This window comes from Opisthorchis viverrini (genome assembly GCF_000715545.1).
Source record: "Opisthorchis viverrini unplaced genomic scaffold opera_v5_41, whole genome shotgun sequence".
NCBI classification, from domain to species: Eukaryota; Metazoa; Platyhelminthes; class Trematoda; order Opisthorchiida; family Opisthorchiidae; genus Opisthorchis; species Opisthorchis viverrini.
In genome coordinates, this window is record NW_008751697.1 from 981,107 (window position 1) to 1,053,195 (window position 72,089).

The 72,089-nt window shown below is 41.3% G+C and overlaps 2 protein-coding genes across 2 annotated transcripts in view; both read right to left on the minus strand.

The window, feature by feature from the left end:
• Positions 1 to 28,434: 28,434 nt before the first annotated feature.
• T265_13153 (hypothetical protein) lies at positions 28,435 to 56,278 on the minus strand (the record flags this gene model as incomplete). The annotated part of the gene is made up of 3 exons (XM_009167460.1): positions 28,435 to 28,655; positions 36,092 to 36,793; positions 55,870 to 56,278. 3 exons carry the CDS (start codon positions 56,276 to 56,278, stop codon positions 28,441 to 28,443), a joined length of 1,326 nt encoding a protein of 441 aa, XP_009165724.1.
• A 9,332-nt stretch (positions 56,279 to 65,610) lies between these two features.
• T265_03030 (hypothetical protein) overlaps positions 65,611 to 72,089 on the minus strand; it is a gene marked incomplete at both ends in the record, with an annotated part of 32,878 nt that continues 26,399 nt past the window's right edge. Inside the window, 2 exons of the mRNA XM_009167419.1 lie at positions 65,611 to 66,700; positions 67,855 to 68,392. Of these exons, the coding sequence (XP_009165683.1) occupies positions 65,835 to 66,700; positions 67,855 to 68,392 (1,404 nt within the window). The remainder of the gene's footprint in view (positions 66,701 to 67,854; positions 68,393 to 72,089) is intronic.

The window sequence follows — 72,089 nt, forward strand, 5'->3', positions numbered from 1 at the left end:
CCGTCCAACGCATACTATTATATCATATATATGATATATATATACATATCATATATATCATATATATCATTATCAATTAAATGATGACTCAGTTTACGCGACAACTAAGTCATTTTGTACGGGCAAAAAACATTTGTTGGATACATTTCCACAGAATTAGGGAAAACCCTTGAAATATTTCATTTTATGAATATATTGTCTGAAACGCATGGATGTTATTGTTTTGTCTGTTGACTACTTCTGAAAAACTGACCCGCTTTTCTGGCGCACCAACTTCAAGTAGTTTCAGAGGGAAGCATAGGTTCTCAATCAGACTATCGGATTCATGGAGAAGGCCCATGTTCCCCGCGATGCTGCTTCGGTTGTGCGATACCCCTCCGTGTAAGATGATGTTCATTAGGGGGCAACAATATGGGCTAGTTGACATAAAATAAATCAGCTGAACATACTAGTTTGTTTCGATGTGTACCAGTTTGATAGGCTGGTCACTGTACTCCGTCAACACCATTCAGTTCACATCCTTCGAAAAGAACTAAGGCACTGAGGAAACCGGAATGATTGGACATTATTGAAAATTACACCTTATCTGTTTATGTTTTTCAGATACATACATACTTACATACAAAGGCCCTTCGGAATCTTTTGTTGTGACACATGACCTATTTGTCTTTCTCTTACTCGAGTAAAGTGTGCTTGATCAGTGGTCGTTAGCACATACTCACCATTTCAGTCGCTTTTCTGTACAACCACCACAGTTTACAAACGTTGATTTTGTCACCTGTCCTGCAGAGAGACTTGTTAAATATGAGTGTTGTTAATACCGATGACAGTTTGTGTACAAACTCTTGTTTTGTTCACATCCTTTAAATGCCATGTCTGGTTGCTTTCATGGGTTCCATTTCCCATGGAAGCACTAGTGGCCAACGAAATGAGAATCGTTTCATTTTATTTCGATTGTGTGCTTCTGGAATCACAAAGTAATTCCCATTAGATTTCGATATCATACTCTGGTGGCTATTGTTTAATTGGATCTCTAACGCTTAATCTCAGTATGTTTGCTGAACAATCGACATTCGTTGCAAATTCCCGTTCTGCAAACCAGCTGAATGAACGAGTATTTTGTGGGTAGCCCGTTTGTATTAACGTTGGCACTGAAACATTCAACTTGTTTAAAAATTTGTGTAATGTTTGTTCCGGCTGAGGTGCCCGACTAAGCGCGATGATTTTTTCATTAGGACAGCAAACGCTTGTTGACTCCAAGGGTAAAGGTATTCCTTGAAATTTAACTATTTTTAGAGACGATGTTCGCGCAAGGTTTTCTGTCAATGTGTGGACAGTCCATAGTTCTTTCAGCTTACAACACTGCTCGGTTCCAGATGAATTTTGAAGGATGAGAGTGACATCTAAAATGTGGTCAAAACAACAATTAACTCACAGCTAATGTTGCTGAGTCCAATTCAGGTTACCGAGTAAATCAAGCCATTTCCAGCCACAGGTTATAATAAATTACTGAGGTATTCGGTATAAACTTCATGAGCTTCAGCCAAAGAACATTCCAAAAGCTTTTTGCGCAGTTATTCTAAGATCTTGCACCATGGTGTTGGAAACATAACTGCCGAATAGCACTGATGTGGTGGACTCAATCAGCTACCATACATATCCAACTATAAAACGGATACACTTTCTATTCAGCTAATTTCACCTCGAAATATGCTGCATACTGCGACCAACCAGTTGTGTTCAAACAGTAATGGCCTTGGTACCCGCCGCAAGAAGCAAGCAATCTCTCAACCATTACATCCAAATTAGACTGTCGTGACTTATGTGGTCTATTGACAAGCGTCCTTTTAGAGTCTTGTTATCAGTTTACTGGCAGTCATTTGTCATCCCCGACTTTAACTTCCATGACTAGCCAGTGACCTCTAGGGTTTTCTTTCTCCAGTCAGCTAAATCAACTGTTCACATTGTTAAGATTCCACTGCCATATTGTTTGACGACATTCATCCAGAATGATCCAGTCTCTTGAGCTGTATTCTACTATTTTTAAGAATTTCATGGAAGAATGATCTTCCGGCATGAAAATTTCCCAGTCCTGACCAGAACATTTACCTAAGAGTATTTATCGCACTCATGTTACGATATTATGCGATTATGCAGCACGATGTAGGTGTTCAGTGCTCTTATTACCGAGAAATAAGCCGTGAAGGCTAGCCGTTTTTAAGTTATTATACTAGACAGGTATTAGAATGACTCCTTTTCCAAATAGCATTAACTGGTGGTACAAAACTAATGACTATGTGGGCTTAGTTGCGACACAGTAGACATCCAGAAATTAGACCTCACCGAAATACACCTGCTTTATCACGTGACGGAAGGTGCGTCGCTATTTCGTCGTCGATATTGCGTTGACACAGTATCCTATGTTATCATAGGATTCTACGTGCTGTGTTTATTTACCATCGTATCAAAAGTTTTCGAAGTATCGGAGAACTGTCGAAATTTGATCATGCCAACTTAATGGTTCAAATTTCAACGACGGGCTAACTTTGAACTTACAGCAACCCTACCTTATAGACTTCACGTAATAGATATTTGGAGTTTGAATCAAAGGAACGCAATTAAACCAGTCATATGATATGACGTTACGCAACACAGCAAAAAGTTTATTGTTAGCTGATTGCTTGAAAATTCGCAGACATCCTAGCGCAAATTAGGCGTTGTCGATTTTGTAAGCAAGAGAAACTCACCATGATTCAGTGGTTTCATAAAAACGATCCTGAAGAAACTAAAATACATTTTCGAATTACTTGCTTACAGAAATTGCACACTTACGCATGGGTGTAGTTCTGGTCGCTTGACTAATTAGCCTATGTTAAAAAAGAGCCGGTCGGGACAGGTGTGGGCCTGTCGTCGCTGCTTGTACTGACGGTCTCTTCCCGACAGATGGAGGAGCATTTGCATGACGATTACCAAGCGCGATGGATCGATCAACTAGTACCCGATCAACATCCAAAACGGTGCCCAAACAACTAATATTTCGGTGCATCACCCATCACTCAGTGCGTTTTAATAGGACACTTGATACAAAATTTCACAGCTTTTTTTCCGCAATTATTCGTTCCCTCCCACTGTATCACTGTATCCAAAATTCGGTACAGTGCTGGCCCTCCAAGTTCTGTTTCTAACTAGTCTTTATCCGCTCATCTTCCATGCGCCTACCACAATTTCTGTACTGTTTAATGTGATCATTTCAACGAGTTCACGTAACCCTCTATTAGCATGATTATTTGAGTCCCTGGGACCCTGTCATGCCCTTTAGTCGGCAACTTCTGAGCCCCTGACTGAAAGTCCATGCGCAACATTACGTTCGCGTTTGTTTTGTGTATATCCAAGTTCTTTACTTTGGTCGACAGTGTACCTAGTAGACTGTCAGTAGACTGTCAGTCTGGAGACGCACACAAAGAAAAATACGTCTTTTTATTTTTATTTTTTGGAGTTCACTGTTTACATGCATTGCTTCTGGTGTAACGGTAACACTACTGATAAGGGGCATGCGAGTAGCATGTGTTCTTGAAATTTTGCTTTGCGTCTCTTGAAAAGGGGAGATCTGTTGCGGAATTTGTGGAGTAGCTTTATAACATTTGCTTGGATTTGAGCAATGAATGATTAGAGCCAATGAATATCCAGGAAAGTTCAAGAAGACGCGTTAAGGAGAGGAAGGACGTCCAGTTTTTGTAAATAAGATGCAAATGAGAGTTTTGCTTCCCTGTCCAATAGCCTGTAACCGGTTAGTTGGCATTTCCTAATGTATATCCCCGCAGCGAAGGCCTTCTTCCTTTCACTGGTAGCCGATCCTGTAAGGTTGATTTTTTTAATGTGATGGTATACAATCAAGTAAAACTTTCCATCGATTATCAGTAACGATTGTAAAGCTGTCGTTATTTTTCTAAGTACGAGTCATCTACTCCGTTATTCATGGTAGGACAGTTAAGTGTTCAAATTACCTATCGGGAAGTCATAGGTTAGTAAGTCCCTGGAGTTTTGTGAGATGTGGGCTGTTCATGTTTCTCAACAAGGATGAATCGGCTGTTCAGTGGTTCTCCTCTCTTCAAAATAGATTGGCTTCCGTTACAGGATAAAATCTTCACCGGATATTTCCAACTCTGCTTGCATTACCAATTAGGATTGTCTAGCACTGGAAGCTAGAAACGTAATAATTGTCCAAAAGCCCTTATTACTGTTATTAGTCTTGTTATCAGTATTATCACCAGTATTATTAGTAAATTATATAGGATCGTATTTCATGTTGTAGAAATGAAGAGAATCTTCAGTCATTTCATCAGTCAGCTTATTGATTTAGCATTGATGTGGCCGTTTTCATGCATCTCAGCTAGCGTTCCTCGAACATATTACTGGATAATCCCGTTATGGTTCCATCGCAAATGTTGCCAGTTTTGCATAACCTATCACACTTCGTGAAATAGAATTTACCTGATAATTTCGAGGGATTGAGAACATAGACGTATTACTCCACATATATGAATTTGATTACAACAGGTACTCACTTACATCTAATAATTACTGAAAACATCTAGTGTTGTATTTCATTACAAATCTCCCGTTAACCAAAGGTATGTGATCTGCTAGACAGAAAAATCGTACCCCTGGTTATCTTTGCGTGTTCATTTACTTATCCTCAATTATCTTGGGAAATATGAGTTATATTCTGGGCTGTGTTAGTGTTGATTTGCCACAGATTTAGTGGTTTGGTGCTTTGGTCCTTTTGGACTAAATGGAGTTCAGCCGTAGTTTCCAGTTTGGTTAGTTGTGTAAAGGGTTAGATGCGCGACATCAAGATGAGTTGGATTTAACTAGTGCAACTGTGTCTGAAAGTGTTCGAACTGATAACAAAACCACATGGGGCGTAAAAAAGTCATAACGGTAATCTGCAAATGTAATTCACTGAGATTCTTTTAAAATTATACCCACCGGGTGAATCTTGACCCATTGCGTGCAGCATGTGAAAATTGCGTAACAACTTTGTAGAAACAATCTAGGCAGTTAACAACATACAAATAGTCTTCGCGATTCTGGCGACGACCCAGCAATTAAAGACCTTGTGAGTGGTATTTCATGATGTGGTCTAGCTCATGGGCCAGAAGCTGAGCGTAACAGACACCTGGTTGCGTAATCCATAGACCCATACCATCAACTCCACCACAACTTTGAGTGAAGTGTGATCCGTTTTCTGTTATTTCAATTTCTCACTAAGTTCACTCGCGTGGGACAACACCAGTTACCCAGTCTTCAGACTAAAGAAACTGGTCATTTTCACACACTACCGTGATTTGTCAGGCTGGGGTTTTACTGATGGATGAAACGAATCCAAGATTCTATGCCGCATGTCACTGTCAACTATCAGTACATCCAACAGTCTCCTCCATTAGCCATACAACGACGAACCTTCTAAGCGGTCCCGCCGGTCGATATGTAAATGAAAATGTGAACTACTGCCTCCGTATATGTGCATCCACCAGTAATTTGCATACAATGCACCAAGTAGCGTCTATCATTAGTATGCACCTCTACAGATCGTTAAACGACGAAGCGTGTGGGATTGGTGGACTCGTTAGATACATTAATCTGGTGCATAGTGCTTTCTTGCTCGAAACCTTTAGGATGTGGAACTATATTTCTTCAGTATTTTTTTCTCAGCTTATCCTAGGTTCTTCAGGCTTGGCATACACATGAGCTAGTGAAGATGTATCTGTTGGTTAGATGGAAGCACGGGACTCTAAAAAAGGTATTATACATCACAAGGTGGGAAATTCAGCTAAGTCCACAGCCATGAGGCACACAGAACAGTCGAGTAATTTCTCGAACAAAGTATCAGCCATACGAAAGGATAAATGGACATATCTTCGGCTCGGTTGTCGAGTACTCAAGACAAAAAAGTGGTTGAGTGTTTACAAAATGAATGCTCAATTTCACTTTGGATGTACAGTATTTGGCAGATGCTTCCCGTTAACAAACACTTCATCCGTTGTAACCCTGATTCTTTCTCCCGGAAGCAACATAATATTTCTGGTCATCATGTCAAAGACATTTTAGTATAAGTGAATTACTTGAAGGGGTTTTTCGTCACTCTTGCGTGCACGACCCAGTTGTATTAAGTTGATTTTAAGATTTCCATAAATTGGGAATTTAAAGATGAATGCATCCTAATGTTACCTGTTCTGGCACAGATATCCGAACTCATCAAAATCCCTTTCCTATTGTTCCTTCCGATACTCGAATCTGATTTACACCCGCTATCCTAAAGGAAGTCCCAAAAGCACATTCATTCGTAGAATATTATAAACGAGGGATTCAGCTGAGTCCCTCGTGAAAAGCAAATTGATTTGCAAATGAGTGTACTTCTCGAAAACAGTCCACTTTGGGTGCAAGTAGATCATAAGGTTGACGGAAACTCGAGGACTGCGCTTAGCTGATGAGCCCCAAGAAGGGCGAACCCAGTCGTGGGCCGTCGAAGAGTTTTCAGCAACCGTGTGAGTAGCTTCTTTGTGGAAAATTCTCAAAGGGTTTATACTTAATTAATTATTATCCCTATTGATTGGTGTCGGTTTAACGCGTTCCTTTTCTATTTAGTCCGATGCGTGGTTTCCGTCAGCAGTGTGCAGCGACAGAATACAGATAATATTCCAAACAACGGTGACTCAGGATTTCACTGAGAATTTTGAAGCAGCGGAAAGTAGAACTCGGTAACGTTCCACACATTTTCATTCTCAATGTTATCGTGGAACAAACTCTCCTAGCTTTTAGCATTATTTTGATGAGCAACTAATTCCGATCTGGTGTACTGCATCAGTCATCATGCCTTTCCAGTTTATTGTGATATTTTTACTTCCCTCGATTTTGTAATAACTACACGGATCTAGTGCATTGTGGTCTGTTCACCAGTCCATCAGGAGAACAAAACATGATCGAGCCAAAAGTGCAACAACTTATAAAACGGACTGGTCACCGCACCTCATTATCTTTTTCACACGTGTGTCTCCGTCAAAAACATGTAAGGATATGAAGTATCTGGTGAATTCACTGCGTCCGCAACCGTTATAAAAAGTGACATAGTGTAGGTAAGCGTGCGGTAATTGGGTGGTACGATTTTGAGACAAGGGAGCACTGGATCAGACAAATGATAGTTGAATTCGTTTTCGTCACGTTGCTTGTCACATACGTTAAATTTTAACAATGTCTTGAAACAGTGTAAGGTATTTGTCTGGCTAGATAACTTTGATGCGTCCGTTTCACAGTAGCACTTTGGTGGAATCGTCTTTTCATGGGAAAAGCAAGTGTGTTTTTGTTTATTGTATCCTCAGATCCCTCCAGCTAACACGGCAACTTTACGCATACTTCATCAGTATGCCAGCGGAAAACATTCAGCTCTCGTCTATTTCCGTTCATAAATAATGTCCGCTCATTTAACACGAAGGTATTAAGTATATTAAACAGGACGTCGCTTTTGATGCAAAAGAAATTTATAGGTTTTTCTGTTTATGACGTGCCTACTCAAGTATTCTATTTTTGAAGAAATTCCGTGATATCCGAGGGCGAGATGGTCCAGTAGTAAGAACACGAATCTGCCTACCGGAAGGTCCATGGGTCAAACCCGACCTGAGCCTCTCGACTTCTCCTGTCTGGGCTTGGACGACCTTGCAGTAGCTCAGTCATCCTGCTTCCTTCGGAAGGTATTGCAGTTAGTCATCAAAAGGGTGCTACAGCTGAACGGTTTTCACTATCATTCTTATTATCATTTTTACAAGCATTATCATTTATTTTTGAAGAGCATGGACACAAACGTAAAAAGTGAATGCAAGTGGTGAATGCGAAACGGTAACAGGAGAATATGAAAAGAGAGAATGTCCCATTCGAATTCATGCCACCAACAGTTTCAGTTAGATGAGGTGAATACCAACGTATGTAAAAATTTCAATATGGAAACACGCGTCTAAGGATCAACAATCGAAGGAAGGACAAACAATATCGAATGCTTTTCGAAAAAAGTTTGGTGACAATCGGTAGATTCACTGCTGGGCAACGTTTCTCTTTCGACACAAAGTGTTGAATACTCTTCAAAGCGCGGTAAACACTATCACAGTCAAGACTCGTACATCAGGCACAAAGTGTCCGTCATACTGGGTCTGGTGTGAGATTAAATGGCAAAAATGTACATTCAACGCCACGTGCCACGCATAAAAGTGCCATAAGTACGCTGAGAGCCCACAATGGCAAGCAAACACAAGTCACTGACTGCGACCTTAGGAAGTCTCAGTCCAATAACAGCCTTAGCGGATTGAGTAAAGCAGATCCCTCGATCAGACAGATGATCATCGGTTGGTGGACCAAGAAGTCGACATCACAACCGATTGCACGTAGGGCTGAGATTATGGCAAGGGATTATTCATCAGCACCATACATCTGCTTTTTCTCATTCCACAGTCACTCCGCGCCCATCCGAGACTCTGCTGACGTCTATTACAGTTGCTCGGTGATCTCGAAGAACGATTAGGTCAAGTTTAATGAAGGACGTCGAAGTAGGTGCTCTCAACTCCTCGGAGATGGTGTATCTCAGTCGACGGAGACATTTTGCGAGTTCCCTTGCAACCCGATTATGACGAGCATATCTGGCATCATGCGTGATCCAGCAGGATTGCAAAATATGCGCCAACCTCTCCGGTTGGCCACAGTTTCAACGGCATAAGATGGTCTAGCCACCATAACCATACCGAGCGCTTCTAACGCTCGTCCTGAGCAGGCTGTATCGGAGCTGGATACGGCGGATAAATATCCGTGGAAACACTCGTCCTGGGAATACGAGCCATCGATTCGAGAGGGGCGAAGCGGCCAACTCGTAAACCGTGCCCGTCAACGCTGTTTTGCTGACTCTCAAACCAAACGGGTTGGTCAGCTCTGTCTGGAGTTGCTGAATTCTTAGCTTACCCAGACTGACTTCCAGGCTACCCGGTCGTTACCGCGAGGAGGTGGTTCAGCTTGCCGACTCGACTTCTCCTGTCTAGGCTTGGACGAGTTTGCAGTATCCCCGTGCTCCTGCTTCCTTCGGAAGTTATTACAGTTAGCCATCAAAAGGGTGCTTCAACATCCTACCGCCCACTTTACCCATTAAAATCCTCCCGGCTGAGAAGGACTTTTAGTGTGAGCAGGCTTTCATCAACTTGCTTATTGTTTTAGTTGCTTGAAAAAGAACTGTAGACACCATAGCTTCTGACCTAATACCAAACAGTTGAGAGTTATAAGCGGCAGACATGAGGGGTAACATACGTGACGTTCCTCTGTCTGAGGCTACACCCGCAAAAAGTGCATCTAAGCAACCATAACAATAAACACAACGGATGTTTTTGTTTCTGTAGAGAGAACGCAGCTGTTAAATTTGTCTGACGGTATCCCGTCTATACCCATACTGTTAGAATCTAGTTGTTAGGCCACTACGATCCGGTTATTTATTGAAAGTATAACTTCACTACTAGCTGAGGAACAGAAGCGATGCAAAATGCTATTCCAAAACGAAAACTTATGCGCTTTTTCAGACAGAAAGAACCCAACACACATATGAGTTAGTGAGAGTTCATTCACACTGTTTCGCGTAGTATCAACTAAGAATAATTCTCGTTGATTAACTGTGCTACCGAAGTTGCTTAGTCGAATTTTTGATCGCACTCTTCAATATTTTGGGATGTATATCAAGAGAGGAAGCAGTAGTAAGAATGTCAGGCGGTCAGATGCCACATTTACTTGCTGATAAATCAAAATACAGCTTGAAAAACTTCAGCTGATCAGCAACTAAGATATTTAGAACATTGGTTAATCACCGCTCGAAAAGCTTGTTCACAATAATTATAAAGGATAGTTTGGATCTGGATAGTAAATAAAACGAAGTAAACATTCTTTTAACGTTATAGTTGATCAAAGAAGTTATTCAGAAATGAGGATGAAGCAGAGTTACCCCCTTGTTCATCAACACAATGGCTTGGATTTCGGTATGATGGTGCTATGAAATGAGCTTTTGGATGCCGCAAGATTCCTTTTACCATAACCGGGACTTATCGAATGAACTTTACTGAGATCAGTTGCACATACTCTTGACTGGGACTTACATAATGCTGACCTTAGAATCATACATCCATCGATTATTCTTACGCGGCCGATGTTTAACCTGCAGATACCGGAAAGAGAAGTACCTCCCCTGATTGCATCATACCATGTCACAACTAAAACTAAGCTAAGGTTATCTAATCTGTTAAATGAAATACCTTCCACGTGCCAGAGATCTGATCATACAATCTTATTGAATATCATCGGCAGTGAAAAACAAATTGTTTGAAAATGAGTGTATTTCTCGAAAACAGTCCGAATTGGGTTCAAGTGGAACATAAGGTTGATGGAAACTCGGGGACTGCGCCTACCTAATGAGCCCCAAGAAGGGTGAAACCGGTCGTGGGCTGTCGTGGAGTTTCCAGCAAGCTTATGAGTAGTTTCCTTCATGACAATACGATATTACCAATACGCAGCGCTTGATAAGAGCTTGTCGCTCACCGTTGTTTTATAATAGCGAGCAAGTAAACGGGGTTAGTACAAAGCCTACCATGTGCTCAGTGACCGTCGGTATGTTAGATAAACTGAAATACCGAATAACCATGAGTCAAATAGTAGTATTGTGTGGTGGTGCACCAAACTGGAAAGTCTATGAGCAGGCGCTGTGTACAAGGGCGCACACTACTGCGACTGAGACCTTAGTTACTGATGTTAAATCTGGTTGAGCACACATGGTAAGTTTCAGAGTCACATGCAAAGGTCTTATGTGACAGAGTTGTGATACAATCTTGACAAATGACTCTGATGAGTCTTCAGTGGCGCTTTCGAGAACTGGCACCATTTGATAACAAGGCGATAGCTGATATCACCCTAAGAAGCATACTCAAATAGCTGACTTTCATACTTGGAAACATATTCTGGATTACCTAATTACTCATCCACGACACGTCAGACTCAGTAAGCAAGTGCTCCAACTTCTAACCATCCCAATAGCTATGCTCATAACGTAATGACCAAAGCTTCACTGCCTACATTTGCGGCTTTTATTAAAGACGTAATGCCTATCGAGCTGCTACTTGGCCAGTTAAGCATGGCAATTTCACGGGCTCACGTGAATCGCTTTTCCTTGAACTGTCACAAAAGGTTCAATTAGTCGGGTTACCAATAAAACTTCAGACTGTTTTCACTTATCCATCCGGCTGAGCTCAAAAAAGGTCTTTGAATCATTTGCCGTTAATTTTATATTTCATTGTCACCTGGGTTCTTGCATTAGAATTTTCACAGGTCACCTTATGTACGGTCCAACAGCCTCAACGTGACTCCACTGAATGAGTCACTGTTTTAAATTTCTTGTTGTCGGGAAAAGTCCACAAAAAACTGAGTGACCAAGTATCGTGGATCTGTCCCAGCTTCAACGAGCATTTTGACACATCCTGAGGGGACCTGTAATCGTACCCATAATCTGAACAGAAATTGGTTCCTCGATTGGATAAATTTCCTGACTTTACTTGCTGGAAAGTATATTTTTCCTGTTTGCGGCGTTAAATATGCTGACGTTTTCGGCTTCCTCCGTCAGCGTAATTTCTGATTTGGGTGTTTATTGATCATCAATGTGCAAGGACGTAAGTGCAGTAATCCTGCTTCCAAAGCTACCGCCAAAGCAGTTCACCTGTACAACCGCAAACGTACACACGAACGAGCGACAGGAAGGCACGATATGAGGTCCATTCTCTGTTTTGACCGGGCTGTGATGACACAGAGATAAGGAAAGGGGGTCCAGGAGAAAAGCTTGATAAATCAATACAATTCGAATCGACCCGCATGTCCAAACGCTCGGTATGGACTGACAGCCTGTTACATGAATTTCGAAACCAAGCTAAGCGGGAACAAGCCCTGTCTGGTCTGAGAGACACGCCTTGAAGCATTAGAGGCTAACATAGACAGCCCGGTTACCTAGGCGACCAAAGGGTGCAAAACCAGAACACTATAGAATCAGACGTGGACGCCGAAACCACCTGGTTGAGTAAAAGCAGGTGAGATATTCGAAACATTCAAGTGCTTAGGACAATCACTGCTACTACTACCTGGAGGGGTCCCGCAAGTAAAATCGAATTTTTTCCGGGGAGAGTGGTGTCTACTGCAACCCCAAGGTTTGAATGCGACCAAGAACAATTTAGCTCTAGAATGCTTGTGACTTCTCAGTATACCTACCTGTTCATCATCACTTAGAAGTAGACAGGTGGTTGTGAAAAGCCTCACGATGAAGGTTCCACTATCTAAACTTCCCTTGTTTTACCTGACTCAGAGCTGAAACTCACAAACACAGCACTTTGCAGTGATGGGGAATAGCGGTGGGCTTAGAGCTCATCATAATTCTCACATAATTCTCACATGATCAGTTGCATCAATAGATGTGACCTCATTGTCAGGCTGGATGACTGGGCCCAATGCAACAGCCATCCGAAAACGATGGGCCGAGACTGAACGAAGATGTCAAGATAAGCCGGTTTTCATACTGAAATCACTACCACCGCCTATATGCACCTAATACTTGATTCTGAGACAACAAACAGTTCTCAGAGTCACCAGCAGTGGGGCAAAGATTGAGTAGTAATGTATGCTTGTGATGAATTCAATCTCTTTTTGAAGCTGAGGATGTTCATAGAAAGTTAAAAAACACCTAAGTACCGTAATTTAGTCTTCACCAGTTTCCAGGAAGAAGTTCAAAGTCCAACGTAAGATGACTAGAAACAACTCTTAGTTTCGATCTCAGATTGGCTGGCAATTCAAGAAAAACGACTTTTCATCTGATGAATGTCACAGCTGTTTAAATGAATATCGGCTGAAAATCGAAAAGCTAGTAATTTAGGAAGTTATTGTCATTCACTACTCTATTTATAGGAACGAACGCCTATCTTGACCTTAGCAGCTTGCGGGAAGGCTTTTCTTCCTATGGGCTACAAATGAACGATATTTTGTTCCATTGATCTTATAAATATCCACATATGGAGGATAGTTGTTTGTGTCGTTCAATACTACCAAATAACAGTGTTTGAATTTAAGAGATAGTACTCCACTAAAATATGTCCGAAACGCACGCATATATGCATGAAACATTCCAAAACCTGTAGATCAACAGGAGGGGTTCTATTTGCCTGGCCAACATCAACTGCCATGGGCTTATAATAACGCTTCTTGAGAAATCAAGACGATGTCAAAATGTATTCAACTTGAAAAGTCGCAAATGTTGGGAGTTGAGAAGCATCAAGTGTTATTTTCACACTGAAATCAAGTACATTCATGGTGCTTCTATGGGATTGGTCTGGTGATCTAAGCGACTGCTCAACAACCCACCTCGACTGATCAACCCAGTCCGAAAGTTTGTCTCAGATATTTGCGTGCACTCAGTAGTAGTGCGGCTGAGCGCTTTGCTGCCTTTACTGATTAGGTTAAGCACGTCAACTTGAGGAATCAATGTGTACTTCAGCAGGTGCTTGAGTAATAAGACTATAATAAACAGGAACTGGATGGTAAGGTCAGCACACACTTTATCCAGAATACCGGCCAAAAGCATCAGACTGGCCCTTTGCTGAATTCGGTAAAGCTTGCAGTCACGCAGAATGTGTCTGGCCCAATGCCAAGTTTTGGGAAATTCGCCACACAAATGAAAGTGAACTCGTATGTGGACATTGTGGGAGACACACTTCTATGATTGGGAAACCTACTTTAGAATGTCTGCCGTCTATGTGCACTTGTATGTCCGGTGCCTTGTGAGTAAGTTTATTATCAACAATCTACGCTGAAAAGTCAACTATGCTGTCGCATGGTCTGATGGCTATTGTCGTCACTATGCTGCCACTTTTAGAAACAGACAAATCGTACCACCCATTCCTAGCCACCTATTTGAACAACAGAATAGATGAGCATTGTGCAGGTTACCAAAGCCTCTACGCAGCTTTCACTGGGTCAATAGGACTCTGAATCTCGATTGACCGAGTTCCGGCAGGTGTTACCGCAAGGGGCTAGTTGTAGGTAGCCGGCACCGGTTATGGACTCTAAAAACCATGCGCGCAAGATCTTGTTTCGATTCCCGTATGTGAGGCGTTTGTCAGTAGGTTATTTACTGGTATTCGGATTATCCAGTGGCGTACACAGCGGAAGTTTGAGTTGCGCGCATCGATGGTTATAAAAAGGGGGCTTTCCGGCTATCATTCCATGTACCCGGAAATTTCGATGATTCTAAACAACTTCATCAGAGGATTCATACGATGTAAAGCTGGATGGCACATACCTTTAAATTAGTTGCTTGAGGAACAGGCAAGTTTGTTCCACGTTGGCTTAAATCGATGATTCCACTCCAAGTTATTACAGGCTTTCTCATTGCAGTAATGTTGCCCAAGTGTACTTGGCTTGTGTGATCCGGTGCAACGAAAAGTTTTGACAGAACAACTGTACATTGCTATGTAGCAACCCGTGTTGTCTACCGCAGTGCACACGGCCTCGAAAGCCGATCAAACCTGACTTGGCACACGACACATCGGTGCAACGACGGTGCCAAGGTTTTTTACTCTAGAGAACTGGCAGATTATAAGGGGAATGGTTAGCCAAGAGTGCGAAGCATATCACGTGAGAGGAATGGCTAAGACACGTAACACATCTGTTTTGTATGTCTCGACGATCGTAATTTGGAATCCCTCATTTACAGGTTTAAGGAAAAAGTACGACTAGAAATGTCTAAAAGCGAGCTACCTCTGTGTGAGAATGATTGCGTAATTAGTACAGATATTGACCTTGCTAAAGAAGCAAGTGAATTACTTTTCACGACATTACTGACAGTTACTCATCCTCTATGGAGGTTACACCGCATATTAAGGTTTTCATCAGGAGAATTGTAAATCTTACTTAAAGCACATGTTAGAGCGAAGGTGTGGCAATTTCTTCTATGAGTAGTCAATGAATGACAAAAATACTAATGCTGATGTCGTTGCATCCACGACATTGTTGTCGACAGAACACTCTCGGACCACCTGTCACAAGTGCTCCCGAGTAGCATTCCCATTGGATACTTCAATTTTTGCACAACCTTAACAGCATTAGGTTTTCTACTTTGCTGTTTTTTCTGCGCGGTAAACAACCCAACCAGAATCTCACAATCGCGTGTGAATCATCCAGGCTGATCAATCGAATATATCCATTGCTAAACGATCCACGAAGCCACTCCTTTGTCGAAGATGACTAAGGAACAACTGTGGTTTTATCAGCTGATGACTGATTTACTAATGCACTGTTTATTAATGCAAAATCAAATGTTTGCCTCCTCTGAGAAAGTGGTCCGTTAGATGCTTGAGTTTGGCATTTCCGATCACAGATCATCGTGGCAACTTTTCAGTTGCAGTTAATCGTGTTTGCAGTTCACTTGCTCCATTAACTCAAGAGATGAAGTGGATAGAGCGAAGGCACCGGAGGCTTGGTTGGTGGTGGAACCACATATGAACCCTGCTCAGTTATACATTGAGTAAAGTAGCTTTAAGCGATTATAAAGGTTCAGGTGGACTACGGAATAGAGGGCCTTTCAAGTGGAACCACTTCCTGCAGAAGTGCGCATACATAGCTTTCTCGTTGAGGCCTTAGAGTAACCTAGTGTCATCTGCTTTAAAGAACATGGATTCATTCAAACAGGACTTTTTTATGTGCCTGTTAGTTAATACCGGATTTATCAACATCTTAGGTCAAAACGGGCCTTTATTAATATCCGAACGGTTGTTCGATTCAGATCATATCAAAGGGCTAATGAATCAGAACGTTCTTCTCCAAGGTTGTTGCTTTCGTAATTAGTCGGGAAGCCCTCTGGCGAAAGTTATAAAGCAATCTTCGTTATTTTAAAGCTCGCGTTAAACCATGTGGTACCACGCTGTCCATGTACACATTAAAGGCCTTCAGACATGAAATCCGAAACCACAGATGGCGTTCCGTGCGCTCTCATGGCAAGTCTTTTTTGATTACTCAATCCACGGGTCCACACAACAGCACTGATGATTGTACGCTGTTTGCTGAACCTTGCTCATATGACTTTCACTGCATGACATACAGTTCGATTGATGATACTTCATGAACCAGTTCTAGTTCATAGACTATTCTTGTTTCTAATTTATCTAAGTGTGTTTTTAGATACTCTACGTTAACCTATATAGCCAACTCGATGTGAACAATGAGTGTGTTCTCTAATAGGATTCGAGAAATATGCAACATAAAAAGTAGGATTTTGCAGAGAACAAGTGTACATTTTGCTTTGTCTCTCCTGATATAGCCAGAAACTCTACGAGATTTCTGGTGAGAACAAGCCATTTCGATTGAGTACTAACTGACAAACCATAGAAACTGCAGCGAAGGTTAAATAGCTGTAAAAGGATGAGATCCAGCGGAATCATTTTCGCGAGTGGTATTAAACGATGAGATAAACCTGTGTAGAGGATCGGAGAACTCAAAACAGTTTTCGTAGGGTGTATGAACCATGGAGAATAAGATTTCAGACTGTATGGCGAGTCGAGTGGAGGTAACTGACAGTTCATGTGAAAGGTAGACTGGTGGCCCTCACTAATCGGAACGCAGTCAAGTTACACGCATATGGTTAGCCTGGGTTGGCATTTCTTCGGCGGGGTCTGTATAATGGTGATCACAGGGAGTCTCCTCTACCTTGGAGGTTCAGTGTATAAGGATATACATATATATATATATTAAATTGAGACTCATTTAATCCATTTCTCTAGTTGACGAAAATTACATAATATGGAATTGAGATACCAGCAACCGGTGACAATATGTTTGAGGTCCAAGTAGTGGTGATTTTCCGGATGAATGTGAATGCTAATTCCCAGTAAAAGTGCATGCAGGCATGCTCACTCACCTCATCGTTAACGTGCTAATCGGGAACTGGCTAAGTAAGGTTAGTAAAGCTGAAATGGACATCCACAAACGCCAACCTACGAGCTGGTTATGCAGAGTCTTTGACATTTATGTCTCTTTGAGAGAGATTTTGAGCAAAATAAATATACAATGAAAAGACATTTTGAATGACCATTAAAAGAACCTAGTTTAAAGTGTGGTTTCGTCTGAAGTTGGTCGCCTTGAGTGTCAGAGAAGCAGTTGAAATCTACGTTGTTGCACATATCTTGGAAAGTAGACTTTCGAAATCAGTTCGGTTTACGTGTGTTTCTTACGTTGATTAGGAAGCGCGCAATTACTTATTTTCATTGAGTTCATTACCTGGGTTCCAAGAGGTCTACGCTAAATGCTGCAAATTGCGCGAAGCCACGGAAGTAGTGTCAGGTGATTCGCAGCGGTCTAGTGGTCTGGATATGTCAGTAGTCAATTTATCCATGAAATACATCTAGATAAAAATTTCCAGCTAAAGAAATGGACGATCAACGCGTGATTTTAGGGGCTTCAACCAAAAGTATCGTGAGACCGCTTCCCATATATTCGCCTGGTGGGACCGGCCAAGAATACGTTGTTAGGTTTTGCGATACTCAAATGAGTATAACAATAGTCATGAGAACGAAGATGGTAGCGAACAAAGCTTGTTTTCTGTGATTGTTTATCTTGGCTAATACATCACAAATGTATATGGTTAGCAGAAATCACGTGGAAAAGGTTAAGATCGGGGCTACACTTTAGAGAAATAGAACTCAAAGGAAGGGGGTTGGGTGAGGGGTAGGTCAATGGGTCATGACGTCAATGGCAGACAGACTTGTGGGACCAGATGTTTCGTAGGCCAGTTCAAGTTCAGAGGTCGCACAAGTTTCTTTTGGATGCAAAGTTGTGGATCCAGCAGTCGGATTCCTATAGCCTCTGCGATCGATAGTAGTCTGGATCGTACCAGTCGTGATCCGTTCAGAGGTACCCGGTATATGATGGTGAAGGCTTGCTCCTTGTCTATGATATGATAGGTTTCGGCCAAGAGTGCTGCAATCGCGCTTGAGCCTGGTTTCTTTCCACTACCACTCAGAGATACGTATAAAAATAAATGACCGAATAATTGTGGAGTCGGGTCAGTGAATGAAGTCAGTGGAATTTGGTATGTAATTTGGTATTGTGGTGCATGTATTTCACATTTTATTTAACCATATGACTTCAAACGCATATTTTAATTGATCTTTCTACTCTAAGGCTATAAACAGAAAGAGATCGAGTGACAACCTGATTATGTTCAAGCCGTGTCATCTCATAACATTTCCATTGTTGTTCGTCCACAAATATAAATGGATGAAAGAGTTAATTTTGTGGTTCAGTCAGGTGTTTTCTTGAAGTCATCTATTACCGCTTAGCAAGAACTCAGTGACTCTTATGCTTGGCTGCTGGCGGTCAACCAAATACAACCACTCTGTTCAGTTCTGCATAACTGCCGGCGTTACAACGTCAAGAAATCATGGTGAAATTGATGAGGATCTGAAGCGAAGCAGTTGTTTGTAGAACAAATCAAACTGCGGTCTTTATTGTGTATTAAGCCAAATTTATCCGATCTATGATAAGGGTCGTGTTTTATGATGGGCTCTTCAAACGGTCAGAGTATTCGAAAGCTAGTCAATATTCAACTCCACTGGATCACCAGAATGTGCGTAGATGGAATTACTCATTCATTTGCATGGGTTCCGAATAATTAATTGAGCTGGTATGCAGATACATTCGCTTACACTAGAGTCCTTGTAAACAGTGACGTTCTAACATTCTCTGCGTAATGTGCAGTACGCACGATATCACGAGATTCTTCTACGAAGGTATCCAACGAAGATTCTTTCCGGTTTTGGTATAGGTTGGTAATTGGACCAGTTGGTAGTGTGAGGAGATTTGGGATTTTTGTAGAGATTTCGTCCTGTAAACGGAGCCCATCTATGCTGAAGAGCCGAGAAGCACTGTACAGCTGCTTCATCCTTATTGGGAATCATCAGCAGTGCGCATCTCGCGAAACTCCGAAGAGTCTCGAACGCGCGACCTCCTGCCTAGTAGTTTGAACACTTAACCGTTCGGTCACGAGTGACTGATCAGCAGTGTGATTAACTCGCAATTAGACAGGATATAGCTCCGCTCATCCTTCAATCACGGGATCCAATAAGGATCCAATAAGGATCCCAATAGGGATGAAACAGCTGTACAATGCTTCTCGGCTTTTCAGCATAGATTAGCTTCAATTACAGGACGAAATCTCCACAAAAATCGCGAATCCCCTAACACTACCGACAATCTATAAGTAGCTCAGTGGAATAATAAACTTCACCCGATGCGTGAAACTTTTAGCTGAGAAGTCGTTGCTCGAGGAGCCAGTCAACACTTGTGTCCGCGTGATGTGGATCCCGTGATTGAACGATGAGCGGCGCTATATCCTGTCTAAGTGCGCGCTAATCACACTGCTGATCAGCCACTCGTGACCGAACGGTTAAGTGTTCAAACTACTAGGCAGGAGGTCGCGCGTTCGAGACTTTTCGGAGTTTGGTGAGATGCGCACTGGTCATGATTCCTAATAAGGATGAAACAACTGTACAGTGCTTCTTGGCTCTTCAGCATAGATGGGCTCCGTTTACAGGACGAAATCTCCACAATATAGACCAGTGTTCAAATCATCACCGAATTCATTTATCTGTTGAGTGCTAGTGTCTTGAGAAAACATTTTCGCACTTGATTTGTATCCTACTGTTTCTCTGACATCAAATTACCTGCCGAAGAGATGGTAGCGATTAACGAATAAGGAAAGTTCAACTCAGCGCGAAAATGTCTAAATGAGCATAACTTTGGCCATAGTTTATTTGCTTTGATTGCTATCGAAACGCACCACAATTTCACAAGTAACATTCTTCTTTTGTCCCGTAAAACGCGGGAAATTTCACACCAGAACACAGTGCTGTGTACTTGTGAACGGGATGCTGATAAGACGATTCCATTGATTCTAGAAACGGAATGAAATGTACGCTCCGGGGAGAAATTGTTCAGTTCACAGTCCAATAGGTTTTGCCGTGCACACTACTGGCGAAACATCTACACATAGGGCTCTATCGAACGTTGAGCACCGTTGTGTGGGTGGATTCAAGTTAGTAAAAAATTAATAGATTTCTTCCGTTATTCAGGTAGGCATACATGTGATAAGTGGGTTGACATGCGAGTTATGGGGCAGCTTACACTTCACTATAGATGTTTGAAATTTCAGGCATAAATTGTGGTGCTACTTCCGTGGTTTTCTTTATCGGATGCCTCTATCGTTTTTTCAGATAATCATACTCAAATGTACATTACTACATCTGTGGATATGATGCTGACTAATTGTCTTGCGCGAACACCGTATTCTTCTACTCATAGTCTACTCATAGTCTACTCATACTACTACTACTACTACTACTACTACTACTACTATTATCATTTATTTTTGAAGAGCATGGTCACAAACATAAAAAGTGAGTGCAAGCGATGAATGCGAAAGAGTAACAGGAGAATATGGGGGAAAAGAGAGAAACGTCTCATTCGAGGTCATGACAAGGGCAGTGCCAGTCTGATGAGGTGAATCCCAAAGGATGCAAAGATTTTGGTATGGGAACACGCGTCTAAGGATCAACAACCAAAGAAAGGACAAACAATGGTGAATTCTCTTCAAGGCGCAGTCAACACTCGCACACCAGGCACAAGGTGCCCGTCATACTGGGTCTGGTGTGAGATTAAATGGCAAAAATGTACATTCAACGCCACGTGCCACGCATAAAAGTGCCATAAGTACGCTGAGAGCCCACAATGGCAAGCAAACACAAGTCACTGACTGCGACCTTAGGAAGTCTCAGTCCAATAACAGCCTTAGCGGATTGAGTAAAGCAGATCCCTCGATCAGACAGATGATCATCGGTTGGTGGACCAAGAAGTCGACATCACAACCGATTGCACGTAGGGCTGAGATTATGGCAAGGGATTATTCATCAGCACCATACATCTGCTTTTTCTCATTCCACAGTCACTCCGCGCCCATCCGAGACTCTGCTGACGTTTATTACAGTTGCTCGGTGATCTCGAAGAGCGATTAGGTCAGGTTTGATGAAGGACGTCGAAGTAGGTGCTCTCAACTCCTCGAAGACGGTGTACCCCAGTCGACGGAGACGTTTTGCAAGTTCCCTTGTTTGGATGTGACTTGTTAACACTAACATGCCTTCTTGGCCTACTATATCTCACGTCATAATGTCGGTACACGATAATTATCGGTAGCAAATATCTCTTATGTGTTTGGCAATACCATCGAAAAGAACCTCAACGTACAATGACCAATTCGAGTATGTTCTACGCACATTTTATTTCGAAAAAGAATCTGAACTCAGGTATCGATAATGTTTGGCAAGACTGGAGCCTACATTCAACAGACACATTCTCAGCAACATCACATTCTCTGGAAGGCGATAGAAGATCAAATTTTCTTTACCTGCCCAGCTTTTTATGATATTCCACCCAGAGGCAGTACAAGCGAAGCTGAAGAATTTTCTCATGAGCGTCTTAGTCCACGTAACTTCTTCGATCGTCGTTCAGAGCCAACCTCAAAAATTTCCTCACTGACTTGACAGTTAATGAACTGAAGCCCAAGATGATCGTCGCTCGCACCGCAGTTCAGACAGTGGAATCATTCACATCAGGCTTGATTTACGTGGTTTGCTTTGCCCGACTACATGTTGACCAACTAGACAACCTGGAACTTGAGGTATTTATTAATGTTTCACACATCCAAAGTAGGTTATCCTTCTAGCGAAATACATTTGCATGCGGTTCTGGTTTTGGCGAGAGACTCACCTGGAACCCAGACGAATCTCTCATTTATGGTGATCATAAGCGACTGATTATGCTACACCAGGTTAATTGTTTCAGTTAGTGCGATATTCATTGTAATTAGTGCTTAGTAGTCTCCATGAAAAGAATGAATGTGCGTCATGGGGTGAACTGGGCGTTGTATACTTTTCAATTTTTAAGACCACGCTGAAACGAAGACGACGTATTCCGGAACAATTAGGTGGTTGTAAACCATGAAACAAAAGGACGCACGTACCAGCGTGGATAGTTTCATTTGTGTACTGACGTAACTTGCAGCACCTACACTGTTCTGAAGAAACCGACTATTTTAAGTAATTTCCGGGTCTTAATTTGTTAGTCGTCCAGCTGTTTCTGTCTGAATACCTAACTTGATGATCTGTACAATTTCCACATAGAAACGTCAAACCTAAAAATAACTGGGTCTTTTTTTGCTTTGCTTAAAATTAACAAAATCACATCCACGTGTGGGTCGAAAATTGTATCGACCGTTGATCATTCAGTACTGTCTGAGGGACTTGTTCTTCCTAGGATGACCCAATTACTAGTAAAGAAGAAAGCCTCACCTTGGTTTTTGACCAACACTGTGAAGGTGCGTGACGCAGTTGAAATTATGATGTGCAGGTTTAATACACTCATTTGGGACACATTAGGCGAAACCGAATGCCCTTGAATCATAAAGCGCGCGAAGCTGGATTCCAATCCGCACGAAACTGCTCATTGGTATACCATAGTATTGCACTATTAGCCTCAGCAGCCCTAATTATCATCGATATGTGGAGGTGAACGACTGCCTGCGATCGATTGAGTAGGTCGAATGAAATCATGGTCAACTAATCGCGCCCCCTATCAGTGCACTCTCGGTAATTTCACATGAATCTGCTGCTTGAAGGCTAATAAATTCTGCCAATTACTCACAGTTTTGAAGGTGGGTATTGTGGCTAATCGGTGGTACAGCAACCACCAGGTTATCCGTAATGCTCAGTCATCTTCATTTAAGTTATTCAACACCACCAGAGTCCTACAGAATGAAAGTAAATTACAAAGTACCGGTTATAAATTGATTCTAATAAGACGAGTTGCTCATTGCGATATCATTTACTTTAATTGGAGTCCAACAATTCACATAATCAAAAGCCATTGAGAGTAGCTGTCAACAACGTGGAAGCTTCGAACAAATTAACCAAGTTGAGAACAGCAGCCCACCGTATAAGACGTGATAGAGTGCTTGCTCTGTTCTCTTCGTTTGGCTTCGGAATATTATTCCTCACGGATCTTGAAATATACGATTTTATGTTTTAAAACACCCGAGTGAAAATGCAAAGTAGTAACAAACAAAGGGCTTAGAAAACTTGCTTGTGCGTTCCTTATCGTACCTCGGCATTATCCAAGCATGGTCCTTAGTTTATTAATAGGAGATAAATATAACAGAACGCATATATTTGGACAATTACTTGTCTTGTACACGCAACAACTGAATGAACTTCATTTTTTTCGTTTCTCCCTGACACGAATAACACCTTCAACTTGGATTATCAGTCTAGCTTCTTCATCCAGCGAAAACAAATCTGGACATCAAGATACCCTCTGGACTGACAGGCGCTGAAGCGTGATGGGGAGCGACAATAGTTTATTGCGTACAATTTGATCGGAAAGGTATCAATGGGGAACTACACCCATTTGCAAACAAAGTTGGTTTTGCGAGAGACTCACCCGGAACTCAGCTGAATGTCCCGCTTGTGTGCTACACCATGGGGTTATGAAAGGCAAGTTGGAAGGCATCAGACGACCATGGTTACTTTACTGGGTCAAAGGTCAAGGGAGTGGGCAGCAATTCGGTTGGGTACGCGAGGAATAGCATCATTATATGTATAGTGTGAATGCATTGAACCGGGCGTAGAAATGATGGGTAATAGAAGCTGATGTACACAATGTGAACATTATCACAGGGTAAGGTAAAACGGAAACGTCATGGGTAGCCATATGTACACTGTAGGATACTACTTCAGTGCGATATACGAACTTGTGTCTGGCACCTACAATAGAGGCAGATGCGACTGAAAATAGTATCATGAACTAAAAGCACGTCATCTTGGAAAGTATACTTCGACAGCCAATCCCCTACTGCTATTTGTAAGCAGAACAACATAGATTATGCATTCCTGGTGTCATTGTGAACAATCACTGAAGGTTTAGCCCAGATGGAGCTCATTTACTTTGCCCGACAATTTTCGGTCAACAAATATCTCTCATGTGTTTGGTAATACCATCGAAAACGTACAATGACCAATTCTCGTATGTTCTGAACACTTTCCATCTCAAAAAAGAATCTGAACTCAGGCAACGATAATGTTTTGCAAGATTGGAGCCTATATTCAACAGACACATTCTCACTAGCATCACATTATCTGGAATGCGATAGAAGATCAAATTTACTTTACCTGCCCATCTTTTTCGATTTGAGTGTTTGTTCAAGCGCCCGCTATGATTATATTTCGTGTAGTTAAAGGAGTAAGCAGTTTTGTAGTTGCTGTGTGATATTGAGCAATCCAATTCAGTGAATGTCAGCGACACTTAATTAGCATTTCATCCTCTATCAATGAAGACAAATGGAGATGTTACTAGTGGCGTTATGTGATACTGCAACGCCGTGAAATTTTTGGCTGAGGGGTGGTCGAAATCAAACACATGCGATAATATCCAGATGTAAATCGGACCTGAATAACTTACCAACCACCGGGTATGCAACAGTAAATTCTAGATGCAGACGCTAAATATCACGGGAGTAAGGGTGGTGGCTCAAAGGAACGTCACCAAATGAGGGAGAATTTAGTAACAATGAAGGTATAAACTTGACAGAAAAACGTACACTGGGCTGATGATAAATTTAATTTCAATCACACGGTAGCAGAACAATACTCACTGTTTCTCAGATCCTGAACCAATACCAGTTTGCCGGTTTTGGCATAGTTTAACAGCATAGATATCTATGGGATATGGTCATTCTCATGTTGGTAGTCGGATGAACAATAGGTGATAGGTTATCGAGTGCGGTTTGGCTTTTTTGGATCAATGCGTTTGGCAGTCTCCTGCCGAATGTAATGTTCCAGAGAATGTTCACAAAAACCCCGGTTTGTTCTGCAGCTGTACGTCACCAGGTAGACAAATGGTACAGTAACGTGTTCAGATTTCTGAGTGGGCTTCCCTAGACTTCGAGAACAAGCATTCCTTCTGATGGCTAGGGGACGTATGGTACATTCATAGGATAGGAGTGAGAATTGGTATAGAATATTCCACTCATTGTACTGGTTCATGAGTTTCTTAGACTATGGGATTGTCGGTATATCCGGCGGACAGTAATTTTGCCCCTCAAGATCAATTCTGTGGTCTTATAGGCCCTACACACCCTGTAGTGTAGCCTACGAAGTTAATCTATTTCCAAGAACAAACAAGTAAAAGTAAAGGTATCTGCTTATTTCTGCCTCAGTTCGTTTTGCATTAGTCGTCGATAATTTAGCCCCGTTGTCAAAATACCTAGAACTACGAGGTAGTCTCTTACCCAACGGAATTCAGAAGTTTGAATTCTTACTATTGAAAATTCCCAACGGTTTTTTAAGCACCGAACTAATAATAATAAAGTCCATCCAGCGTTGCACCAAAAATCCGTTTGTAAACAATCCCGTTGCCATGCTGTCAATAATGACGATGATGATGATGATGTTAAAGCAACCCTCAGTAAGCAGGTTGACGAGAGAACATCTGTCAAGTATAACTTTTAACGTGTACCTTAATGAACAGAGCAAACTCTTCTTTCTGCAGGTGATCTACCACAAAGCAGAACATGAGAGTTTGCCCCCCTCAAATTCCTGTCCTCCAGACGTAGAAACGTTTGTCCTAGGTTCTTTGAAATTTATCACTAGTATGAACACAGTTCTTCTGGAAATAATACTGCTCTCAAAGGCATTGTCAGTGTTCATGTTCTTATGTGTTTTTGGCCGCCTATCAAAATCAGCCCATAGTTAAAAAATACCGTAGGTTTAAATGAATCAGCTGCATCCAGTCGGTACGAAAATAATGTTTTCAGATATTTCAACTTTGGTGTCGTTAGGAAATAACATGATGAAAGTGATTTAATTGCAAACCAGAAAATCGAGTAACTGTCCTGAACAAATTCTCCGGAAGCTGCTGTAAGTTTTAGTTTCTCTTGCTGCGCCCCGGATAATCTGTCAGATGGGTTCAGCGAGAGCATGTGTTCCGAGTAGACCAATCTTAGGCGGCCTCATTGTTTTATGTAGCTCAAACACTTAGGGTGGCCATCTGGTACTGAATCGCAGTAAAATTCATAAAATATCCTTATTATCGATGTGGGAAAGAAGCCTGAGCGTATTTCAATTTGGTGATAAGCAGATTTGGGAGGGCGAGCTAAGTGATGCTATGTAAATATCATTTAGGTCTAGGGGTCACGATCCTATTGTAATGATAACGGTAATGCAATTTTCGGCCACCGTTGTCGTTCTCTGAGGATACAATCTCAGGGTTGGATCACTTCAGGGTCATCTCATGGGTCAACCAAACTTGCTAGTGGCGACGCACAGTCTCAGAAGCATTCCTCGTGAACAACTATAAGCCAAATGCCTCGGACACTTCCCAACAGACAGAATACTGGACTGAATTATTCATTTTATTGCTTCATAACATTTGCTTTGTGTGGTGACGAAGAGGGCGCTGAACATCTTTATGCTTCAATGTGAGTTTCAAATCAACAAAATTATTGGATCCATTGGGTCATAATTTCCTTAAATTATACCTTCTGGATGGCAAGCGCGTATAGCGTTTTCCAAAAGAGCGTTACCACAGTATATCCTGAGGTTGCAGCCCTCCCTATAACGGCCTCCTCTCTGACGATGTTGAACGGGCTTAGCAGCGTCAAAACTGCATTCTGCTACTGGTCCTTATTTGTCATAAATGTGTGACTAATAATATCATTGTTAACTCTTCAGCGCTTGTTACTAACGAGCACCAAAATCTACAGTTACGTTCTGTCATTCGCCACCAAGTATGGCACACAACCTTTAAACAGGGGTCATATTACCCCTGATAAACATGTTTGGCTCTTTGTGGCGCATATGAAGGTCGAGTTATCTACATGAAAAGATCATATCTCGAGCGAGATAATCTTAGATTTTCTTTTCAGGGTGAATATTTCCGAATAAATGGAGCTGTTTGACTCTTGACACGAAACCCAGTTCCAGGATCACCTGCGTGCATATCTTTTCCACATATTTTAGAAAGTATGCGCTGCACAACGTGGAATCACTGGGTGTGCCGAAAATGTGATCAATTGAATGCAGAACAGATAGCGATTGGAGGATCGAAAGTCACTACTATTTCAACCTGGTAACGCTGTACTTATCCTGAGGCATTTCTCCCAATTCTGTTTGTTTTGACTCAACTTGTACTCTGCGAGGGAATATTACAAATCACAGCCTTATCACGGCTTCTGAGTATGTCCTCGTTATACTTTGAAATTACGCCACAGTTGTTTTAACAAATTTTCTCCGCTGTTACGGTTGTAGTGGTTGGTCCACAACGAAGCTAGGAAACGATGGGCTCCAACTTTTTCTCATAAGAGTTAGAAATTATTTCATGTTAGGCAAACTTTAATCAAACACTTTTTCCACAGACAGCTAGTCACTGCAGGTGTGCTCCTAAAATGTGCATTGAATTTTTTCTTTGTATCTCAAGGACAACTGAAACTTCAAAGATAGCTTAACGGTTTTTGAAGCAAAAACGCAAAATTGTCAGTCTTAAAACAATTTCACGAAGCACAAACAACTCAACCGCTAAATTGGCATATGCACTGTAACTGATACACAAACACACTGTAATTTCTCCTATTTCGTGACTCCCACGTATCTTAAGAAATAAGTGGCTATCTGCTAAAACCAGTGGATCACCGGACAGTTGGTGTGAATCCTGAGCCAGTATATTTTGCACCGTTATCCTACGTTTCCGCATGGCATGATCTGAACCACATACTTTCTGATCGGATTGTACTTTCCTTCTTGCTGGATCAGAGCCTTAGTTGCAAGTCGCATCGAAAAAGCTGGATAAGCAAACACTTTCCCTTCTACTTGGCTGGCCAGGGGGTCGAAATATAATCAGGATGTCAGCGGTTTCTTCTGACAGTTGCTGATTTGAAGGAGTGCCCGTTTGCACCATCCTTTAATGCGGGATCGTAAAAGTCTTTCAAGTTATTACATGCTAATGGATAAGTTGGTTACTGTGTGAACGAAGACAACTGACTAATTTTGAGCTTTGAACTTGCATGACCTCACGAAACCTGGTTTTTGTGAATGAATATTCTCGGTTGGAAGGTAGCAGCTGAAGGCTGTATTATGCTTTTCATCCTTCTTGTTTATCAACCATAAACACTCACAAGGCAGAAGAAACTGAATACGTTGGAATCATATATTTCCAAGAAGGGAACCTTGGTGAAGCGCTCTCACGCTAGTTGCATGCACAATTCATTTTGATGGCGCGCTCCAAAGTCTCATGGACGAGTTTGTTTTCTGCGTTTTTGTACACAATTGTGAAGGGGCTTGTTTCGTTTGCAGCACAACAAGGCATTGAGTCATAGATAGCGTTTCGTTCTTCATGGTCAAGGCCGGAAAAGTAGCGATTTAACAAAACACTATGTGAGTTGTCCGTTGGCATGTACAAACCTGAAGTGTAAAATTCGAGGGAACTATATAGAACAAAGTATAGCCATCAGTAAACTTGTGAGAATTGATGCCCTGAAACTTCAAAATATGGACAGATGTCTCAATTCCGGCTTTTGAATGGTCATCTTATACACAATTTTCACCGGTTTCGTGTGACCCCTAGCCTGTTTGTGTGATGAATGATGATGCCATTCTGCACAATACCCCATAAAAATGAACTACTGTGTGTTAGAACAGTAGTGTTGTATTAAGATTTATTTTCATTCGGCTGACGCCATACTCAAGTGTGGTACAGCCGTAAGTCTCCTCGATCAGTACGCACCTGACTTTTAACTGTGAAATAAACATGTGTGAAATAAACATGTGTGAAAATCTTCTGAGAATGACTTGCCTACTTTCATCTAGGTAGCCTAGAAGCAAAACTGACTTCGGTATTTTGAAAAAGGACGACCATTTTCTCTAAAACGCCTGTGGCGGGTCACTGATACTGCATTATGCTGTCGCTTACAAGCTCATTTTTTGGAGTCAGACCTGTTGTTGACGCATTTTTGCCAAAAAATAGCGCTTACAGGGACTATTCAACAGTTACTGAGTGAATAGCTGCTGATTACTCTTTGCAATCAGTGTACTTCATTTTTTGAGACCTGTTGTTGACGCATTTTTGCCAAAAAATAGCGCTTACAGGGACTATTCAACAGTTACTGAGTGAATAGCTGCTGAGCTGACTGAAATTACACCATATTTTTCATGTTTTCGGTGCAGCCTCTTATTTTATTGCTAAGGTACGCTGCACTCTAACTGACGGTCAGCCGTGAAACTGGAACCGAAGAAAACCTGTTTGATTAATGCTGTCCAGAAGGCACCTTTCCAGTATCATGGCGAAAGCTAGCTGCCACTATCTCTTCATGGTTGCGCGTAAAACTGACCGAAAGCTATCGATAATTCGGTTGGTGAGCTCGGTTTTGAGAGTCTTTTCTGCCCTTCCACACCAGACAATACCCCAACATATTGTCTGATCCGGGTTGTGTAGTCTGTCAGTGTCATCCCGAAGACTAAGGAAAATGATTGATCCTTCTTACCCAGCTGCTCCACGGTCATGTCTTTATGGACGGGACGGGACCACGCTATGCATTCCACTTCCTGGGAAACAAACTCCACCGTTTAACTGGAGAGTGACCTGGTGGGCCAATTCAGTTAGATGATGACGAGCACGAACATGTTTTGTCACCTTACCCATGACAAGGTGAAAATTCGCTCTGATTTCATTCGATAAGCTGTCTTCTTTTGTCCCATGTAATGTGTGATCGTAGCATTATATTCCGCAGGAACGTAAGTAAATTTTTATTAGACGTGGTACAATCATAACTGTGGCTTCTCTTCAGGTTTTCGATGAGCAACCTCCGATTCCAAAGTATCGGGTTCGAGAAGAACTATATTCCGGCCACCCGAGCATCACACGTATGAAGGACTTTGTTTATACCCACACGTGCCACCTGGCATTGGCACGGATAGCGAATCAGCGATCAAAATTTGCGAATACTTTGCTACTAATGCAGATGCCGTGATGTGTCCATGGCTAACATTAAGGACCCGCTGGAATAGAACTCATACTGATTTCGCTTGGCTAAAGTATGCATATTCCAAATGACCAAATTTTACCTCTGTGCTTCTAAACTCAGCTCTAAAAAGGATTTTAAAACGCGGCTGGTCCGAATCCACTTAAGGGCAACCAAAGTCAACGAGTTTCACAAAATATTAGCAGGCGATCCCATATACCCCCCGATGTATGAACTTCGGAGTGGTGATCAGGCGAGATTCATCCGAGGATAACTTTAGCTGAAGACCACAAAACATTGTGCTGGAGGGAAAATTTACCTATCTCCCAGACACTCGTCCGTGCACACATGGTCAAACATCGAAATCATCCACGATTTATCAGGTAGCACCAGCTAACCTGTTACTTGGAAAACAAACTAGGATATCTTGAAACCCAAAAAGACTAGATTTAGACTGAATTCACAGATAAAGAGTCCGTTTGCTTTTTGGCCGGCCTACGTACGCCGTGCGTTTTATATAAAAAATAAGAATTTCCAGGTAAATGTCTGCCGTAAAAACTTTGGGTGCCGGTATTTATCAAACAAGATATATGAGGTAAACTCTTCGTTTGAAATAAGCGTACTAATGCCAGGGGCGAAAAGGCTAACAACAATGACTGTGTCAACACTTGGTATTCTTTTAGACGCATCTGGGTTGGAATCGCCAAATTATCAGGCTGCCGAAGAAAAAAACTTTGCAAATTGTCATACTGCTGAACTTCGACGTTCCTGATGAACAAAGGAACCGGGCCGATGACTTGGACAGTACTCGAGAAAATGACTTATGTTGAAAGTTCTGTGATATGCAAAATAACTATTCGCTCTCTGTGATACGAGAGGTTGAATTGATCACGAGCGTTCATTCGTTAGTTATTGGTTAGAAAATGCATTGAATTGTTCTGAGTACGTTTCACTCAGATGAATAGGCCTTGAGCCTTTTTAAACCTTCACCTGGTCGTAATGCAGTAAATATCTTGATATTATATTCCTTCTCACATAGGACAACAAAAGCTGTCAATAACTGTCGGTTGGGCCACAGACGTTTTGATTCGTAGACATTGTCCTCGGAATATTGTCCTATAAATTCGATTGCTGCCATTTCCGTTTAATGATGGAGTATTTCATCTAGAAAGGAACAACTAACTAGACAATGGTTTCCCTCCTCGCTGCAGGAAAGTGTATATTTCTGAAGCTTGCCTTTTACAATCGGAAAACAAAAGTTCCAGCGCTCTTGAGTGTTTACGCGCAAGACACAATGAACTTATGTTGAATATGTGAATTTAGCTGCCATAATGTTTATACTCAAAGACTTCCACCTACTTAAAACCAGTCATCTTCGCGCCTGGTGGTAAAACCCAAATCACAAACAAAAATACCTGCGGTAGAGAGAGATAAGATGCCAATTACTATGTGCTAGCTAGGGAACTAGAGACAGTGTCTTACTTTATTTTATCGCGTGTTTTCGATATATGTATCAATTATGTTGAATGGTCAACGGTACTGTCTTGATAAACTGTTGATCAAACTAAATCAAGAAAAGTTCCTAAGAATTGATGAAGTAAGTTGATAATGTGATGAACACGAAAATATTGGCTACCTTAAGAACACCTTGCTTACGAATCCGGGAATATGGCTGGGGACACTGAAATTGTAAAGCGATCTACAATTTCTCACGATGTTTCTGATATAACACAACTACTATCCATCTGTTCAACCGAAGTATCTGTAATTGCAAATTGTCTAGTTGTGCAGGTCCTCCATCTCTGTGAGAACGAAGGATAAATTGTGCGATTTCAGCTAAATATGTTTGTTGGTTAAACAAAATAGACTAAGTGATGTGTTCGTATTCTTGTGCACAAATATGCAACAACTCTCGGTGACCTTATATCGCAGTCTTGTAAGTCAATGGAATACGGAGTGGGAAAACCTCAAAGCGATGAATCTCAATGATTGGAAAGTACTAGCTCTTAAGTGCACCTAGCGTGTCTTTGTGCCCGAGTTTCTTCTACCAAGATAATGCACTAGGGTTGGCAGATGTATTCAATAGAACGCGTAAATCTATTAGGCTACAAATATGTGCAAATTTTACAGCTCAGTCTGAATAACTCTGGCGTGAACATACTTTGGCAGACGCTACTAGTCCGTGAACCACCACAGAGTGCGGTCGAAAGTAAAACTGTTTTGGACGAAATTGCAGATCGCATTCCTTAGATGGATGAAATCCTAAGCATTTGATGGCCAAAGTCCCATCTTTGAAGTCTTGAGGAAGCTCCAACTTTTATTCAGTAATACTGGAGACTGTTTTTGTCCAATAATGGTCATATCAAATGTAGCTACTGTGAAGTTTCTTATTGGAGCCACAAAAATGTTCTTGATGAACGTTACTGTTCATTTTTTCGAACGCATACAGGGCCATGACAGAATCACATTCCGGCCTTTTCTGACTTTGACACAATAAGCTGAGAATTGGATATTGTGTTCGCGGTGGGTTGTTCGCAGCTCTGTTGTCCCTGTCAGAGCTCTGCTTGGATTGGTCGGACCACGGTGACTGAACGCAATAATGGAGAAATATGGAGAGTCATCCACGTGCGACGTAAAGGTGGAGCTCACAGTCACAGCATCCGCCGACTGACCATCCACCAGCCACTGCACTACTGCATGGATAGGCGCCCACAAATACTTTCACTCGATCATACTGGGACGAAGGACATCGTTAGCCCATCACGAGACACGACGACTGGACCCTATCACCTCAGTTTCCTTGCGTTTACTTGGTTGTAGAAAGTCCTTGACGGAGATAACTCTGGGTGGGCGAGGTGTTGTGGAGGCGCCACAAACTACAGCTGTTTGTTTTGATTCATAGACTTTCAAATTATATTGCACCTGACACAGAAGCTTATCGGTGGCATCCGGTTTGAATCTAATCCAGAATGACTTATTTTACTTTTGTCTTGACAGTTCAGATGGCCTCAGCGCTCTCTGAACGTTTCTTTGTCGCCTTCTGTTGTCAAAAAATAATTGGTAGGTTTAAAAAATTATGAGAGGCGCTTTAAAGCATGTGCTCTTTCAGGGAAACTGACTCGAAAACATCGTATATTCTACGGAACGGTGATCATTGTAGGTGATTGACGGATCAGTCTACTTGGAAAGGTTGCATCAAACTGTAATTTTACTTTGAGTGAGCAATTGTTCAGTTACCTATATTAGACGCTTTCTCCATGTTATCACGCGCAATTTGCAGACTGTATCTAATTACATCCATACAACGACAAACTGGAGGTTTCCTCAACTAATTACTGTAGTCAACCGATTCGTTTGACCCAGAAGCTAAATATATGGTGAAACCAATTTTGAAAAAGGTGACGGACAAAATTACTGTGGGATGTTTAAAAAATAAATTGTTGCATGTACCCTGTCTGCAAGTAGGTTTATGAGCTGATCTGTCAATAATAAAATGTTCGAAAAATAGCTCTATTTTCAAAGGTAGCGGGGACTTCAAGGGGCAAGAGAATGGTTGGTGAAAGGTCCATCAGAGATAGAGAGAGGCAAATAAAACTTAGCGCATAATGGTTTGTGTTAAAATACAAATTAGCGGCATCACGCAGAGCTTGCTCACAAGAACCTGTATAGTGCTTCAGAGGGCAGAGAGGGGAGGAGAAATAGGGCAGCCACATTTGGCTTTTGTGTGGGTATAAAACAAAAGCCGCGGACACTGCAACAGAAAATTATCGTTCAGACAATGTTTCACCTCATCTAATGAGAGGAGCATGATCGGCGGAGCATGGATAAAACACCAGCTATTTTACGTTAAAAGGTTGCATACAAAAGGTTCCGAACCGTCGCTTTAAGGTAGCCATGCCAAAATTTTCAACCTAGTATTTAATATAACGTCGGAAACAATCTAAGTGTTACGTGTTGGATAATCATTCAGTCAACTGGTAATGTATAGGAATTTTTCCGGATTAGACATTTTATCCACGCCCGGTTGAATGCTAGCTAGCTTTAAATATAGTTTGCAATCAAAATCCCCAAAAATGCTGAGCGAGCTGGAAAACGGAAGATTTAATAAACGGGGTATTTAATAGGAATAGATGTTTCACTGAATTCGCTAACGGGGATTATAACTACTCGGAGTGGCGAACAACTAACGTGAGTGATAATCAACAGTGTGGGTGCATAAGTATCTTTGGAATTCAACCTCGGAAAAATAAAACGTGCATGAAACTCAAAGTGTGTGAGTTGGAGGTTTCGACATTCTTGTTAGTTAAGCCTAGTGTATAGTTCAACGCAGAATATCTAGATTTAGGTTTAACCAAGAAACTATCATGATTTGAGTAGTTATTAGCCTCTCTCGAAGGCGCGAGCACCATCGGTCATCGTGGGTTATTGTTTTCACAATGCATTAGCCCAAAGAAACTTGGGTATTTCAAAACTACTTGCATGGCTCCGTGCATTCTCCACTAGGTGGCTTAAGTTGCCGGCCATTTTTTCAATGATGACCTCTTCGGATGGGGGTATCTTTCGAGCTTTTGAGGATGGATTGTGCTCCACGCGTGTCCTGAAGTACTCATGTTCACGACCACATTGTTTCATTAAGTTTGGTATCAGTAGGTCATGTGCATCAATTCTTACGTCAAAAGGAAGACAGTGCTGTACAACTGGAACCTAGGAAAAATTGGTAGGCGTTCTCAAGGATTTATTCCCAATGATACATTGTTTTTGCTTGCCGTCTAACACCTGCATGTTTATCGACATAGGCTAATGCGGCCGGGTTACCAAGGTAACAAATTTTTCATTGTCTTAATGTTAAGATGGTGAAAACTACGCCATCCTAGACTATGGCCGTAGGCGGGTCACGCTGTGATCAATTTTAATGCCAGCGTGCGTGCAGTTGTGGAAAAATAAGCCAAGAGCAATCAGTCCAAAATATCTTTTGAAATGCATCATTAGTGGGACTGTTGGATTTTGAAGGGATGAAATTGAATGTGAAACCATCTGATACGTGGACACACTTATATGAGGAGAGAAATGATATAGAAGATAGTATAGGTCATTGGTAGTATAAGTATAGGTATAGTATTGGTCAGTATAGGTAAAGTATAGGTAAAGTATAAGTCATTGGTTGAATACTACGGAGGAGGTTGAGTAAACACTGAACCAATGTGTTGTTCTTCAGTTGACGCTACTCCACATCAGGCCATCTCATAAGTGAGGCAACCTTACTACGGTAATCTGTGGTTCTCCTTGATATTGTTATCTCGAAGACACTGACACCCTTCGCAGATTACTCCCCCCGTTACCGCCGCACAAAACCATTTGTAACGGTCAGTGAAATACGAATATTCTGCAATGACGTTTCCCAATTCTAGTAATTCCAAAATGCTTTGGGTCGCAAAGGCGGATGTGGACATTATACGATGCCATACAGAGTGGAAAAAATTGAAAAAAACATAAACAAACCCGGAATCACTCCCAGTGAGTAGTTATATTGGACCAATGCACCAAGTAAACACCCAGTGATGGTCCTCGAAACCATAGATTTTTAAGTCAGTCATTTAGGAGAATAAAATGCGCAACCCCGAAGGTATTGACGGATTCCACAAAATTACCCACAGTGAGGTGTGAGAGCAAATACAAATAAATAAATAACAATCACTATGGACTAGTTATTCTATGGAGGGCAGAAAACTATCTCCCTTGTCATTAGGTTGTTCAGAGGGCCTGTAAATAAAATTTAACTAAGCCAGGATGAATTGTGAGTTTACTAAACCGGTAGCTTACTACCGCTCAGGCGAGCATATCTGAACACAAAACAGTAGATGTTCTGTAAAATCAACCTACCAATGCATCGCCCATGACATATATTCAACGGCAGGTGGTGCGGGAAAACAATAAAGCGCAGTTTGTCATTCTGATCCAACTGACGTTTGGTTAGAGTGTATCGAAATAGACAGCACTTGGCTTCTTGGCGATCACGATCTAAAAAGCTTGGACAATTGTTCCCGTTACGTCGATGATAATCTCCTGAAGTTGATCTACCAATTAATCGCCTCCGTCCGTACTTTTTGACGAGATCAACAGTTGAATCAGTGTACAACTCCAGCACTGCTTGACCATCGGGAGAGAGAATGGCCTCTTTGAATTCCGGATGAGAAAACAGGTGCCAAATAGTTGTGTCTGTACGACACTTTTCGTTCACGCAGTGCAGTGTTAATATTATCGGATAGGACTGGCTGCTTTGACGTCGTTGTATGTCGACCATCGCCGCGGTTACATCCCATTTAACTTCACGCTCTGAGAACCAGTTTACGTTGAAGGAATCAAAAATTTTTGTGACATTATCAAGCCGAAAGATATCTTCTTCAAAGTGATGTTGCGTTTCATCCAGAAAATGCACGCTTAGGGCCAAATTGTCCGGTCTGATCCATGGAAGAACAAATGCGGATAGGCGCGCTAAAATGATGGGACTCTCCGGAAATTCAATTGGTTTGCGAATAATTAGGCAAGGATAGGGCTGCTGGTCCCTTGTTAAACTGCATTTTCCTGCAAAATAAAATACCGAAGGGGGACACCGTGAAACCCTTGTAAAAATTTTACTGTTGAATGTGTAGGTGCCCATTATCCGCACAATGCTCTCACCTGCAAAGAATTTACTAGTGGAGTAAAGCTTTCTACGCCAAAATGTTTCATTTTTGCGCGTGCGCTCAAGGCCATAAACCGTCCTGATCTAAGTTCATAATTTTTCAGCTCACCAAATCTCATTGTTCACTGAAGCAACCATTCTTCTGGCTGAGACGTCTTGTGGGATAATTTCCCAGCATCACTGAGACCCCAGGATGCCTAAATAGGGCTTAAAAGTTTGGACTTGTTCTCTCAACTCAATTGTCTGATTACTTTGGCCCATCAGGGACACGTCATAACTTTCGAAAGTTCAACTCCATTGTGCGTATACTGAGCGCCATAAGCGTAGGGAGTTTTTGCGACTGTACGGTCCGGAGTGTGTCGAAGATTTTGTCGGAAAAAAGATCCTGCCTCCGGAACCCATACTAACTAGGCACGACAGGTGGACGCAAAGGCATAATATAGGCCCTTACCCACAAGTGCCCTCAGAAGGCAGCGCCCGTTCAGAAATCCGTTCACCGACGTTGTCGATAGCCAGCTGGTTTAACTAGTACGCAGACACGTGTATCCATATAGGCAGGCACATAGGCACATACATAGGCATACTCATCCAGTCCTGCCCACTCAGACCAAACATGAGACCTAAGGCTATGGTCGAACCAATCACGAGAGACGATGTCTGGTTTTTGTGTATTCGGTTGGCTGTAAAAAACAAAGATAGGGATTGCCCACGGCAGCTGAAACTTTGGGACCATGAATATTCACACTCTATCGCTCAGTCCAACTCTGAAAATTTGCGATTAGATTCCACGTAGCGCCAATATCTGTGTGTAAGATGTGTAACAAATTCTTTCCAAATTTTCCCACCCTGTTTTCGGAGGCGAGAAATAGTTTTCTCAGTTTACTAGAAGATATTTGACGTATATTCTCCTTGTCTTAACACACTTGCAGCCCTCAGATATTTAACTACTACATCCACTGGTCTACGAATGACATATACAACAACCTTTTGGACGTAGTCAGTTATTACGTCCTCAAAATATGGTGGAAAGAGCCTACTATTTAGGCCCTTTATAGTAATCAGTTAGCCCGACCAGGTGAAATAGGCCTGGCCGCCGAAGGATCCTGGGGTACTAGTTAGTTGATCAGTGATTTTGTTCACGATTTGTTACCAGGACACTCGTGTTTGTATGCCACTCATTCATTTATGGTAAGCTCATTCGAGTTAGCCCACACAAAGTGGAGATACCGAAATGGTGTCCAGCTCTTACTAGAGTACACACTCGATCGCGCATGAACTGGAAATCCGAAAACTTGACAAACAATATGACGGCTCCCATTAGCCGCACAATGCACTTAGCTGCAAAACCTTTGTGAGTGAAACAAAACTTTTTACGCCAAAATATAGCACTTTGTTGCGTATGTGCTCAAACTAAAACCCATCCTAATCTACGTTCATACCTTTGCAGCTCACCGAATTTCATTGTCCACTGAAACAATCATAACTCTCGCGGAAAAAATTTTGTGGAACACTTTCCCAGCATCCCTCAAACCCCAGGATGTCTAGATGGGGCTCAAAAGATAGGACTCATACTCTGAACTCAATTGCCTGTCTCTTTTAGTCCAAAAAGGCACGTCATGGCTTTCGGAAATTCATTTCTATGGTGCGAATACTGAGCACCCAATATGACCATTTGGCAATACTCCACGTGGTTGGACTAAACGGAAATGAGTCAGTACACGTCGTTGCTGTCAAGCCAGGACAGGAGAAAATCTGTCCAAGCCTTAGTTTTGTGGGAACACGGTCTTGGTATGTTTGCCACCCGGGTACTTAGGTTGGGCTTTTTTTCTCGATAGTTTTCAGCGTTCTGAAAAGTGTGTATACCTTGCGGCCCTGTCATAAATTTGGGAATGTACTATGATTTGACCATTATAATGGGTCTGTTATCAGTCCACACAATGAAAGAACCAGATGATTAACATAACTAAATGAAACATACTTCGGTCCAGCTATCTGAGGGATTGCAGGTTCCAGCCTGCAATACCTCCGTTCACAGGACAATGGGAAAGCGGAGGAAATATACTCAGGCGTTGGAAGCCATGGCATAAGCTTTTAGTGGGCAGCTAGGAATTAACTGCAGTATCTCCACTAGATAAACACTAGGGGCTGCGTGATTGAAACGTCTGTCGGTGCCAATAACCAATAATGAATCGAGTTCCTTGGTCCCCATCCAGGAAGGCGTCACTTGTCGACACGATAGAGTGTACTGGTTATTGCTAACATACTTCGTCGCCAACTCATATAATATCAACCTGCCAGTCGCTTTCAGTGAGGTCTTGACGAAAACGCTCTGCGAAGGACACCTGCCATGACTGGCGTAACCTACGAAGGGCGAGTAGGTCATCCATGGCATCCAAACATGAGCACTGTTAGTGCAGCGATTTCATAAGCTCAGATACTTTAGAGACACCTATGATCAAGCACCTACAACATCCTATGTACCTAGAAGCCCCTTTTCAGACTCATAGAGCAGTATGGATTGCACCACCGCAGCCTATACTGTGGTGTTAACAGGAAGACTGACATCAATCCGGTGCCATAGGTCATGGGGGTTCACAGAGGCCACCCTGGTTTTGCCGAATCGAGAAATAATCTCGTGCCCAACCAGTCAGCGGTATCGTGCCTTCTGACCGCTTCATATTACGGTTAATCTTGTTGCAATGCTCGCTGCTCCTAATCTGACTGCTACCCTTTGACCTTCCTGGTATGTGTGCATTATTTGAGACGAAGGTCTAGCCAGCGTAGCCCCCAGAACCATTGCAGCATTTAACCCAGTCACAAAAGCGAGTTGGCAAGGTCGCAAAATTTAGTGGTAAAACTCTTCCAGAATGGATAATTCTGATAACAAATTTTCTTCACTTTGACTCTTAAAAGTGGTCTGTAGGGGACGGCGGGCAAAAGAATTAGGTAATTCTTCATATTCACACCGTTCTCGATGGAAAAGTCGTCATTCTGTCCTGATACCCTCCTCAACCTGGTGAGTTCACAGCAAGGGAGGGTAAGCACTGGAATAGAGTTTCGTTCTTACAAGGGCTCATCAACAGTGCACATTCAGTTACCTTATTGGCGTTCGAACTCCAGAGATCTGACATGTGGGGCGAGTGTGTTGGACGCGTCAGATGTGTTCAGGGGCCTAATAAGCGTAAAACTCGAGTCCAGTGTTTCCTACTTTGTTGTGGATCCACCAAAATAGAAGGGCGACTGTTCAAACGAGATTATTTTGAGTATGAGCGATACACATCCCGCAACCTCACCACAATAACTACGTAATTCTAAAAAGGTGGACCATAGAAACAGTCACTTTAGAGAAAGATGTCAGTCAGCTCTTTTGACCACGAAAGCGGCAGGGATTCCGAGAGCATGATACGTGCATATTTTAAGTGCGACCAAGCAATTCCAACGACTCGAGGATTTCAGACACAAGAAACGCCCACATGTAAAGTGACAACTTTCATTATTTGGATGATAGCCACTCTGTAGGACCCACAATCACTCGAGGGACAATATTATATTCAGTTTTCCAACCACCTAACTGACGAAAGACTAATTAAGAGCCCAATAATCCATGGACCACTCTATTTCGCACCACGGCGACATTTATAATTGCGAGGTAGGGAAGTAATGTACTAAGAGGTGTCAACTTCAGAGCGAATCACATGGGGCAGGCTTTTATCCCAAACGGTCGGCCTATCTGGGATCGACCACAGTGAGGTTATTTTAGTAGATATTCCTGGCTAAATGGCAGTCAGTTTCACTTATAAAAATGCCGATTTGAGTTGTCTTGTTCACAACTTAGAGAAAGACATTATTGCTTTGGCTTACACGGCACCATTCACATGCATCTTCACTGGTACTATGACCAAATTAGGGGAGTTCAGTAGAGAGTTCGTCCTGTCAGTGAAGTCAGTTCTTATGGGGTTCATGAGCACAATATATCCTCAGGTAATTTCGTACCCACGAACCATCAGATAGTGGTATATGGACAATTAACCGTTCGGCCACGAGTAGCTGATCGTTAGAGTGATTAATTTGCATCTTAACGGAACACAGCATCGCTATCCCTTCACTCACAGGCTCCACATCACTCGTTCAAAAGTGTTGACTGGTTCCTAAAGTGAAGATCTGCAAGTAGTTCAGGGGGAAAATAACATTTCCCCCAGATGGTAAAACGTCCATCTGAATAGTCGTTCTGTCGAAGTACAAGTTAATCACAACTCTGGTCAACTACGCGAGGTCAGATGGTTAAGTATTCAGACAACCAACAGGGTGGTCACGGGCTTGATACTTCCTGGATTTTCGTGAGGTGTCCACTGCTGATCATTGCCAAAAAGGATAAATCAGCCTTTTGGAAATGCATCCGAGATTCGATTCATTGACAGGATGTAATCTCTATTAAAATGCAAATTCGCCTGCTTCAGTGGAACTGTGCAACATAAGTCTTAGTTGTGTTCAAACAGACCAGGAAGCTCTTGGTTTCCATATTTTCAAAATGTTCGTGCTGTTGCCTGGATGCACTCAAATTTGAATAAGCCTTACTAAGCACCTCATTGTTCTCCCGGAAGTTTGTGTTAACTGGCGGGATTTCGTAATCTCCTTATGTCTGCTCAGTATGTTTCAAACTAGATGACAGCAGCTAACCCAAGTGCAAGGGCACTTTATTCGCTGTGCCTAATAAGGATCGTCTTGTTGCTGTATTTGGTTATCGGAACATAGGTGCGAATGCGTCGTCAGATTCTCTCTTCAAAGGATGTCAGGCTCTTGCAAACAACTTTTCCACTCACATGCTGCATTCTCAGACAATTGGGACAAATGTTCGTCTCACAATAGTTACCAGAGAGCTCCATATACATACCTGGGGATTTGAGAACTACTATTTTTCTAAATATTTATCTGTGAATCATCAAAATGGATAGAAGCATCATCGTAATCCATAAATACATCATAAGTAATGTGTGGAATAAATGAAGTGAATATTTCTAAATCATGATAAACCAGTGCACGTCACACGTGATAAAAAATTCTAGAGCGGAGTAGTGGAATTCCATGGAGAGACTGCATCTTAAGCAGGGGACTTGTCTCCATTCTGGTGGTACTCTCTTGAGGAGCACCAAGATGCAAATACTTTCATTACTGTTTTAAGACTACTTTTATGATTCTTTTTATAATGGTTATGTGATATATTTCAAGTTGATACTGACCTCGTCTACTTTTTGTTCAAGGTTGACAAGCGGAATATTTTGCAAGATCCTTGCATTACACGAAAATGGTTAAAATTCCGGGACGAGTTTGTTACACCAAACTTTGTCGCCTTTCTCATGGTAGGTTTGATTTATTGTTGGCTTCGCATTCTAGTAGGCTGCCAAAATGTAACTTGATACAACCGATTAATCGTGGAATACTAATCATTATAGGGGGAGGCAACCTATTTTGGGAGGAGTTTGCCTTTAAGGGAATCCTGAGTTATTTTAGATCCTTGAGAGTGGTAAATGGAAACCTCTCTTAAGTGGAAAACGTTTCTGAGCGCCGTAAATTGTCGTTAACCACCTTGGTGTGTTAATTTTGAACAAAATGATATCCTTATAGTGGCATTTATTGGGTGAAAAAATAGCTCCTCGAGGACAACTAAGGCGCTCGTTTTTTGCAAAGTTGGGTTTTAAGCTCTCAAAGGGTACCAGTTTTCAGCCAAACTTTAAAAAAGTGGTGAATAATAGGACTTTTGGGACCTTTTGGGAGCACATCAAGGAGACCATTCTGTTCTTAGTTCAATATTTTCTTCCTGATCCTGGAATGCGTAGCAATTAATTGCGGTATGATGGCATAGAAACCAGTAAGTAGTATCATGGACAGCTGTCGAGTGGGTATTTAGGCCAGACGCAGTTAACAATCTAGATAGTCAGATAGGCCTATATATATATATATTACATATATATTTATATGTAAATATATTTAGATAGACATGTGAATATGTGGGTAAGTGGAACGTTCAATACGTTCAACAGTCTAGTCCTTTTTGGAGGATAACAACGTGTTCTTATGGCAGAAACAGTCAAAGTTAAACAAGTGTCTGGCGGAATACAGAAGGAACTGTGGGAAAAGGAATTCCTTAAGTTGGGTCTTGGCGGCTTCATATTTTAGTAAGATGTCAATGTGGTCAACTCATTTGAAGAGAAACGTTGAGATTATGTGATAGTGTATAGTACATATGTATAATATAGCATATGTACGCCGGTGGTATGTTTAGAGGTAGTGTTTCAAGAGGTCTTCACTTCAAAACGAACCAGAGTGGGCCGGGGAAATGTGACCCTCGATCAAGCAGATAGTCTTCTTTTGCAGCGACTACTGTAGATTTAATGTCGTGGGTGTTCTTGATTAAGTCACGACCGACTTTGTGTATGAAATTGCCGATTTGAGTTATTGTGACCACAACCTTAAAATGAACATTATTGCATTAGTTTACGTAACAGTGTTCACATGTATGCTCGCCCATTGCTGTGGGTCTGCTCCTCGTAGGATTTAGTTGTGAGCAAACAGGGTCATTATTGGTTAGAGGCTTGCGCTGCCTTCCAAACACATTCGATTTTGAATGAACGTTTCAACGTATATGGCTGTTATCCCGGGATTGTTTTGTTAATTGATTACCATAGGTAGAATTTAGTAGCCCTTTATGATTGCACGGTACCCCAGCATTTTAGAAACCTGTCATCAATGACTGAAGCACTTTGTGGTACATTCGAAGTCCCTTATCCATTGTGTCTAATGATGAGCGGCGTTCATATATTTTCCTTTAACTTATTAAGGTGCTGTGCATCAGTAAACCCATTTCACGGTGATTTCTGGATGTGTTATGGTGTATCTGAAATTCCAGATCCGTTTTTTTCACCGTCCTTGTGGATTCCGGTACGTCCAAAATTAACTAATACTTTATCATTAGTGTGCAGAGTATTCACCTTAGGGAGTTCTATCATGTCTAAACTACCAGCGAGCGAAATGCATTGAGAGTGTAGTTTTGTAACAACCAATATCGCTACGCTTTCCAGGGTGCTTTTTAGCAGTCTTGGTTGAGCAGGGATGGTGTTCTATACTGTACACTAAGCGGTGATGATCTTAAAGTTTTGAGTACAAGTGGACCACACAAAGCTAGCCATTCTCCTATGACTGAAACAACTTTGATACATGGGTGATTTTGAACTTTGTTGCATTTCTTGTTTTAGTGTGCGACAATTGTTGGTATGGAAGTTATCACTTCTCCGCACAACACTGCACTACAAAATATACTTTGCACTGCCCACTTAATTGTAGGTGACGTGGCTAGTAAGTTGTCTCCAGACGGGTCTAATTTAGAGGTTTTACTGTTTTGCCTAAGGTTCATCAAATTAAAAATTACGTTTGGAGCTTCTGATCACGTTGAAAGCAAAATTATTCTACGATAGTGGTTTTTGACTGCTAGCTGCCTTAAATTAAGAAAATCTCAATCAAAAATTTTGCCTTGTGTTGTATTTTAGGAAAATGACTGGCCACTTTGGATCTCTCAAATGGTGTCTCTTGCAGCTAAATTTTACGTAACCCTTATTTGACACAGAGTCGAAGCATAATGGAAGGGTGTCAGTCTGCGCAGGTAAATAGGGTTTTTGAGAGAACCTATTTATTTGAGCACCAATGAGCACCTTCAATATAGAATTACATTCGGATCATCCGAACGTTCGTTTTTCTGCTGCGAGAATATACCCAGGGGCCTGAATGATTTTGAAAGGCGAAATCAAATCATACAAATAGACGAAATGAACATGGTATGAGTTATTCCTAAAAAACGTAACCTTACGCTTTCTTTTCATAATTTCTCTTCTTTATCTTTCAAAATATCCTGCTGACTGCTCGCATCATGAATACAGCAAGAAAGAGTGGGCCATGTTGATGCATACTATTTGTGGCTATTAGGCAGCACGTTGCTCAAGACATCAGATGTAGATCATTTTTCTAGCAATAGCTAATCTTAGAAGTGTTTAAGATGTAGAAATTTGATGAAATCATCTACTGACACGTTTCTTCTACCCTAGTGCTTCAGAATTAAACCCGGGGCACTCAGCATGTGCCAGAAAATCCTTCGATATCAACTTAGTTGTTCAGAATACACCCGAAAAATGGGGTCCATATCTAGCTCAGTTACAATAGTACGCTTTGAATAAGGAGCAAGATTCAGGTGAACTGCCGTGGCTTTTATTTTAGGCGTGCGTACGAACACGTACTGATCGTTGTACCAACCAGGCTGGATTGGAGAGGAAGGCGGGACATTTTCATGTTGGAACCATGATGAACAATACCGCAGCTGCCACTGCAAATGATAACACCCATTTTCTGCAGTTGGTTCCAAAAATATTTTTCAAGATAATAAACTTTCAAGAACGTCCATATGATGGAGATATCTCCACCTCAAAAAGATCTAAATGTCGATCCAGTGATACACACAATGTAAAGAATAGGGCGACAGCCTGATAAACTGGTTTTGCAGTTTACCTTTGATTAGATGTGCGTAACCAAGTAAAAGGAAATGATTGGATGTACTTTACCTCTATGGGTGCCCGTTTAGATTGCTAAAAAGTTATTTAAAGGACAGACAGCACTTATAAAGATAAAGAGGGAATATCTAACAGTATATAATGTATATACGATTGACTATAGTAAGTCAATGAATTTCCCACGGGACTAGGCGTATTACCTTATTTAACATTCATACCAAATCGTGTCAGCTTTTGTTGTACAATTTCCGCGTGGAGCGAAATCAGTTGGCTTGTGGTACAAAAGGATTGTAACGTGTTCGTAGGAACAAGAAACAAACCGCACCTTTATTGTCGAGCTTTTTTGGCTCCAAGCTTAAGACTACCCCATGGACTGTACATATGGGCCACGTGGTGCCATTTCAGAACCGACAAAACATTGCATAATTAAAGTGTCATGCAATCTGTCATTGAGGATACCAGGATATTAACGGTCATGAAGGGGGGGTAGGCAGGCTTTGCTGAAATTCCTGAACGTAGGAAAGTATCAGCTTGTGGCGTATATCATGTGACGGTCCTTCCACTTATTAATAATGCCAGTTGATTAAACAGAACCCCGGGATAGAAATGTAGGCCTGTTCTGCTTGAATGAACGCTTGTTCCTAATCTAGTTTGGGGTGGCGTATGCTGGTATGCCTTTGTCTGAAGCTTGAAGAAAGGGGGACTTGCGAATTTTTTAGTGACACCTAATGGAGGGGTACCCTACACAAGATTAAGTGTAAGTTTTTGGATCCAATCAAACGAGTTTTGTGCTTGGATACAATTATGCGCTAAAAAGTGTACCCAGTGCACTGCACTTCCGAGCTATGGATTTGTGAGTATGCGGTTCAACGTAACTAGCAGTGAGTGAAACCACCCACCTCCACCGCAGGCCCATTTGACTAAATACCACTCACGAGGGGGACCTCAGTGAGCGATTTAGTCATATTTTTAGGGCTTCATATTCATGAAGATTGTATGTTTGCTTTTAATTAGTTGACACATTCTAAACAAGATTGCAAAACTGATTATCTGCCAATTTTTTTTTAAATTTACATAAAATAATTGAAAAGTTTGGGCCAGTTTGTAGCAATTTGACTTCAAACCCGGTTAACTGGGCTATAGAATGGCCTACATTTGCCACCTAAAATCCCCGTTTTCCTTTGATAAATTCTATCACCGGATTGTAGTGAGCATCATCTCCAGTGCACTCTCTCGATTGGTTCTTTTCCATCCATTTCGGGACTTAATCGCGATGTGATATCCATTTGTCTTACAAATCTGGGTTAAGAATGGAGAGAGAGAAGTGAAGGACTTGGCGCAAAGAAAACTTATGTCCCTAGGAAAACAATCAAGAACGAAGTACTCACAGCTTTGAACAACATTAAATAGTAACATTTGAGCAGCATGTCGAATCAAAGTGCCATAAACAGATTGATTTAGAGTCCTTTGCAAACCCACCCTGAAATAATCCCGTACAACGACAGGCGAAATTTAGCTTGTCCAATAACTGACGGCATTCGCATCGCTGGGATCGGTTGAGTCTTGCGCGTCGTATTATTTCCAACCACATGCAGGCAGGATCGTCAAGTGGATATAACCTGAAAGTTACGAAGATCTCATAGCCTTCAATTTGGTTGTGTCAGCTTCGACTTTACGTTGCCGTGCAACAGCGTATCCGCCGAGAGCTCATTTCTAGCAATGGCTTGGGACGCAAAACAGAAGAACTATTTGGTGTAGGAAGTGGCTAAAAATACGTAACACGACCCAGCCACAGGGGTGAAGAAATTTTCATCTTTCACCCCAACGAACAGGATTCATCATGAAGTACCGGCTTATAAATCATATCACTGAGTACACGCTTTAGCCAGATAACTCTTCCAGTGCTACTGAGACACTAGTATTCAAACGTTCAAAGATTCCAGGCATCCTCTGAATCGAACGGGCTTAATCTCACAATCACGAAATAAGAGCATCCTACGGTTAACTTTAGAATAATCTACCACTTCAAAAAGAAAACTACTCACAAGTTTGCTGAAAACTCTTTACTCTTCTTGGGGCTCATCAGGTAGGCATTCCCCCGAAATTTCGTCAAACTTAAGTCCTACTTGAACCCGAATTGAACTGACTTCCGCAAATACACTCATCTATAATTCAATTTTGTTTTCTGTATGTAAGGTAGAACTACTCGTCTGGTAGCTTGTTCGGAGCTTTATCTCATTAGCTGAAAAAGCAATCCTCGTGGCCCACAAACCGAATGCCACTACAAGAAAACTAATATCAAGACCGAAGGACAGCAATGACAAAGCCAGGAAATATGTAATATATGTAATATGTAATATAGCAAATCAACTGCAACGGCTGCGAAAATTCAACGATGGACGAACTGGGAGGAAATTGTGTGCGCGAATAAAGGGACACAACGTGGTCGTCAGGAGACATGACTCACTATCCTTGATAGCCATACACGAAAACCAAGGCGGTCACAAGTTCAGTCTGGAAAGCGCAGACATTTGGGCACATGGAGACATGTAATACGGAAGGGGCATCTCTGGAAGCATACTATTCCATGGCGGATTCAATCAGTCAATGCATTCGAATGAACCCAATTTACGCCCTACCACATCCAAAGGACCAAAATCTCAACCGGACTACTCAAGGAGAACCAAATATCGGATTAAAAACGAGAAAACAGGAAATCTCTCTAAGTCAGATCAACAAACGTCATAATCCGGAACTGAGAAGGGTCAAGGACAGAGGTCACTTGAGCATGAATGACAGTACGAAGGCAGGGTATGCGAAGCTCGAAAGTCGCGTAGGTGTCCACAAACCAGGGCACAAGATAACGGGGCAACCAATGCAACCACCGGAAGAACAACTAATCGTGATTGAAAGTCCGCCCCAGCTAGCAGCACGTATATTCACACACACGAAACACTACTCAACGCACAACAACAGACCCCACCCTACGCCCCACTGCGCTCTCTAACAAGGCACTGATGATGTCACCTCGATTGATGATGGAGCTTGATGATGGGCCTCGGATTCCAAAACATCGCTACGCCCCCTTAAACAACGCACTGTCACTTCAATTGGTGATGAAAAATTGGCGATCAAACTGCACAGTTCAACGAATAAACAAACGATCATTTATTGACCAAGCTTTTACTGGAAAAAGTTGGTTCTGCAGGTGAGATATCTGGCTATCGATTAGGCCTCTTTTATCTTGAAAGTGAATCGCTGTTGCATATGACTCTTTAGCTTTATATTGATTAGTTTTTGAACGCCAGAAATGGCTAAATTTGCAACACGAAATGCATGAAGGGGTGGATTGCGTGTTTTTGTCCCCCAAGATAACAGTGTTGATAAGTTGGTAAACTACCAGTTGCGTACCATCTTTCTCTTCAGCTTATAACCACCGATAGGTCTAAATATACCCTGAGGTTTGCCTTTTTGTGTCGTTGCAGAGGGATATAGCTCTTGTAAATTAATTCCATCTCCATGTATTTATCGGAAAATTTTTGCAAGTTTCATTCACGTCTCAATGTGTACATCCCCGAAATTGTCTCAGGCGATGTCATTATTCCCTTTCATTCGTTCCACACCTTTGTTTACCACAATGCAGAACGATTGTATGTCTAGTTTCACTGAACTAATAATACAACCACTAAATTCATTTCAAGAAGCCCAATATTTTTCGGATGAGATGACTGATTTTGTCAACGCAGAAATGAAATGTTGCACCAAGCCCATAATCTGATTTTATATTCGTGTAGGCTTGATAAAAGATAATACACAGTATATTGTATGTCATTTGCTAGGCTACACTGTAAAGATATTTTGATTATAATTAGTTCAAACAGTGATCCTTGCTGAATAGCAAGACCATTTTTCCAGCCGCTCGAGCACACATTTTTTATACTGCTATTCTCCTTTAGTAACACGAATAAATTTTTATCTTTGGACAACATTCCCTGAGAAGACAATTCTGTTTCAGAGATCATTTCTGTCACACACGGACATGATCACTGGAATACAAGACGCGTTCTTCGACGGTGAAGCTAGTAGGATATCAGAATTTTACGAAATATCCTAAGAGACCGTCTTTAAAGGTAAAGCATGTGATCTAAATCAGAAAAACTTGTCCAGATGTTGTTGTAAAAGGGTTTACTATATTATTATTATTATTTGTACAGTTAGGTTATCAGTTCCCCTCAAGTTCGTGCTCACTCTGAGTGTCATACACGGTCTTTTACACAAATATTCCTACACGAACACCGTGACCCTTAGTATGGCTGTACGAATTCGTGTCATGTTTCACTCTTGTTCCTCTTGCTCCAGGCATAATGTAAGCAAGCATCCTCATGTCGTCATCATGCATGTGGAATACACCTTAAAATATTTTCTTTAGGTTAGCTAGTGACAGACCTAATCAACTGGAGGCCGGGTGATTTAGAAACAAGGTATAATGACATCAGCCGTGGTTGAAACAGCTACGGCTATTTGGTTGGTCGAAATGGGACCGAATTTACAAGAAGGGTGGATAGTTTGTTTGGTGTGTTCTAAATTGCTTATTTTTGTGAAGCCTATGACTGTAGACATTATTAGTCCCTGTTGCCGATTTCGTAAATAGCGCAACAACTGTACGAACAGTCGTCACTAAATTCTAGCCGGTATATTGAAGCAAGGAATTGGAAAATAAATCATCTAATGTTTTGAATTACCGCACGAATTTGCTCTCTCTAAAACACAAAGATTGTGAACCAATCCTATAGCTTTTTTAAAATCACATTCAGCCAAGTTATTAGTTGGCGCTGCAATCTTACCCCTTTAGAAGTAAGAGATTAATAATAGAATAAAATATTATTGATTTATTTATACCTAGTAAACGTTTGTTTCAGCCGCAACACTTTTCATCACCATAAAAAGGAGAAGTGTAGAGTATTTAATCAAGCGATGGAAGCGATGACAAGCGGTGCCTAATTAGTTATTTACTCGGTTCACATACTTTAAGGGAATCGAAGCATGAGTTATCAATTTGGTCCCACCAAGGTATTTTCTCTTTAGAGTTGAAAGGAACATGCTAAGTTGTCAGGTAGGACTTTTTAGGTTATACAAAACCACTGGAAACTCTGGTGGATGTGATGTGGCAGTGATAACACAGCACATAGATAAGAAAGTTAGGGGAACGAACGGCGAAAGAGGATAGCCCTACCTTATACCGCTGGACGTGGTGAACTCAGGCAAATCGTTTTATATATCTACACGCGTACACAGGATTTCGCGCGTAGTGCCCTCACATGGGACAAAAAGTGATCAACTTAAAGTGGCACTGTATGAGAACGCGAGATGGCATGGTCCGAGTCTAGCTATGTAGCTTAGAAGGAACGGTAAATTCTAACTGAGTCTGTCTATCGGTAACTGATAAATTCATGAGTGAACTGTGTTGATGAGGTTTGCGACTGGTGAGACAGTAACAGACGACGTTCAGTATAGAAATGAAAAAGTCGCCCCTCATTATCCGTACAATGAGGATCTACTCAGAATATATAAAAAAATACTCCATGCAGGCATAGTCGCGATAATTCTTGTTCTTATTAATAACCAATAAGCAATAACAGATTAGGACAATAGCAATCTCCTTCGGCGTCACAACTGCACTCTGATGGAACGTACGTTGACATGTCGAAAAATATACCATATACAGCATTTACGTACGTTGATTTTAATTAAACGAAATAAACGTACCAGACAAAGGTAACTGTTTACTGCGATCCAGTTTAGCAAGATTAAACACAGTAGTCAAAGTTGTCCCTTTTTGTAAGACATAAGCTTCAAAAGAAAATAAGAATACTAAACCTCTGAAAGGATGCCCGAGATGAAGGGATCTTTCAAACTGGAAACAATGGTAATGTCAGCGCTATCCCCAAAAAGTCAGTCAGTACATACGGCTACTTGAAGAACAATGTTACTGACAAAGCTGGTGATGTGGAGTGGAGACGATATAAGGAACTTCGCTGATTCGCTTTTAGCGTATTTGTTTTTGCCCCATTTTCCAAGCTTGGTAATACACAGAAGAACAACAAGTATCAACAAACTGTGTTCCAACTTTTGAGCGAATCTATGAGCGGTCACTCCAAAAGCGATAGGTATGATTTTTCTGTTTGATGTAGCAGGGTTAATACACATTCCCCATCGCTTTCAAACGCTTTTATGGAACAGCATTCCAAATTACTGCATTCATTTCCCGACAAGAGCATCATTCCTTAAGACTAGGATTTTTAAATTTTGGTGGGCTCTCTTGAGAAATCAGTGCGGTTTCTGGCTAAATAAGTAAAAGTAGCCGTTGTATCAGGAAGTAGGACGATTAAAACTAGGGTTTCTACAGTTTGCGCATTACTCAAAATGTCTAGCTTCAACAACACCCTTGACTGGACTAGATAAAAGAATTCTCCTCCGTATGAAAGTCCGAAAAGCAAGAAAGTTATTTACCATAAAAAGAAAGCTTTTTCGCACAACATAGATTTGCACATCAATTTGGTTTCAACGGAATACTCTTTAGGTCTTCAGAACTCTATTTTGGGCTGCAAATTTTCTACTCGTGGTAGATGAGCATACCTGTGTGAATAGCAGAGTTCAACACATTTTATCCTTTGGCCAACACACCTGAGGTGGTACAAAAAGGGAGCTAGATGGGCTTGGAGGAAAATTGTAAAACCCAGTGAGTTCGCGTGCATGCTTGATAAATTCGGGGACCAAGCAGTTCGCGATAAAGAAACGGATGCCTAATTCATTTGTCATGATTTCTGTTCGATCCCAATGCAATATGGAATAATTCACGGGCTAATGCTTGATCAGTCAACCAAATCACATCTGGGATCATTTTTAATATTTGATTGTTTTCCTCCAGAATTAAACAGCCTCAGCAAGAGCAGTCACTTCAAACTGCGAATTAAACGTGCATGAAATCCGCCTCCCAACAAATTCATGCGGAAATCGGATAACACCGAGGAATCCACTTAATCGGGTCAATCTTTATTGTTTCCGTAACATTTCCCTGGTTTCATTCTGTCAAGCGATTCTGTGGTTATCTGGAGGAGCTTCGTGGCTCAGTTTCGTTACTGCATTCCTTGGTGGATCCCCAAAGAAATCGCTCTGATTAAATCGTGCCGTAATTCGATGTCCTGTATACCACATACATCTACATCGACTGGCTGCTGTTCACAACTTTGTTTCTTACATTCCATCTTTCTGAAAATGCCTCATCATTATATCCCGTGCTCTTCCCACTAGACTTATATCTTGACTGTCTGGGAGCCAGCCTGTAAAATGGCTCTCCTCATCTTCATGTATTTTAAACATGGAGAACTTCAAAGTTATTTTTTGAGTACAATCAGGGTTCTTCAGTATCACTGTACAAGTTATCAAGTTGGCTACTGTCCAGGTTAATCTAAATTGTTGATAGTTCTTGCGGTCAAACACGTGGTTTACCAAAAGATTGGTTAGAAAACTCCCTACGTGCATTTTTGAGCAGGTTGTGATAGTGGTTCTACGTCTGCTGCCCACTGCCGGCTCCGATTTTGTCTTCCATGTCCGTGACAGCAGCACTTTGCACGTCTTTATTATGTTTTTTTTAAATAAACCTTTTTGACCCTCACCAACCAATGTTATTACCGGTCAGGAATTTTATGTTCATCACACTAAGATATCGTTGGCGTGATCTATGAGCAATAAGTTTCCAGGGCCTAAAGAACTGAAGGAGAAATTTAGTAAACACGTGGACTAGGTATATAGGTCTAAAGTTTGTTTTAGCGTGGTATCAGTGGAGGAAACCGAAGCTGAATGACTGAAATACCAGATCTGGTTCATCTAAAGCCCAAACATGCCTGGTCTTATTAGCTTTTCTCTGCAATAACTGGATTGTGCTATTTGCAATGCTATTGTTTTTATACACCAACGTTTACAGGCGTTCGTGTCTTGGTTTGGAAATGGGAAACTTAAAAAATCCACTTGTAGAACCAGCGAGTTTATAGGATTTGAAGAAAGTTTTGTTATAAAGACGCAAGTACACAACAAACCCGTAAGCATGAGAAAGCGGCTTATAATTTTTGATCTTCTAATATATTATGTAATTCTTACTATAAAGGGGTACCTTTTGCATAACTTCGATTAGTACGGTTTAGTTGAAAGAAGCCAGTTTCATGAACTCAAACTCTCGTGCCTTCCCACTACCTCTTCTCAGCCACCCTAGAATGGCTTTAAACACAGGCTACTGAATTGGAACATCTGCTTCTTTAAACCTTACCTAGATTTTTCACCACATTTCAAACCTCAATTATGCATTTTATCAATACTGCTGAATTCTGCTGCGTGTTCAAGTGGTGCTACAACTATGTTATGCCTCAATAACTTTGGTTGTTCATATGCTCGTCTTATTCCTAACTGGAAGCTACTATCCGTTATTTAGTTCACAATTTGCAATTTGTTACGTTTTTTATTGATTATCATAAGAGAGCTATCTTCGGATACCACCTCCTTAAATGCCCTGCTTCTCGGCTCCTTAAGGAGTTTTTTTATCAAAAATTTCTTTGGCAAGCGACATCCTCGCTTTATTCGATACGCTTGCCGCGCTATCTGTCACGTTCACTACCTGGTAATGGCCTTTACATTTTATTTCATAGTACGTTTATTTGCAGTTTCGCCTTTTGCCGGCGCACGAATTTTCAACTAATTCTGTGCTGCTATGTTAGCTGATCTCTGTAACTGGCTACGTTAGTTCGCGATACACTGCAAGCAAGGCTGCTCCAACAGATTCTCAATTAACGTTGGTCTATCATAATTATTCTTCTTAATATCCTGTCCCTGTCCTCGAATATTCCTCATTTTGGAGAATTCCATCGCCATGTATAGCCGTTCAAGTAGCTTTCTTATGTAGCGCGGATTTGTTTTCACATTAACCATATTTGTTAAATGTCCATGGTCTTATGAGACTTTTAATAAAGTGTCTCTATATTTTCCCATATTTTTACATTTAATGTGTTTTATGAAATAGCGTTCAACTATTCATATGAGTCTTAACAGTTTTTGTTTTAGCTTGTCAGCCCATTCTTTGGTTTTCCAAAGTGAGCTTTCATTTTTTCGAAAGTAACTGCGCATTAAATGACTGTAGATAACTGTTGAAATGACTGGAAATGACATTTGAAAGAATAAATTGACAGGCGAAGTTTAGAAGAGAGACGTTAGGCGTTTTGCAACGCGGCTTATGCTTTGGCTTTTCTGTGCTTACTGCGCCATAAATTGAAAATGGGTGAAATCTATTTTTGGAAAATGTGTACCAAATGAAATATTTAAGTACGTATCACCTAATACAGATGGCATTCCTCAAACAGGCACCCCTAATATTCTTCGCCTTGGGTTTAAAAACAAGTTTAATCCTGTGTCTAATTTAGGGGCAGTAAGCTGGTTCTTGGCTCCGGTCACCGATATTTTTGATCGCGTTTATTGGCAGATAGAATTTCTGGCTAGGTAGCTCAACTGTTAATTTCTGCTAATGCACTAGAGTGTAAGGAGGATTTTAGTCGTTCTCGTCTCCACCTGAAGTACGGTTCACCTGTCTACCTGTCTTCAAAATTTCGCAGTTATTTCTTTTTATTTCATCAGAATTTCTTTCTTGAGGCATCTAGCCATGGGTAAGCTATCTGCCTGATAGATTCTAGTAAACGATAGCGTTTACAGATGTTGAGTCCCCATATCTACGAATGTTTTCACTTTTCAGTCAGTGTAACCCATAGTATCTAAACTGGTTGTGCTTCAAGCCACAGCACACAAGTTGCATCAGTTATCGTCCTCCATTTACCTATGAAGTATTTCTCTAAGAAGAGCAAATCTTTGGAAGCTATGCTTTTAAACTTCGTTTCAAGTGGAAATTTTATCGCTTGTCACAAATGCACCCAACGAATTCTTCCAGTGTGATTCATCGCCTTCCACAGCCATCATATGCAATCGTCTCAACCATAAAACGGTAACCTTTAGTTATTCTGTGATGTTTGGTTTGGCTGCTTTAATCTCATTAACCACACTTTACCATTTTTCAGCAGCCATATTATACATATGCATGCTTACATTCCGTCTTCATATGTACAGGACTTTGCTGGAGATAGGTTGATTGTGCTTATTTGATGTATTGCTGCGAGACACTTTGTAGCGGAAGTCTTTATTCACCTCTGTATAATATGATGAAAAATATTTTATGTAACCTTTATTTGAGTAAGGAATAAAAATGATGCAAGAATCATTGGCCGGATACCTGAGCTGAGTTTGTAAACAATCAAACAGCATCTACCAAAAAAACATTCTTTTATCAAGACTTCGTGTGCCGTAAGGTCCTGCAACCTTCACCAACTCACCTGTCTCCAGAAACACCAGGGACTTCTGATAGTCTTCAAACAGTTTCTTTTCAAGTTTGCCAGTCGACAAATCCTCCAAGAGCTTTGCGTTGTTCATGACATTTACATAATTTTCGACCGCTCTCGGGATGGTACGCCTCAGATCCTCCAGCTCGTCAATACTCAACTGCTTTGGCTGACCGGTCAAAGCGGACAAAACATGGAACATCATGGTTCCATGTAATAGATCGGGTCTTTCTTTCACCAGTGACCCCGGACCACGAGGTTCCAGCAGAGCATTCTCTAGTGCACTAGGCTCGGATAATCGAGACGCGCAGCAAGCAAGTATTAGTAGACACATGATGTGGGTCTGCGAGTCACGGTACCAACCAGCAAACTGCATTTTCATTTTCAAGTTTCTGGCAATCATTTGGGCGATAGACGCTATAATGCATTCTCGTAGTATCAGTTTAAATATGCTCTCAAGCCTGTAGACTGATCCATCGCAGGATATCAGCTACAACCCATCCGCCCACAACAGCAAACCCGTATGACACAGACATGCACCACACACCTACTCCGTCAGGAAACCGACAAGAGAGGATCGTATATCTCTCAAGGGAATGGATTTCACCTTTAGGGTTGATCGCACAACCACTACAAACGAAATTCACGCAAATCCTTAGCACACTGTTTGGCATAGATATAGAAGTAAATGAGTATATTCGTTCATCAAACCGAAATTGAAATTTGTGTGTGCTTAAACATGTTGCGCACAACATCCGTCTGCATTTCAATCCACCACATTCGGATTCGCCAGACTAAACAACGGATTGAGTACACGCCTACATTTTCGGCGTATGGCTTCCACAGGCATTAACACAGAATTTGTGAGATTGAGATCTATTTGAATAGCCAATCATAATGCAGATGAAATTTTCACATTTGTGGACGGCCAATATTCAACTCTTGAATGCTTAGACAATAATCGTGCATATAATTCTTTCGTTGGTTAGAGACCCTAGAGTTCCCGGTAGTTCCAGAAATTGTCCGTAACAACTAAGGATAATTTATCGCTTTCAATTGAGATTATTATCATTTTTCATGGGTTTGAGTTCAGTTATCAATTAAGTAATTAATGCAAGATGCCTTTGCTGTTATTGCCTTTGTACAAAATATAAAAGTCTGAATAAACTTGGGTGGTGCCGGATGTAACAAAATGAAATCGGACTGCATTTGACTACTGCCTGCTTATTTTCCTTTTTCCAGGTTAACTAAGAAATGCCTTTCGAAAAACCTTAGATTTTCATGAAAAATTTTTTTTCACTCGAATCAACAAAGTTTTAAGGGGTTGTCCAACAGACCCGTTTGACTTAGTAACTGGATATCCGGTTTTTAGCTCTCTGATGCACGGTTCTGAAGATATTATGCTCTCACTAACAGGCCTTTGAGTGAACTTCCAATAAAATTTGGAGTAAAATTTTCTGGTCGTATTCTCTTTTCTGAGATAATAAACGTGACCATAGATAATGTAAAAATAGCCTTTTGTATAAAACTTGTGGTGATATCAAACCATGGCATGCATTTACTAGCCAATCATGCACCTAGTTTGGGTCGTTCACAACCAACTGACCTTTAGGAGTAAAAAGTGACTTAATTCCGGCGCATACATGAAGGTCCACACATTACAAAACATTCGGACAAAACTGGCATCTTCATGGCAAAACTAGTCAATAACCACTCATTTGCAAACTAATTTGGTTTTTTGTAGAGACTCACCTGGAACCCAACTGAATCTCTCGTTTATGATGTTCTCAGGCAACTGAATGTGCTGCACCAGGCCGCCTCATGTTTCAGTCGTTACGATATCCGAGATATCGCAATACATGTATATCTTTGTAATAAGGTTGCTGAAAATCCGTCGACAGCCCACGACCAGGTGCGCCCCAAAAAGGTCGAAACCGGTCTTGAGCTGTCGACGGACTTTCAGCAACCTTATTATTAGTACATTACAAAGATAGTCAACAACCAAATTTACGCCAACAAAAAATGTTTCCAAGCTTCGTCCGGTTTAAAGTCTGTTTAAATTTTTGCTGCCACAACTAAAAAGGTTCCGTGAACTTGACGCTTAAGCAAATATATAGATCCAGGAAAATGATTTCTTCACGTTATCCTAGCAAAAGGGATTCCGATGTGGTTTGAAACCTGCTTCGTTCCGCGCGCACTTATAGGGTACGTTCGCATGTGGCTAAAGCCGTTGGCTCCGACAGGACCAACAGGACCAGAAGGACCAAAAGTTCAGATCCTACCTTCCCAAGTGAAGTTTACTACTGTTATATACTGTCGGCAGAATAAATATACAATCCATTTGTCAGGCGGTATTTTATCTAACGTGGTCAAAGTACTGTTAAAATCCAAATAACCACCTTGGAAGTTCTGGACTTATCTTGATTTGAATTCAGATGATTGCACCCTACTAACTACGTTCCTCGCCTAACGCAGGCTTGCCCCTAGTCACCAAATGCGTCGGATTCTCAGGTTGATGGTTTCGGTGGACGTGACTCTAGACATGAGAATTATGTCGGATTTTGGCTAGTACCGATCAGTCAGCTGATCTAGAGAAGCTGAAGATGCACTGAATCCTTGAGAACTGCCATATTTATTGGCCGCAATCAGGAAATTTTGAAAACAAGACATTTTCGACTCAAGGAGGAGAATATTCAAATTCTTTTCGAGAATAACTTCCTAAAATAAGTACAACATTTAATGCCAAGGGCTGAAACATTATCCTACTGTCTCAAACGATCTCATAAAATAAACTGGCCAACCACGGCAAATCGCTAAAATGTGTGTATGTCAGTGCATGACAGACGACGTGATATTGTTTTGTTGAGTTACATATATATAAGTAAATTCGATGAATCAAACCAAAGGGATGCGTAGAAAAACACTATTTGGCTTCTGCTCTCAAGACTATTCCTTACTATTTGATACCGTGTTCCTCATTCAGAAGCTGATCGGAAAATATTCTACTACTTTTAGGCACATTCTTCCACCTGCTTGCTTATTCCCGGGCGTCCAAATCGGTTGTGACAAACAATAATGGGAAGGGGTTTTTCAGACTCTTTTGATCGAACCCAAGAATATAAGCTGCTGATTAAACTTGCCACCACCATTGCCAGGTAGGATGCTTGGTAAGTGCCGATCATATATGAATGTGCGAATGATTTTGTTATAAATTTTTCTTGCTTTTAAGATTTCAACAAAGTTCTGGTAAAATGGTTGATGTGTGATCCAGACTGATGGTGAGATTTTAAAGGTGATTAGCCCATAATGACCAACTTGTCGTGGAAGACAGTGTGCATCTTGCTACTTACCAGCGTAATGCCTGATTCTACTTATGGGGCATGCAAGTAGTACGTGATCTTCTTTTAACTCTACCTCGCGTCTACTGGAAGGTGGGGTCTATTATGGAACTTGTGAAACTGATTTGCATCGTTCGTTTACGATCGCGTGGTAGTTAAATAATATCGCCGATAGTTCAAGAAGACACGCGAGGATGTTTATTTTTTAGAAACAAACTTTTACTTTCCTGTCCAATAGCTTGTGACTGATTCAGTTGGTGTTTGCCAATAAATGACTTTGCGGTGGACGGCTTTAATTCTCATATCAGGCAACTGTTGAGTGAGTCGACGCTGAAGAAAGGCTGTCACTTGCAAGCTATACAGTTTAAGTACAATTCAAACGTTGGGATAACGATTTGTTTGGACCCAGACCCATGACCAAACCATGGCATTCAACCTCACTGCATACGAAGTGTCAAGATTATCTTCGTCGGCATTCTCTTGTCTCCTCCGGCTAATAAGAACACATTTCCATGGCGCTTCAGCATAGCTTAAATACGTTACTTCGGAAGTTTGTTCTAAGAAAAAGACACGGTTGGCGCACTGATACAAAAAAAATAGGTTGGAAAAATATAATCCGCAGAACTCTCATAAATGACATAAAAACCCCGGTAGTTTTAGCGATTAGATTTCTTGCACAGACGTTTCACAGAATGCAAGATTTACTGATTAGGTAGATTCAATCCCAGTTTAGTTCATTTTTACTGTGTACAGCCTATGACATACAAAGGCCTTTGTCATGTGCTGACGGCGTAACATCAAGAGATAGCTAGATTATTGCTGGTGCTCATAAGTTTAGTTAAAAAGCCAGTATCATCAGGCCTAGCTTTCTCCAGAATACAAGGCGGTAGCGGTTGACGTAGGATAGCTAAACTATTCTAAATTTCATGACAGTCTATCTTACATGTTCCACCTCAGCCTGAGAGCGCAAATGTTTCTATCGTCCATGTATGTGATTGTCAGCTTGAAAGTCTCCTTCAGGATGCTTTTATGTAACCAGCGTACTGATCTCATCTAATAAATGATAATTCCATGGGCCAATTGACGTGTTTTGTGGCGCTCGTATTATTCTACTGATATGTGTCGCTTAAATAGTGGCGTCTTATTACATTCATCTCGAATCATGAATTCAATCCAAGTATTTCTGGTGGCCCAGTTGCCGCTACCGACTGATGTTAGGAAGGGGTGCACAAATAAAGTGAAGTAACCAAATATGATCGCCTTCAGTGGCATTTTAGTCGTAAATAACGAAGCTGACGATCAAAATAGAATGCATTTATCAGATTACTAGTTGATTTGACTTTGCTTTTATCAGCAAACATACACTGCGTATGCAGCCTATTCTGTTACACATATAATTACGATTGGAAAGCTTTGCCTTCTACAAGGAACATGCGACGTCTGGTTGCCTTTGATTGTCTGATCGCCTCAAAATGCTTGGCTTTTAGATAACACTTCTCGAGTGGGTGCGGTTAGATATGTAGTTAGTCTTTCTGCAATGGAACTAGATAGCGGGGAGGAAGATTACTGGAAAATGTCCGCATCCAGTCCTTAAGATGATTATTGTTCCATTTGCTCTCATGTGTGATCGATAACATAATTGTACCGTAAACCCGCTGTCACGATATTCAACCACTGAACGAAACTGTGTTGTCGTACCACGTACGTGGGGGATGGCGTCCAAACTCCTTATCGGTCAGCTGAGTGACGTACAGTCGGTCTTTACGTCACTGCTAAGATGTTTACGCTTTTACAACATGACGATAGGTTATTCTTTGAACACGCGAATCAGTGAGGCAGTTTAAAGGACCAGATATATTTTTATGCTGTACGGGAGGTAGGATGGATACGCAGCCAAATTATTGCTACGTCAGGTGTGGCTGGCACGAAGTACCCAGAGACACTGGTTAGTAAAATTTAGAAAGAGGAAAAGCGGAATATATGAAGAGCTGATCTTGAGAGCTGCTTCCAAGGAGCGTCCCAATAATACAGCCTGACAAGCGAAGGAAATGGCTCAAAATAGGGCGGCATCGGGTAAGAATATGAACATTACGTTGTGTTAAACAACAGGTTTGCTAGTGAGATTATTTCATGATGTATGTACTTTCGACGGACAGAATAAATAGCTCTGACCACCAAAGGGCGATGATAGAAGGGGAAAAATAGCAGTTAGGCTGGAAACAGGATGAAGCGAAAGTAGAACATATGTCCCTCTGTTTCGTTTACCCTCAGGATTGTTTTGCGACGGAAAACCCCTCCGAGTCAGCTGTTTTTGTTCACCCACCTATATCGTTCTTCTACCTTGGAATTGTAGTCTTATTACTGCCAATTTTCAACCATTTTCCCACTACGTACTGTATCTGATGTCGAGCTAATCACTATCCTGTAAAGAAGTGATTTCTGTATTTTCCATCTGAAACCGTATACTGAATTACCAAAAGCTTCTTAGGTACATGTTCCAAAAAGTAAACATCCACGTTATTATGCTTCAAAGTGAACAAAAACTGCATAAATTGGTGAAGAAAGCCGTCAGAATTCCGATGTTTCTGGGTCTAAATTTTAATTGATGAAGGGAACGCTTCAAGTCCAGTTTCAAGCGGTCAAATTTTCGTTTTGACTTGTACTGGACGTCTGACACTGTCACAGCTGCAGAAAATGACTAAATGAACAGTCGGATGGTAAAATCATATAGTCATTTCTCATTTGAACAAGCGTCCTTCACACCCAACACCTGAACGTTTCAGAGCTAAGGATTCCTTTAATGTCCGCAACTCCTTAGAAAAGAAGTTCGATTGCGTTTGTCTATAGCACGCATAACATGAATAAATTTGCTCGCAGTATCTACAATCAGTTCCTATTTCAAAAGCCAACGGATCCAAATTAACTGGTGACTTCAAAAGACGTGGTAAACTTAGCTTGGGTGGTCTTTTTTTTAAATAAATCTACCTGGCCGGACTCAGTCGAAGTCCTGGCACACTGGTCCGGTGGCGGCGCCCTTAAAATCCCTACACTTCTCTCTACTTATGAGTAGTAAAAGAACACGCTCGTTTACGGTGTAGGTCCTTGCTCCAGGAATTGAGAGGAGATGCAAATTTAACCACCGTTATTTGGTTTTTTATCGACCAGTTTGGTGTTTTCCGCAATACTTTCATATTGTCATCTTTTCAGTACATCGTTTTACACACAGCGCAACTCTCATCATCCAGTGATCTCATTGCAGTAGCGCCACTTGTCATGGCGTTGTTTATCGGGCTTTTGCGCTGGACACCATTGGGCTAGTCGTGCCATTATGGTGTTCACTTTTTGCGCGTAAAATTCAACCATGCTGGCATTGGTCCACACATCGCTAGGTGCGCGATAGCAATAAAGCTATCCTCTAGATGCTGACCCGTTCGTGGAGAATGGAGGGAATTTCAAATCCTGGGGCAGTGTAGATTTTGTAAGTAAAAACACTACAGGGAATAGTAGCGTAATGTTGGATTTAACCAGAGATTCACAAATTGTTAGGAACGAAGTGAGAACTATCTGAATCTAAGAGATTAGGAGGTAATGGCAGTGAAGTGGCCGATCAACTGCATCGACAAAGGGGCAAAATCCTGTTAGGTGTTGTTATTATTTCAAAGAAAGTCGGCTGAAAATCTACGAAGTTTCACAAACTGACTGTGGGTGGCGCCTGAGAAAAAACTCGAAAAATTCTTGCACGCCACCTGGAAAAACTTGCAAAACTAATTTGAAGACTTCAAGAGGTGACGAACGGAATAATGAAATGTGCTGAGAGCACTATTTTTCATACCTTTATACGCAAAGAATGCTGTGTTACAATGCCCCTGCTAAACGTAGTACTATGGTTACTTAAAAAGTTTTGAGTAAAGAGCTTTTGGTTCCACCGCGTAGATGACTGACGACCCTTACCTAAGAATAGTTCTGGCACTCTTCTAAGCGTTCACTTTGTTGATTGAAGTTTTGGATAAATCTATTTCAATTAGTTACATGGATGTCAGAATTATGTTTCGTTTGGAATTTACTTTCGACGAAAAGCGCGCAGCTGTCCTTTCACTTTGCTTTTCACTCCGGCAAACGGTAATAAAATAGGTTAGGCTGACAAATACGAAGCCCTGGCGTTCATACTCTTAGGCATTCTGAAGCGTTAGTATGGCTACATCCAGAATGATCTACGAATACTATTTAAAATGGTACATAACTTCAGCCGTATGTGTATGTTCATTTATGTGTGACGCTAGGATGATACGCTTTATTTTTATTTCCAAAGGTTACGCTTGTTTGCAAAGCTATCTTACATCCTGCCTGCAAATAAATTGACAGCTAATGAAATAACCTTTTCAAGTACCTTTTGGACACTCAGACAGTGGTACCGAAAATCGATCACCTCTGTCTGGACATCTTGCGAAGAAGCCGGTGGAAATATCCGGCATAATTTTAGCCGTTTTCGCTCACGCAAGCCCGTCACATCGTAGCCTCTTGCACCAAGTGGTTTTCTGAATAGTTGCACGCAGTATGCAGGCTCAAATTTGTATCATGGGAATCAGTTGCATGCGAAATTTAAATGCGCTCGCATCCAGGTCATGGAGGGAATACGGTCCATGAAATTATTCATGTCTGTGGGCAATCCAAATAGCAGTTGTCTATCACTCAACACTGCACTACTTCTAGGGATTCGAATTACAACAAGTACCCTCAAAGAAACGGCACCGTGAACGAGAAAACATTCATTGTTTCATGAGTACTGCGCAGATGACCGTCAATAGTAGTATTAGGTTGTATAATTTCCTTCCTTACAGGTTTTTGGGCTACTGCGATAAAAACCAGTTGTTTTTAATTACCTTAGCATGCTAGTATTTATCTCTAGACTAAAAAATCTTTTCACGTGGTCGTAAATTGATGAATTATTGCTTAATTGAGTGTGCATAATGGTAGTATTAAAAGTCCAGAGAAGCAGCGTTGATGACTAAACCTTCGTTTATATAGTGGGTGCCTTCTGATTTATACAGCACTCATAATTAATAAGTAAGCCTGAATGAGACGTTTCTTTTTCTGCACTAGGGTGCATCGTATTTTTTATTGGATGTTCAGTTCAACTTTCATTGGATGGGTGTTCGTGAAGTTGAGCTTCTCAGGTAAAGCAAGCATTCTGACTTTACAAAGACGGTTGCGGGGATGAACACACAGGACATATCACGACAGCGACAAACATCTTTGAATCGCTTTTGTTTCAAGCTTTAAACCGTTTTATTTCTAATCAGAAGATATCGTTAGCCTCCCAAATATTGCGATATTCTCTTCTGTTGCTCTCTCTTGTTCTCTCTTGCTTCTCTTGTTCCAAACAATTTTTATCCCAATTACACGTTCACTGGGAAAAACTTTGAACATCCTGGGGACAACTTTGCGGTGAACCACCGAACATTGAGTCTTCTTGTCCTAATAAAATGTTACCAAAATCAACAATAAAATAGCCCGATAACCAAAGCGGAATACGATGCCATTCAGTTGTGACGATTTTGCGCCGCTAACCTGAATATCCCACGGTCATACCAAACGTGGTGCAATACACCGATCAAATGTCAAGGTCAATCCAATTTCTGCGGAACGTCGAAAGCCGCATGATGAATGCTGCCTATTCTAGGGTCCAGCCAAAAAAACGCATTTGGTCCCTTTGGTTTTTGTATGGTCTTTACTCTGGATTTAGTCCACAGCATTTCACTGTTTTCATGCAAAACGAAATAATTTAGGTCAAACCGATGTCATCGCGTCCACTGGCCCAAACAAATAGAAAGGCTGAAATCAACTGAACAAAGGTGAATCAGATTAATTAGGACCAAATAATCAATACAGACTGGTAAGTTTATCAGTCCTGTTATCTGCAGTGCATTTATGGTGTAACATATGCCGTAACATTCGGTGTACGTAACACTGCAGGAAATGTTGTTTTAACCGTTGTTAGGCCTCAGAACACCATGTCGTCTGTTTCATAAACCCTGTACAACATTCATCTTGAAGATTGCCGGTCTATGGACATCCATTGCTTGAATAGTTCTGTCCGCCTGATATATTTTTCACTTGGTCAGGGGTCGTACGATGCTGGCTGCTTTGTTAACAACCATGCTAGTTATTCGGTTTGTGTATGACCCCAGCGCTCAACTTTCCGATTATTTAGAGCTTAATTCATCCACTGGACGCCTAAACAGTCAGTTTAGTTCTTCTTATACTTCATCACTTACTGATGTCTTGATAGTTGACTTTTCCTCTACAGAGTCGCAACCTCCCAGGGATTACAAATATATCCATGGTCTCCAGCCAAAAAAACTCCTTCAAAAATAAATAATATTTAGTTGTATAAAAGGAGACAGGCCCATGTATAAAAAAGAGACAGCATATGATACACAGATCAAAGCAGGCATAGCATATCTCAGATCGGGAACTATACACATTAGTACTCTAAATGTACGTGTGGAGTTCAGTTATTCTATATAAACACTATACTTTGTTTGTAGGAGAGTCTGTCTGGAATGAATTTCATTGGAGCTGAAGCATCTTTAAAAGATTTTTTCTGCTGTGTATCGCAAATTAGGAATAAACTGGCCAGTTGCCGATGAGGTCATCCGCATCATGTGAACGCGGCAGCTGCATTGCCTCTGTATTAGCCAGTCGTCTTCGAAGCAGGCTGATTTCTAATTCAGCCATATTCAAATCACATCGAACCCGGCCTAACTCACTCACCAAACTGTGAGCGCGAGCGCGATATCCAGCAGCTTCTGCGCGGGCTTGAACAGCAAGTGCCCGCCAATAACGGATTTGTTCCTCGGGTTCCAGCTGGCCTGCAATTGCGCTTTCGTTGATGGATGATCCCCATGAGCCGCCAGCACCACCGAATTCCGCAAGAAGACCCGGTTGTACCTGTCGACGTACTCGGACACGCTCTTGCCGCTTGTCAGTGTTATTTGTAAAGTACCGACTGGCATCGACTGAATCAAATGTCATGTTAAATGGTGGAGGTTTGGGTGGCGTTTCATCTTGATAATCAAGCGGTGGTATATTATTAAACCTACTCTCTGAATGGGGTGCACTACGATATAGATTTACTCCCATTTTCGTGTTTTCCGGATACGACCAGGTTAGTCCAGCAGTTCCGATATCCGACTTTGCGGTTCTCAAACCAGTTCGAAAATTTTCTGGATGCCTATGAGTTGGATAGCAGAATAACGATCGTTTTGGAATTCGGGAAGCGCTTCGTTGAGTAGGCATCAAGGTCATTGTCGTGTTGCCTGATATGGTTTGGGGTACATTTGGTCCAAACTGGCGGTCAGATGACCTCACTGGGTATGTTTCCGCATAATACGGTTCTTGGTATACACTGCGACTTCTCTGTGTGCCAAGGTCGTATTGATCTATAGTCATGTTTCGTTGTGGCCGCCGTCCAAGACTGTCTCCAGCTAGAAGTACAGAGTGGATAAAAATGTAATCAGCAAATCAATTATTTGAAAGCAACAGCTCTGGCTTTGAAGATACGGGCGACCACGTTGTCGGACGCCTTAGTGAACAGATGATAGTGCCTATATAATGCAGTGTGCGAACCGTAAAACGGATTCTGGAAAGTTGGACTGTTTACCCGAAATATGGTGACTTTCTCTGCAGCCATGTTAAAAGGCTTATTTCATTCCTAGCCGACATAGGCATCCCTCTATCGAAATTCAAGCGTTTCACTCGCACATTTCAACATAAAACTGACTTATCTGACCAAATATGGTACGCAGTGGCCAAAACGGTACAGATATATTTCATAAAATAAGAACAACTTGAAACTTCTGAACAAGCATTCATTTTCCTACAATTTTTCATGTTTTCTAAGCCCCTCAGCCTCAGCTCCGGATTAAACTCAAAACTGTATTTTACTGGAGCGTCTAGCACTTACGAAATAACCTTTAGAAAATGTCTGATAAGAGTAGCTTGCTTTATTTTCACGTTGAATGATGCTGCATTACATGACTTATGAAGTTAATAACCGGGGAATTCCGCGCTTTTGTTACTGTCGTACAAACAAATTTATTGTTCCTGGGAAGAAAATTCGGCACAACAGTATTTTGCCCCGCGAATCCGCGTTTTGATCTACGTATGAATAAGATGTATCTCACAACGACTGCTTCTATATTTCAACTGCTAAGATGTACGAAGCACCGAAGTATACCTCCTAAGCGTAAAACACCATTCATAAGGTTGCGGGAAAATCTCCTATAGGTCACTTGTGGTTTCGCAATCCTTGGCGCTCATCAGGTAGGTGTGTTCTTGCCTATCCGTCAATAGCATGTTCTATTTCTACACTACATTACAAATTATTGGCGAAGTGCAGTCATTGTAAGATTAAGCTGGTGCTACTCCTGTTCTAATAAAAGGTAATTTATCGGAATAGACTGATCTTGTTAGGTTCATGAGCTTCGTCCGTACAATGGTTTCTCAATGAAAAAATCCCCATCTTAACCGCTAGCTCGCTGTTGATTTAATCAGGCGTTATCCAAAAAGTAACATTATTTTCAGTGAGTCTTCGTATCAACGATTCTTTATGAACAGCTCAAACACAGAACGAACTTACAAACAGTGCCAATAGATTCTGTCTGCATCACGGATAAACCGTTTCTAGTTGCTCTACTAGAAACAGAACGTCCAATTCCAGATGACCGACTGGGGCTTTCATGTGGCTGCGAGTCAATGGGAGAGGAATTTAGGTTTGTACGAGTGTCAACCTGGCACTCAGTCAGTGGTATGGCTTGATTTGGTTGTACACTTCTGAAGGAGTCTAAGGCCGTAATCGGATTATCCCGGTCGGTTTCTACGGAAGATGACTGCATTTGTGTGTTGCCAGGAATAGTGAGTTGTCTGCGTCTCGAATTGCTTTGATGACGTTGACGGGTTGATCCAAACAGCGTATTGTCAAACTGGGAAGATGGTGCTATACACAGTCGAAAAAGCTGCTTGTGATAGCGAATAAACTGTGTGCATGTAAGGTTGATTAGTGGAGCTGCCGATATTTCAACATCTAAGTCTCCTTCCTCCTGGCGCAGAATGTTTGGTGCGAAGATACTTGCTAAGTTTTCCACTGTCATCAAGTTAACTTCGTGATGTTCAGCTACCTATGGAAGGAACAGAAGAGTGAAATAAATAAATTTCAACTTCTGAAGTGATTTGGTAATGACTGATGATCATTTGAAATGAGTAGCTCAATTATATTCCGGTTTTATTGAAATAGGAAATTGATACTTATTGATACTTATTAATACTTACAGATGGCAGTAACAAAGAAGTCATATGAAAGGCAATGTGCCTTTGTTTACTCATTTTCAAAGACGCACTCTCAGATGGCATCTGGAGAAGAAACACTATCAACACGATAGCTTAACTAAACGCGTTCGTATACTGATTTTGGCTAGCAAAAGTTTCCGTCTGGGAAGTTGATTCTTCAATCTACCTTACAGCAAACACTTAGAAAACCGAACATTCTTGTTAAACTAGTTTCATGGAGCGAGCATTCAGGGACTCCTCGAATGATCCCCAATCTCGGTAGAATGCCGATTGGTGGAAAAATCACTGTAAACCTGCATAATTAGCAAACCGAAATCATACTGTTGTGTCAGTGCAAGTAGATTTTCTGCTGGAATTTAAAAGCTCTGTAATTCTACCGCGTTGTTATTGACACACGTGGCACAAACAAGATCAAACTAGGTGACCCAGATAGAATTACCTGGACGGCCTAAAATATACGTTATGTTGTCAGGCCGTTCAACCGATTAAAACGCTGCAAATGTGTTTTCTGGTGGAGGCAAAGCCGAATAAATTAAGTGGATTTGGTCCCCAGTCACACTTATCGTTAGACCAGGGTACGCGTCAGGGTTTGTCAACTGACGATTCACACCTGCCTTTACCGATAGGTTTCCTCGTCTATGTGATGTTACACGTTTGATGACGTAGAACGCTGCTGTCAGATTTTGACCCGCTGTGTTATATTGATCGCTCAATGTTGTTCTTGAACGCATTCGACTATTTTACCCCATTGACGCCCCCATACTTTGTCAACGTATTTATCATTCAGCCCTCTTTATTCGCGTGCTGGGAAGGCATCAACTTGCTTTATATCATGACAAATACATCGTGGCAGTAAAGCCGTATGCGACACTTTGTGAAGAAAATCAACATAATTTCCGTGACATGACTGGTTGGAAGCACTAACCAAGTAGTTACCCTCTACATTCAGTCGTATAGTAGGAATAGCAAAGATGACAGAATTGTTCTAACATAAGGAAATGACCTTGTTCAGTACAAAACATCGGATAAAACCTAAAGCACACCCAATCCGTAAGAAAATCAGCAGCCATAAAATGATTGAAAACGGTTCTGTTAGATATTGAAAATAATAAAAAAAATGCACGAAGCCTGATGTGAAATACTTTTATTTACACAGAATTCCTCCTTTTTTCTGGTACGTAGAGCTGATATGTTTAATTACCAAACTTGAGTCGAAGTCCAGTAAGGTAAGCAATGACCACCCACATATCGTTCTCTGCAATGCCTCCCAAGGTTGCAAAACAAATTAACTCAGGTTATTCGACTTCTGTTTCTGGTAGAGGTGAATACTACTGTTCCATCAACATTTTAAAAGAACAGAGGTAATTCCGCCTTACAGTTGAGAAATATTCACGAATGTGCTGGGTATACCATCATGATCTCTAGAGATGTACAACAGCTACTTGGACGACTTTTATTGTCAATTCCAATTTTAATCATGGTTTACCAAATTACAAACACTAAGGCGCCTTCATATTCCTTGAGTAACCATGGGGAAGCATGGTTTGCCAGCTGATTACATCTGAGGAGGAACACTGATCCATGAGTTTGGCGCATCTTAGCTACACTGAACCAAAGAAATTCCGTTTAATCCACCAAGATGGCTTCTCTTGATGTTGAATCACCAGATACTAATATACCTTTGGATTCCTACGGTACTATACCGTTAGCTAACATATATCGGTAGACCTCCAGTCTACCTAACTATGCGATCTGGGTACACTGGATATTAAATTTGACTATGGAAACTTCGTCTGCCATCAAAAAGATACCCCCGCCCTTTGGAGCTCTGTGAACAGTACGTTTGCTAACATTTCCTTTGCTATGAAAGGTAGCCAAGCATATAACAGATAGTCCGCTTTAGGACTTCCGGAAAGCAGACTGACTCGTGTTATTACCTAGCAAAACTAGCCTTCATTTCATCGATGATCCTACGAATTTCAAAATAAACCCTTAAATGACGTGTGAACAAGATCGCTCATGGTTTGAGCACCTGAAACAGATAGGGAACATGCCGCTGTCAAAAAAGGAGGTTTATCTGCAACGGTTATTCTGAATACGCTAAATAAAAGCAAAGAACCGCCCGAAATCGCATCTTTCCGGTTACGCAACCCAGAATGGTCTAGTTAACTGTATTTCCAAGACTCCAAAGTGATAGAATTGAGTGGCGGATCCTTCTGAAGAACGTGGCATCTGTCAGTAGGTAAAAAAACTGATCATGGTTTATCAAAAGACAAGACAAACTTTATGTGACAACACTCGGCTAACCTATGATCTACGACATGAAACCTAACGCAATCGACTGCAAGTCATCTGGTGATCACAGGTCATTACTTTGGTCCATATAACCATCCAGTGTTTTACTACATAATTGGAAAACCAAGATACCGACTTTTAGTGGAACACTCTAGAGCACGTCGCTTTTATATACACGAGAGTAACCAACTCTACCGACTTGACATTGCACCCCAACCAGACCCATTCTCTTTGAATGTATCCTCACGGTTTTTAGTGTTAAAGCCTTCACTAACTGTTTTGTCTGGGTGATCGCTGGAAATGGGAAAAAGGTTAGCATTTATTTACTGATATCACTTCATAATGGTTTTAGTAAAGTCTTTCAGTTATCGCTGTTTAGTTTGTTCCGCTCTATCAAGACATGCACTTTAGTGACTTGATCATATTGTTCGCTAGGGTATATGAGAAGAGGAATTAAGTGGATTTATACTCAGGAGTAAAAACTCGTTGGGGACCTGTTCAACCTTGCGCGCTTCAGTGTGACTAGCTGACTGTCTACAGAATACCGTGCAATGATTGATTCAATTAAATCTGTCCGTTAGTATATGACGTTCCTGGCTACAAAGAATTTAATCGCTGGCGCAGCGTTTTCAGGTATCTGTCGAGTTAATTAGTATCTGCTTGGAGATCGAAAACCTCACGACCTCATCATATGTTTTTTCTAGTTTGTATAGCCTAATTATGCTTACTAAGTATGAGTAAACTTACTAATCAGATCATTCTTTCGATTCTCCGTTCGTCTCACTTTGAATGCTTCATCACCACCCGAAATCAATGTGACGTGGTAAATGAAATTGCGTCATATGTATGTAGTAGAGCGAAACTCGGCGTTAACGGTGCAGTCAGAGAGATTATTGACCCAGAGAGAGGTGAACGATGGACAAGCTTAACTGCCTCTGATGTGAGTCGTTTCAAGAAGGTTAAGCTAATGAGACATCACAAGCTGCCGGTTAGTACACGGTTATTCAGCAATATTTGGGGTGGATGAAAACGGCAATGCAGATAATTCGTCAGCCAAACAAGACCTTATGGCCTATAGCTCATCTGGTAAAAATTCTTTTGACACCAACATTGAATGTGCATAACAAACATGTGACAAAATAGACGCGGTACGATTACAGATACAAAAAGAGTCAGATTGCTCCATTTAGCTGCTCATTGAAAAGTCAGTCTTGGTTCTCTGAGAAAAGCTCA